General features: G+C 60.8%; 2 protein-coding genes across 5 annotated transcripts; both read left to right on the top strand.

Moving 5' to 3' along the window:
• The first annotated feature begins 14,794 nt into the window (after positions 1 to 14,794).
• Positions 14,795 to 43,988, top strand: QSOX2 (quiescin sulfhydryl oxidase 2). The gene is made up of 12 exons (XM_004284984.4): positions 14,795 to 15,151; positions 26,000 to 26,100; positions 27,675 to 27,723; positions 28,330 to 28,435; positions 28,570 to 28,660; positions 30,121 to 30,266; positions 31,640 to 31,774; positions 31,982 to 32,111; positions 34,103 to 34,225; positions 35,479 to 35,629; positions 39,277 to 39,465; positions 41,400 to 43,988. The coding sequence occupies exons 1-12, from the start codon at positions 14,821 to 14,823 to the stop codon at positions 41,942 to 41,944; spliced, it is 2,097 nt and encodes a 698-aa protein (XP_004285032.1). The 5' UTR covers positions 14,795 to 14,820; the 3' UTR covers positions 41,945 to 43,988.
• A 1,578-nt stretch (positions 43,989 to 45,566) lies between these two features.
• Positions 45,567 to 54,442, top strand: LHX3 (LIM homeobox 3). 4 transcript variants are annotated; one of them, XM_004284986.4, is made up of 6 exons: positions 45,567 to 45,767; positions 50,013 to 50,184; positions 50,756 to 50,958; positions 51,659 to 51,810; positions 51,910 to 52,081; positions 52,876 to 54,163. In XM_004284986.4, the coding sequence occupies exons 1-6, from the start codon at positions 45,680 to 45,682 to the stop codon at positions 53,292 to 53,294; spliced, it is 1,206 nt and encodes a 401-aa protein (XP_004285034.1). In that variant the 5' UTR covers positions 45,567 to 45,679; the 3' UTR covers positions 53,295 to 54,163. The 4 variants fall into 4 exon arrangements, with proteins under 4 accessions (XP_004285034.1, XP_004285033.1, XP_049567233.1 ...); XM_004284985.4 differs by lacking the exon at positions 45,567 to 45,767 and adding an exon at positions 47,596 to 47,841; XM_049711276.1 differs by lacking the exons at positions 45,567 to 45,767; positions 52,876 to 54,163 and adding exons at positions 47,608 to 47,841; positions 54,174 to 54,442.
• Positions 54,443 to 64,971: the final 10,529 nt, after the last annotated feature.

Here is a 64,971-nt window from a genome sequence, read left to right as displayed (position 1 = left end):
CAGCTGCTGGGCACTCCCCTTCAGGACGGGCGTGGGCTGCTCTCCCGGCCGAGGCGCTTGGCCTTCTCCCGCAGGCCTGGCCTCGGGGCTACTGGCCCCGGATTGCAGCAGAAGAGCCTCTCCTGGCAGATGAGAGGGGCCCGGCCTGGGCTCAGTCATCTGGGGCAGGGGCCGGGGGCCCTGGTGTGGGCGGAAGCGGAGCTGCTTTTGCCATCGAGATGACCCTGCACCGGCACCACCTCCTCCCCTTCCATCTTAATTGAAATGGCCCCGGGAGGCCCTTTTTCCTCCTAGCAAGCTTCGAGGTCCCCCAGGGCTGGCCGCCTGCCAGACTGTAATCTGAGCACTGCCCACCCCGAAGCGACAACCTGGGGGTGAGGATGCAGCAGGCGGCCCCCGTCCTGGAAAGGGGCTCGGCTCCCAACAGTGGCTTCGCAGGGACCCCACCGGCCCTTGGAGGTACCGCTGCTGTCCAGCGGCCCCCTTCCAACACAGGGGGTCCATTTTCATGCCTCCCCCAAGAAAGGGGGTCATCGCCCACTCAGCCCCCGGCCCGAGCGCCGCTCTGCCGCCCTCTGAGAGCGCCTCCATGCACTGATGTATAATTCACGTCGCTATTGATCGCCCGCCCCAGGAGTCTCTGAAAGGCTTCCCCAGACTGACTGGACCCTCCTGGTACCCGAGACTTTGTTTGTAGCACTGGGCGGGTAGGGCCGCTCGCCCCGAGGCTGGTGGGCCTGGACCCGCGGTCAAGCTCGTGGGGTACCCGGCTCCTATGCTCTTCTCCTCACACCAGTGATGCAAGTCAGAAAGGAGAGAAGAACTGTGTATTTACCGAGAGGCTTCAGAGCACCTGGAACCCACCACGAGAGGGTGACTTTATGTTCCCGGGAGGTCCTGTGACACGGAGGAACAAGGGATGGGTGTACTGCGTTCTTTCGTTCCTTCGAGAGAAGCTCAGTGGAGCTCCGAGCGGGTCGGGGCCAGGGTTCATCCACGAACCAGTGCTTGTGGGGCCCCTCCCCGCCCCAGCCCCCCAGGACGCCCTGAGCTCCCGGCCTGAGACCCCGTGTGTGTGCGGGGAGGGTTGGGGGAGGGGGATAAGCCTTTAAGAGGGCAGGGGGCAGGGCCTCTCATTCCGGTTCTCCTCGGCCTGGTTCTGGGCCCGGGCACAGCCCCTTCCCTTCCTCTGCATCCTTGCTCCGGGGCGCCAGGCGGGCCCGGGTGAGGCCCTGCATCTGGACACACTGGTGCTGACAGGTGCCCACCAGGTCCTGCCCCAGCGAGGTTGGAGCTCTGGCCCCTGAACCGTCTCCTCCTTCAAAGGCCCGAGACACGGCTTCTCGGCTCTGAGATGGCCCTCAGCCCGCACTCCCCTGTCCACACCCTGACGTGAGTGTGAATCCCAGGGGGGGACGCTCAGGGCCACCCTGGGGAGAGCAGCAAGCTGTGTCCAGTTGCGTGGGGAGAAAGGGAACAGAAGGAACGCCGCGCTGCACCTGAGAGAGCGGCGGAATGTTCTAGAACAGGCCTCCCTGGGGGCATGACCTTAACTCCAGGAGGAATCAGGAGACCCGGCAGCCCTGCTCCCCAGCCCCCTCCTTGAGGCTGTGACGGGGCGGTTTCTTGCTGCCCGTCCATGTGCCCAGGGCTCAGGCGGGACGAGCAGGCACACGCGGTGCCGGCCCTCGGGCCAGCGGTCAGGCTCCACGCAGAAGTCCTACAGGGGCAGAAGTCTGCCCTGCCCTGTGCTGGGGCACAGACGGAGTCTCCCTCCCAGCATGCCCGTGGCATGCCCGCGTCTCGACACACCAGCAGTGGCCCCGTTTGGGGGTATGGGCCCTGCTGGGGAAGTGGCCGGGCAGGGAGGGGCCAGGACCTGTCTTCCTTCGCCCCTGTGCTGACTGCTCGGCCTCCGACCACAGCTGTCCCCTGGATGTGACGTGTTGCTCCACTTGTGGAACGTTCTGGTCAGGGCTGGTCACCTGGGGGTGGGGGCAGTGCAGCCTGGGTGGGCAGTTACCAGCTCCTTGCACTGCCTTGCAGCCTCCTCACCAAGCAGGAGGACAGGACATCACCCGCCTGGGCAGCTTCAGCTGGGGATGGTCACCTGCAGCCTCCGAGGCTGGCGTGGGGAGAGGACACACCCGTGGCCAGCGGCCGGCCTGACGCTGGAGGCCAGCTGGCGGAGAGCCACGGCCACGTGGGCCAAGGTAACCAGCAAGGCAGCAGCAGTGGCAGCCAAGGACAGACACCACCCCCTCGGTGGGCCCTGGCAGCTCGCGGCAGCAGCAGGCTCAGGGTCAGACACACCTGTGTCCTGGTGGGCCTGGCCCGAGCTGTGTGATGGGGGCGACCCCGGCCTCGCTGTCCCCGTGTCTGAGCGCACAGGGCCCTGCAGGAGGGCCACCCGAGCACACCTCGGCCAATGTTTTCAGACAGTGGGGGCGGGCTGGGGACGGGTGAGGCCACCCATACCGGGCACTACTGCTCCCTCCCAGGGGGGCGACTGCTCGGAACAGCTGGCTGGACTGTGGACTATTGTCAGGCTGGTCCCCCGGCCCACAGACCTGCCCAAAAACACACCAGAAAAACTAACATGAAGAGGGCCCTACATTTTAAATGATGTTTCTGAAGCTTTTCCTGGGTCCTCACATCCGTAACTATCCAACAAGGGGGTAATTTTAAGGTAACCACGTATTTTTCTGTCCTCGTTCTAACCAAATACAAGCAGGTGGTGTGGCTGTTTTGAACTTTAAGGCTATTTTCCCGTGGCTTCAGAATTCCGGGACCCCGTGTCCTCTGCGTCCTGCGTCTGTCGGCGCTGACAGCCTCTGTGCCTCCTAGGAGACCCCCAGACCAAGCCCAGCCCCCAGCCAGCAGGGGAGAAGACACCGGCTCCGACAGGAAGCCGAGCGTCAAACTTCCAGGGACGGAGCCGACGCTCGCCAAGTGCAGGGGGTCCCCTCAGCCCCCGGGAAGCCAGTGTGAGTCTAGGCTTGGCCCTGCGCTCACCGCAGGCTGGTGGGGGCCTGGCCTTGCTGTGTGGGGCCCTCCCGTGTGCCTTTGGGGGGGGCGTGTTGTCGCCTCGTCCATCAGGTGAAAGTGTTGACCCATTCCAGCTGGATCTGTCCGTTGAGGGGTCTCTGGAGCTCACCGGGAGGAACGGTGTCTGATGAGTGGGGGTCTCCATGGCCCTCTTTGGGGGACGGCCTGTGTTCCTTACTGTGGCCACAAGAGCACAGGGGCTCTGTCCACAGCTAAGGGACACGGACCGATGTCCAGCAAGGTGGCATTTCTCCAGTGTTTCCGGCAGGTGGTTGAAGGCAGCGGGAGCCGAGCTGGGTCGGAACTGGGGCTGGGCTTTGCCAGCAGCCCCGTGGAGGAGCCCGTCGCCATGGAAAGGTGCTCAGGGGAGCAGAGGTTGGAGGCCTGGCGGGCTGCTCGGGCTGGTGGGGCCCCGGGGCCTGGAGACGGTTTGGCCAGAACATCCTGCCCTCTTGCTGAGAGACCCTCACTCCCTGCCGGTGCCCCTTGCGCTGGGCCAGGCCCACCGTGCACCCCAGCCCACGCCCACGTCCTCTTGAATCTGGTCCCCCCTTTGGAAACAAAGATGCCACCTGATGAATTGGCCCAAGATCCTGGGCGGGGGCAGCATGAGGGGTCCCTCCAGGGAGCACTGCCTCTGAGCCTCTCAGATGGTGACTCCTCAGCTGCCTGACCCAGTGTGGACTGAGGCCAGAGCCGCCCCTGAAGACAGGTCCCACTCAGGGAGCCCTGGCCTCTGCCGGTCTCCTCCCTCTGGGGGCAGACGGCTGGCAGGCAGGTTTTTCAAGCATCTGCGGTAGCTGAAGGCCCCCTGCGGAGGCTCTGGGCCCCGGGGAGGAGGCTGGAAGACGGGGCTCCCTCCAGGGGACCCCCCAGGACGTCCTGATGTGCTTGCAAGGTAGAGACCAGTTGGCAGGAGAGCCCCCGTGCCCCTTCCTCCCGCCAGAAAGCTGCCCAGCTGCCCGCCTCTCCAGGTGACGCCCCTGCCTCCTGCATGAGGACCAGTCCCCCCGTAAGGGGCCCAGCTTCTCAGTCAGAGCCAGCCTGCTCCTACAGCCCCTGCCTCCCCACTGTTCGGACACCCTGCCTCTGCCGGGGGTTTCTGGCTTTGATCCACTGGTCCAGGGGCTGTGAGGTGTGGGGCCTGCGCTTCCCTGTGCTGGGGGGATGTCCTCAGCGTGAAAGGCGGCGACATCATCCCTAAACTCTCCTCTCTTTGCAGCAGCTGCGGCAGCCAAGGCGGTGGCCCGCCCCGCCCAGCGCGAGGGCAGCCCCTGGCCCAGCTCAGGGAGCCCTTGGACCTGGGCTCCGAGTCTGAGTCTGCTCCCAGCATTTGCTCGGGGTCCTCAGCACGGTGCCCCACCCCCGCTCAGGGAGCAGCCCAGCCTGTCCCTCCCTCCAGGAGTCTCAGAAAGCATCCGCCGTCCTGGTCCAGCTTCCCGAGAGCTCCGTCTCCTTGTCGGATGGGGAAGCCGGGGGCGCCCCGGCCGCAGACCTCAGCCAGACTGGGGGGCTCTCTGCCGGAGGCTCCCGGGGTCCCACTGGGGCGGAGGGCCGGAGACCTGGAGGGGCTGAAGGGCAGCGGGGCCCTCTCCCTGCACGGCTCCTGCGCTGTGGCGGGCGGCCCGGGGCCAGCAGCAGGGCTGCCAACACCCCGTCTCCACGGTCGGGCTCAGCTGTCAGAGGCACCCAGCGAGGTCGGGGACCGGGAGGGCCTGAGGGAGCCTGCTGCTGCTGGACTAGCCCCTGGGGCTGCTGCTGGACTAGCCCCTGGTGCTGCTGCTGGACTAGCCCCTGGTGCTGCTGCTGGACTAGCCCCAGGGTGCTGCTGCTGGACTAGCCCCTGCTGCTGCTGGACTAGCCCCAGGTGCTGCTGTTGGACTAGCCCCAGGTGCTGCTGCTGGACTAGCCCCAGGTGCTGCTGCTGGACTAGCCCCTGGTGCTGCTGCTGGACTAGCCCCAGGGTGCTGCTGCTGGACTAGCCCCTGCTGCTGCTGGACTAGCCCCAGGTGCTGCTGTTGGACTAGCCCCAGGTGCTGCTGCTGGACCAGCCCCAGGTGCTGCTGCTGCACTAGCCCCAGGTGCTGCTGCTGGACTAGCCCCTGGTGCTGCTGCTGGACTAGCCCCTGCTGCTGGACTAGCCCCTGGTGCTGGACTAGCCCCTGCTGCTGGACTCGCCCCTGGTGCTGCTGCTGGACTAGCCCCAGGTGCTGCTGCTGGACTAGCCCCAGGGAGCTGCTGCTGGACTAGCCCCTGGTGCTGCTGCTGGACTAGCCCCAGGTGCTGCTGCTGGACTAGCCCCAGGGTGCTGCTGCTGGACTAGCCCCTGCTGCTGGACTCGCCCCTGGTGCTGCTGCTGGACTCGCCCCTGGTGCTGCTGCTGGACTAGCCCCAGGTGCTGCTGCTGGACTAGCCCCTGGTGCTGCTGCTGGACTAGCCCCAGGGTGCTGCTTGCCCACAGGGGCTCATACACCTGGAACACGCTGGGGGCCCCCTGTCCTGCCTCCCTTCTTGGGCCCAGGGGAGGGGCAGGAAGATTCTGGAACCAGTGGGAGCCCGACTAGTGGATCAAACACAGGAAAAACCAAAGGGAGGTCCCCAGGGTCTGCCGACACAACGATCCCATCCCAAACCTCTTCCTCTGGTGACTTACACTTCTTCCTTTCCTTTCCTTCGGGGACCTCGGCCTCTGAAGGGGCAGAGTTCGGCCAAAGAGGAGAGACAGGGCCTCCACAGGCCTCAGCTGGCTGCCCAGAGGGGCCCTGGGGTGCCCGCCCGAGTCCATCCACTGACGGGAAACCCCTACAGGCCTCATCTGAGCCTGAGGTCCCGGGGAGCCCACGGGCTCCTCCTGGGGCCCCTGCTGGGCTGGCAGCCCTGACAGCCTAGAGCCAGGCACCTGGGTGTGGGGAGAGCAGAGCCCCCTCTGTCCTGGAGGAAGCCTGCCCTCCCTTGACCAGAGGCGTCTTGACTGAGATCCTGTCCCCTGTCCGTGAGGTGCTGTCCTACAGCAGTGCCGACCTCCCGTCCTCCACGCGCTGGGACCCCCACCTCCCTCCTCCGCTTCCCATCCTCCCAGCAGACAGTGAGGCCAACCCTGCCAGTGCCCACTCCGAAGACTTCCCTTCCCCGCCGGAAGACGCCAAGTGTCCTGGGGGCTCGTGGGGCACCCCAGGGGAAGACACCTTTATCATCACGGGAGAGCTGTCCTCCTTGTCTGAGGCGGGCCTGCCTGAGCCACTGTCCCCGGGGCCCCAGGAGTCGGGGTTCTGTCTGGGGTTGGCCGGACAGGGCAGAAACCTTGGGGACAAGTTGGGTGAATCCAGTTCTGTTGGGAGGGACCAGGCCATGGGTGGCTGGTGGTCTGAACCGCTCAGCTGGCTAGGGTCTCCCTTGTGTGGGAGCACAGGTGATGCCCCAGGGGGGCTCCCAAGGCTGTCAGCACAGCCCCCAACCCTATCCAGAGTGGGCTGTGTGGCTGGGGACGGTCTGGCAGCTGGGGACCTAGGGCTGTCCGGCTCTGGGCGGGGGGACCCAGCTCTGGGTTTGGGCTCAGGCCCCCGCGCCAACCTCCCGGGTGTGGAGAGAGCCAAGGTGGTGGATCTGGTCTCCACCCAGCTCACCAGAAGGATCCTGTGCGACACGCTGACCGAGCCCTCAGAGGCGGAGGGGCCAGCGGGTGGCAGCTGTGTCGCCTGGGCTCACACAGCGGCCACTGGGCAGTCGTGGGGAGACAGGACTTCTGAGAAGATGGGGGGGGTGCTCAGGTGACACAGTTGTCTGTGCTGTTGTCGTGTGTGCACGTGTGAGCACTGGGGGGTGGGGGGTGGCTTCAGGAAGCCTGGACTTGCCCTGGGCAGGGCCACCATGCAGAGCCTGATACAGGGCCATCGACTGGACGTTGGCTCTGACCCAGAGAGATTAAGGTAAAAGGATGTGCAGGTGCATCCCGAGCTGGTTGGCCAAGAAAGGCCCAGAGGTCACGGCCCTGAGGGAGACGGTCCCAAGGAGCCGGGCAAGGAGCAGCTCCCGCGGACTCACCTGGACGCCACGTGCCAGGACAGGTGCCGTGGGCCTCAGTAAAGGCCAGGAGAGAGGCTCTGGTGGGTCGGGGAGGCCAGGTGCTGAGTCTGGGGTCACGCCTGCGCTGACGCGCGCCTCAGCTCTGCCTCGTTGGGAAACCATCCATGGAGACGTTTGCTTGCTTCTGACGTACGAAGGCCAAGGGCCTGGTGCTGCCGTGGTGTCCAGCCAATGACTTGGGGCTGGGAGATCAGTGTGTGTCCCCTGCGTGCAGATCAGAGGAGGTGGCAGTTCAGGGGCAGAAGGTCACTTCACCCGTGGCCAGCCAACCCTCCGGCCCGTCCTCTGGGGGGGGCGGGACCTGGCCTCCCCGAGGGTGCTCGGGATGCCTCGTGGAAGAAACAAAAGCCCGTTGCCCGGCTGGCTGTCAAATGAGCCCTCTGCGACGCAGCGAGGCCCCGGAGGGTTCCAAGGGCTTTGGCATGTGGGCCCCTGCGCGAGGTGCTCCTACAGGGACGTCCCTCGGGCCACATGGGCCTCCAGGTGTCCCCTGACAAGAGTGCCTGCCTCTCTCAGCACGAGACTCAGGCAGGCGTCCAGGAAGTTAGTGTTGATTCAAGCATAAAGATGATTTCCTGTGGGAAGGAAATGGGGAGAGGCTGAGCTGGGAGGACAAGGCGAGACCTCTGGGTGCAGGCCCTCGGGGACGGGGGCCTCAGTAGGCCGGGCAGGGTGGCTCTGGGACTGGCTCAGTGTAAGGACCAGGGCAGCTGACCTTCACGGGCTGAAGGACAGGCCACTGCAGCACCAACCTCTACCCACAGTAGCCATCCCACAAGCCGCTGATGGGCTCTGAGGGGTCCCAGCAGCCAGCCCACCCCTCACCCAGAGCAGCCCTGCAGAAGCACAGGCGCCAGGGCACAGACTCGGACAGCGGCCGGCCCTGGTGTCCTGTCTGCCAGCCCCCTGAGTGTTGTCTGCGGCCACAGTGGGGGCCTGTGCCCCGCCTTCCCCAGGATGAGCAGAAAGCTGGATAGCGTTTGTGTTCTAACGTGAGAGCACATCTGAGCTTGTGCTCCAGGGAACTCACTAGAAACCAGTGCAGTATCTTCTCAATGCAGTATCTTCTCAGTATCTTCTTGTCCTGATGGGGGTCTCTCATTTCAGTATTTTCAGTATTTTCGACTGGATTGTATCGTCTGTGCACTTGGAAAAGTGGCTTTTCAATGAGCCCAACAGTCAGTTCTTTTATAAAGGGAAGCAGCTTTCAGATCTGCTTCTAACTTCTGATGTGGTTAGGACTTCTTGAGACGGGGCTCACTTATACTGTGCTTGGATCTCTTGAAAGTTACTTCCAACGTCCTACAGCGATCTCTCTGCCTGTCTGTCATCTATATCAACGATCACTCATCTATCATCTATTTAGTTATCTATCATCTATCATTTATATCATCTATCAGTCGTCTACCTATATCAACTATATCATCCATCCATCCTCCACCTACAATTCTCAAATTGGAAAATACCTGCTTGCCAGGGAATCAAGCAAACGGTGTGTTGGCTTAAAATGTCCTGCTGTTGACCCAGCTTTAGGAGAGGAACTTATTCACTTAACTACATTTATGGACCCTGTGGAGACCCAGACTTTCATATGCTTGTAGTTTTGAGTGGGCGGCATCTCCAAAGCTGGTCTGGCAAAGCTCCCAGGGGCTGCCTCTCAGATCCCATAGAATACTGCAGGGTCCCTGTGTGAAGGCAGGAGCCCCCACAGCCCTTCACCAGGCTCCAGCCTCTGGGGCCGACTCTCAGATCTGGGTGGACCAGCTCACCAGCCCAGCCTCCGTCATACCTCCAGCTCGCCGAGAACAGGGTCACGGTCCCGGGAGGCACCGGCTACGAGAGTTCACGCTGATTTCCCCCCCGATATTCCCAAGCCCACCTTAGAGCACAGAAGAAGTTTGGGTCCATGGGGCAAAATGTGTGTTCATTCTCCAAGTACACAATTTCAAAACAAATTTTGAACTACAGCTTTCTTATTGATTTCCTATTAGTTTTCTGACAAATTAGCCTGTAATTTTTTATTTTTTTCTATTCATCGCTGACCCTTTTGGCTTTACGAGGCTGTGTGAGACGAATTATGTATTTACACACACACGTCTGGCAGGGTCATAAATCTCCCATATCAAAACCCTGCAGATTTGCCTCAAATTCGATAGTCTCGGGTCTGGTCGCTATGGGCTGGGGCTGATGGCTCTGCATGACATGTGGCCACGCCTGCAGCTGGACAGAGGGCCTCCCGGCGTGCCCAGCAGGCTGTTGTGCCCCTGGAGTCATTTTTCAGCCCGTGGCCCCTCGCCCTTGAAGGGAGTCTGGTCAAGAAGGACTCATGAAAACCCTGGCCTCGCCTTCCCGTGACAGCTGGATCCAGGGAGCATGGGGCTGTGAAATGACCGGCCGGAGGAGGAAGTACGTCCACCGAAGGTGTTGGATGCATTTAATCTCAGCCGATGTCACGTGTGCGGAGCTGAGGGCTGTGGCACTCAGATATATTGACCTGGGGCAAGACTTCAATTTCAAGATTACTCCCTCCAAGGTCTCACCTTGGCTCCAATCCCTGTAACCTCTTGGGCCAATAAATCTTGATACCAGCCTCCAGAGAAGTCATTATCTTTCATAGGAAATGATTATTTCTCCGTTAAACCCCTCGTGGAATTTTCCTGGGATCTGTCTCCTTCAGCTTCCCCGCTCAGCTGTTCCCTCCTGCCTAAAATGCCCAAAACTCACCTCCAGCGCTTTAAACCCCAAATCATCAGACGAGCTTTACGAGTCCTTTTGATGCTTTGCCCTGCGCAGCCATAACAGCCTCTCTACGACATACAGATGATGGCCACGGGAGCGGTTGGGGGCGATGGCCGCACACCTGCAGCAACACGCCGCATCCTTTGGGATGGTGCCTTCCCGTGCCCGGGGCGTCTGGCTCCCACCGGGCAGGAGACGAGCACACTGGCCTTCCAGAGGGAGCTGGGGCCCCGGGGTCAGGTCGGCTTGCAGCTGGGGGACAAGGCTGTCGGTCGAGTGCTCGACAAGCGGTCAGGGAGTCCCATCCCACGCTCGCTGGCTTCCCTTCAGCCCCAAGGTCCCAGCGGGGCTGCAAGTCCCACATTTGTCCCCCGTCCCTTGTCTTAACCGCCCACCCTATGCCAGCCATCAAATGCCAAGCTGCTCCTCTGCATTTGTCCCCCAGCCAGTGTCCCCTTTGCCCCAAGCAAAGTCTCCTCTCTGACACCCTGTGAGCACAGCTGGGAGCAAGGGTGGTGTTTGCAAAACTTGACCGCAGGCTGAGGGGGAAGGGCAGGATCTCACACACACACAGACGCCCTGCACCCCTGGCCCTCCCTCGGGAGCTCCCTGCGCCCCACCCCTGCCTGCTGCTCACCTGTAGGGGCCTTTGCAGCGGCCGTGTCCATCCACGTGGTAACGTGGGCATTTAATTATGCTGGGAGCCCACATCCTAAGTCCAGCTCTACCTCTTCCTGGGGGTGTGGCAGGGACACCCGCCCCGATGCCTCCATGACTATGTCACTGCCCTCTCTACCGTGTCATTGCGAGGACACAGAGGACAGCCTGTCCCCGCCAGGCTCCATCCCCGGCACGTGGCAAGCACTCAGGAATAATCCTCCCTGTAAGTCTTCCGGAGAACGGCTGGTGTCCTTGACCAGCTGAGCCCCACGCCGAACGCCGGCTGAAGGGGTGTGGAAGGCGGCACCCGCTCCGGGGCCGGGGCTGCAGGTGGAGTTTGTCTGCCCACTTCTTCCCTCTCCCTCGTGCAGAACTTCCCCCATCTTGGGGGGGCGCTCAGAGAAGGGACAGCTGGCCCTGCCCTCCAGGGCTCATGTCCATTCAGCCGGACACTAGCTGGCATGACCAGGATGATGACCAGGGAGGAGACTCAGGGCTGGGAAGGGGGTTCTGCCTTTGTCACCGGCGTCAGAACGGGCTGGCCCTCCAGGTGTTGGGGGCACCCGGGTTTGAGAGTCCCTCTGCCACACACGTTCCAGGCATCCTGAACCACGGCACTCGGCTCTCCGAGCCTCAGTTTTACCCTCTGTAAAATAGGAAGACCAGTATCTCATTTCATCAGCTCTAAGATGCAACACTTCCCGACATTTCAATCCCTTTGAACTCAGGGTGCGTCTCACAAATCAGAATTGTCTGTGATACGTGCCGCCCCACTAGCGGCACATACAATTGCTGGGGTGGCTCTCCAGCAGGGAGGAGGAGCTGACTTGAGGAGCGGCGCCGGGCTTCAGCAGGGCAGCAGGGCCTGGCTAATCCTCGTAAGTTTTCACCCTCCTCAGACACAACCCCACCCCCGCGTTTCACTGTTTCCGCATTTGGCTGCATTGTACAATCAAAGCATATGCTTTTCCTAAGAACTTGTCATTAAATCAATCGTGTGTTCTAGGGCCAGAGGCCCTTTGGATTTGAGAAACTGTGGTGTTGTTTTTCGGGTGCAGCCTCCCAGCGCTGTGCTGAAGCAGCACATGGGCCCACTGGCTGCCCCAGAGAGCAGGGGTCCCAGAGACCTCCCCTCCACCCCCCTCAGGGTCTGGAGGGGGACACAAGGCCTAAAGAAAGAGCTGTGAGTGACAGTGGGTCTTGAACCTGGGGAGGGAAGGGGCACGGTCCTTCCAAGTGGCCTTGAGTGTCTCCTAAGGCCTGAATTTTGTTCCCCCCAGAATTCCTATGTTGAAGCCCTAAGCCCCAATGGGATGGTGTTAAGAGGCAACTTTGGGAGGTGATCAGGGTTTGGTGAGGTCATGAGGGTGGGGCCCCCACGATGAGGTTAGTGACCTTACGAGAAGAGACCAGAAAGCCCCCTCTCCTCCGTCCACACACAGCACAGAGGAAGGGCCAGGTGAGCACAGGCGAGAAGCGGCCGGCCGTCTGCCAGCCAGGAAGTGAGTCCTCACCAGAAACTGACAATGCCTGCACCCTGATCTCGGACATCCAGCCCGTGAGAAGTAAATAAGTGTCTTTTGTTTAAGCTGCCTGGTCTGCAGTGTTCTTTTACGGCAGCCAGAGCAGACCAAGACAGTGTTCAAAAGCTAATACCCTTGGGCTTCCCTGGTGGTGCAGTGGTTAAGAATCCACCTGCCAAAAAAAAAGGATCCACCTGCCAATGCAGGGGACACAGGTTCGAGCCCTGGTCCAGGAAGATCCCACATGCCGTGGAGCAACTAAGCCTGTGAGCCACAAGTACTGAGCCAGTGTGCCACAGCTACTGAGCCTGCTCTCTAGAGCCCACAAGCCACAACTACTGAGTCCATGCGCCACAAGGCTGCGTGCTCCACAGCAAGAGAAGGCACGACAATGAGGAGCCCCCGCACCGCAGCGGAGTAGCCCCCGCTCAGCACAACTAGAGAAAGCCTGTGCACAGCAATGAAGACCCAACGCAGCCAAAAATAAAAACAAATAAATAAATTAAAAAAAAAAAAAAAGCTAAGCCCCTCCTAGAAGAGTGAAGCAGGTGTGCAGGTGAGGCCTAGACTCCTTCCCGCCAGCCCGGCCTTGACCATCTTTGCCAACTGCATGATCAGATCCTGGTCTGTTTGCTCAACAATCACCTTAGGACTTCGTGGCCATCCCTCCCAGCCTGAGGCGGGGGGGGGGGGGTGATGAGCCAACCCCCCAGACCAAACCCACTCGCTGCTCCATCTTGATCGCCACATGTTCTTCTACCCCCACCCCCCGCCACTGCTCCTCTGGTCCCCTCCTCTCCTCAGCCCTGCAGCCACAGGCCCAGGGCTCAGCATGTGGCCAGCCCTCTCGCTTCCTCCTGTGGGGACCTCAACCAGCCCCGACTTACCATCTGAGCCCCAGCCTCACGCAGCCAACCAGTAGCCCGACACCAACTGCAGGTGTTGAAAAGGTCTCTGGAATTCAACAGGGCCAGGGCAACTTTGATCTCCACTCTCATCTCTGCACTGCTCTCCCATCCCCTCCCCTACAGTCTTTCATCTCAGCCAAGGGCAGCTTCGTTCTTCCAGCTGCTCCGACCGAAGCCCGGCAGGCAAATGTGACCTCTTTGTCGCATACCCTGGATTTAATCCACCATGTGTCCTACCTTCTTACATACCCGAAGTCTAATCCTTCTCACCAGCACCACCGCCCACCCCTTGCCTGAGCCCTACTGTGTCTTGGAGGGCGGCGATGGCCCCTCAAGGTTCTCCGGCGTCTTCTCTTCCCCTGGTTTGCTGTCCTTCCAACACGCTCGCCCCTTCTGCCTCAGGGCCTTTGCACATGCAGTTCCTCTGCCTGGGCTGCTTGCCTCTCCTCACCTCCTTCACCCACGGCTTCCTTCTCAGAGAGGCCTTCCTGACCCCCTGTGTGCAGCCCCCTCCTCCCGCCCTGCTTTACTGCTTTTTATGGCGCTTAACTTCACCTTACTTGTTTATTTGTTTTGGGTCTCTCTCCTGGAACGCAGACCCAGTGGCACTCGGGCTTGGCTTTGTCTCCAGGGCTTGGTGTTGAGCAGAAGCCCAGCAAATGTTAGTGAAGGAAGGCAGGAAGAATGAATGGGGAGGGGGCACAAGTGCCTCGTCCAGGGGCCCTTTGGTTTGGATCATCTTAACCAGGGTTTTCTAACCCTTGTCTGAAACAAAAACAACAAAGCTCTTTTCAGACAAAATCTTACACAGAACCTCACAATGTAAAGGGCAGAGAGAGGATTGCATTGCTATAAATGTAGTTTGTGTTCAGATCATATCATTTACATATTTAACAATCACACATAAGAATGAGGTGGCCTGGAACGTGAGAATTTGACCTTCCGGGCCAACGGATGCTGACTCACGTCCGCTCTGTGGTCCACTTCCTTTCTTTTCTGTTTTGGTCACACAGTTCAGAGAAAATCTTGATATGCATAAAACAAAAAACAGGTCCGCTGTTACATTGCGCAAACAAGCCGTAGGAATCTTTATTTCTTAGGTGCGCAGAGAAGTCATCCCCGAACGTTCTAAAATTTACCTCTGTAACACATTTGAGTTTGTGCGGGTGTTTTGTTACATTTTATGAGTTAAAATATCATATTAAAAAGTCAAGGTCAGCGTTGCAGACCCTCTGAAGCCGCAGGCAGGGTTGCCAGAGAAAACACAGGACGCGCAATAAAACGTGAATTTCATTTAAACAGCGGATCGTTTTGAAGTCTATATATGTCCCATTAAATTTGCATTTCAGGTATGATACATACTTAGACTTAAAAACAACTCTCGAAAAAAAACCCAAAAACAAAAAACAGCTCTCCATTTATTTGAAATTCACATTTAACTGAGCGTCCGGTACCTTCACTTGCTAAATCTGGCGACCCCATCCCAGCTTGGGGTGGGGAGGGGGGGTGTGTCTGCGGAGGCGGCGACAGTGGGGGCGGGGCAAGGAGGGGGCGGAGCCGGGCGCTAGGGGGCGGGGTCCGAAGGCGTGGCCAGGAGGTTGGGGAGGGGCCATGAGCTCAGGGGCGGGGCAGGAGGCGTGACCAGGGGGCTGGAAGAGGGGCGAGTCGGTGCCTGGCGCTCAGGGTCCGGGACTGAGGGGCGCCTGGGAGCCGGGGCCGGGAGCGGGCGGAGCTGGGGGCGGGGCCTGGTCTCCGGCGGTGGGGGCGGGGCCGGGCGCTGGAGGAGGGGCCGGGCGCGCGCGGCGCACGTGACGGCGGTTGCCAGGGTGAAAGGTCAGGCGCGGCGCGGCACTCCCAACATGGCGGCGGCCGGGACGTCGGTGTCGGCGGCGCGCAGCCCGGGAGCCCCGGCGGGGTCGGAGGCCCGAGTCCGGCGCCCGCCCCCGGCGCGGCCCTCGCGGCTGCCCCCGCTGCTCGTGCTGCTGGCGGCGGCGGCGGGGCCAGGCGCGGGTGGCGCGGCGCGGCTGTACCGCGCGGGCGAGGACGCCGTGTGGGTGCTGGACAGCGGCAGCGTGCGCGGGGCCACGGCCAACAGCTCCGCCGCGTGGCTCGTGCAGTTCTACTCCTCGTGGTGCGGCCACTGCATCGGCTACGCGCCCACCTGGCGGGCCCTGGCCGGGGACGTGCGAGGTGAGGCGCGCCCCCGCGCGGGACTCGACCCCGGCCGCTCGGCCTGGCACCTGCCCTCCGGCTCGCGGCAGCCTCTCAGGCCCCTTTCCCGTTGTCCTACGGGGGCACCTCGCATAGGCCGCCGCTGGCCCGCACCTCGGGGCATATCTCCCATCTGACCGGTGAGATCTTGGGAAGTCGGTCGTCTTAAGTCAGAATGACAAGAACCCGTCTCCTCCAGCCCTCACTCCACAGCTAGGGACAGGGAGGCCTTCCCATTATCGCCTAGCTCTCCAGACCCCTAGTTTTGAGCCCCTAAGACCTTCATTAACGCCCCAGGCCTTTATCCCAGCTGTGTCCCGACGTGCACGCCATCCTCAGTAATTCCACTCCAGTGCCTAGACTCCTCATTCTTTGAGGATCCCCATTCCTCTTCCAAGCTATTTTCCCTGTAAGTCCTTCTTCATCCTCTTCAGGTTTGGTTAGCTGAGCATATATAGTGGATACTCAGAGTGTCCACAACATAGATGTCCAACTGTGCTGGAGACTTCTCTATAGAAGCAGAAAAAGACCTTCAAAGCATTTCATTGGTTGGTTCCTTGTTCATGGACGTGCAGCCTTGGATAAATCTGTCACCCACCAAACTTCTGGTCATGTTCCCACAGTTTATTGATGTTTGGCACCTTTGTCATGTTGGAAATTACTAATCGGTCACTAGGCTATTGGCCGCTCTAAATGGCAGAGTTGTAGCCAGTTAGGCGTTTTGCTGCAGCCTCCCTGCAAGCGGGCCACGCTTCAGAACGGAATGCGAATTGCTCTGAAGTGGGAGCTGGTCTCCGGCAAGAGCTGGGTTTGGCAGGGCTCTTGCTGAGGTTGAGCTGACCTCTAATTATGTATTTCAGTGGGCAAGAGAGCAACAAATTGCTAGGTTCTCTTCCTGCACTTTAGTTTTACATCCAACCCTGTTGTGATTTTTTCATATCTAGACAGACTCATAAGGAAACTTTAAAAAAGTCTAAATAGGGCTTTTGTGCATGACTGTAAATGATTATTTTTAGGTGCGTCTCCTTTTGCCTTAGGGTGTTGGGGCCTGTTGATTCTAAAGGGTCTGTTCTTTGATCTAATGTTTTCTTGAGTTCCTAGTGTTTGGCACTGGTCAGAACTGAAATCAGAGACTATGAAACGGACGTTTTACTCCTTAGTAGGTTTTTTTTTTTAAGCCTTTGCTTTGACACCAAACAGAGGACTTTGCAATTCTCTTTTGTCATTGGGTGGCGGAAACACAGGTAAATTAAAACGCGGGTCGCTCTGGCAAGACGTTTGTCACCTATTTGTGCATATTTTGATTGTTGCAGTTTAGCGTCTGAAATATAAATGTTATAAACCAGCTTTGAGTGTCGCAAACTATTTCAGAGTCGAACCAGCATGTAAGGAGCCTTGAAAATTGTCCCTGGAACTCAGAAGGAAAGTTATTTTTGGAACCGAAACTAGTAAAACCCATACCTAATGGTGTGATTAACTTAACTTAGCTAAATAAGGTTATCTTAAATGAGTTGGACATCCTACAAGTCAAAGCAGGAAGAGCAGGCCTGAGACAGGAGATGTGGCTGAGTGAGAAACAGCTGTGGCTCGGAAGACAGGGCAGGCGGGGCAGGGTGAGGGCAGCGGCGGCCAGGGGGCCCTGAGAGCCAAACTGCCCGGGGGGCTCCCGAGCACCAGCTCTGACTGGAGGCAGAGCCTTGGCACTTGGGGTCCCCAGAGAGAGCTCAGCTGGGGACTTGGTCGCCCTGGCCCAGGCCTGCTGGATCAGAAGCTCTGGGCGTGAGGCCTGGCGTCCTGTCAGCACAAGCCCCAGAGGTGGAGGATTTCTGTGCTCAGGGACACTAACCCTGCAGGACAACTGCAGGGATGGGCCTGTGGCCAAAGCGGGCGGAAGCGTGGCTTCTGCAGTACCCCCTCGTGGCTGTCCACACACGAGAACTCCCCGGTAAAGGAACCCGTTACTTGGCCCTGGGGTCCCACGTGACTGGCCACAGGGCCCTTCCGGTGCCTCATTTCCGCGAAGTCCCCGTGGAACGCGTTGGGAAGAAGTGCTCTCACCCTCACTGAGGAGGCTGGCGCAGCCCCTCTGCCCAGCGTCTTCGTCTGGCCGCGGGCCGCCACGCAGGGGAGGGGGCGCCCAGCGCCCACAGGGGCCAGTCTGAGCGCAGTCATCACTCCCGCTGTCACTGCTTTGGGCCGGCTCAGTCACTTGTGAATTGGAGTGTCCAGTGAGTCCCCGGGGCACGCAGGCCTTGGACTAGGCCCGTCAGGTGCCTCTTCCCACCCCTCTTGAAATGCAGTGTCCAGCCAGCTTGCCGCATCTGCCCCCCACCCCAGTCTCGATAGCACTGTGGCTTCTAGAAGGTGGGTGTTTACAGTACAGCCTCTACTCCCTGGCTTGAGATTGCCTGGGGGGGGTGGTCACTGAGCTAGAGGAGCACCTGCTTCCCCTGCTGTCCCCCCACGAGCGCCTCCTAAGTGGCCTCTTCCACTTGCTCAGAGTGGGTAGGGGTCTGCAGAAGGCGGGCCTCCTCTGCTCGGTAGGGCCTCTCTGTGCACAGCTTAGGGACACCTTTGTTTTCCTAAAAGGTTTGGATGAACTTTAGCTCTTCGCTGATATTTTCAAGGTTTAAAAATAATTGTTTTTCCTTCGAAGACGATGGCTTAACCAACAAAAGATCTGCTGTTGGGTGCCAGCTGTCCTCCCAGCGTTCACGTAGATCTGGCTCGGGCCTGTCACATCTAAGTCCTTCGCAAAACAAAACCCTGCCGCGTCCCTGAAAACCCTTTTGCCCAGAGCTGTGATGTTAGCTCAGCTGGTGGTGCCGCTTCCTCTTGAGGTGGGAGCTGAGACACCTGTGTGGGGGGCAGCCCGCCACCACCGAGATTTGTCAAGGCAAGGAGTGTCCCTGTCATCATCACCGGGTCCTGGTGTCTGTCCTGGCCCATCTCTCCTCCGCTCTGTCTTTGGGGAAGAGCGCCAGGGAAGCAGGGACAGGTTTTCTGTCATTGGCCCCAGAATTCTTGATGAGAGACTCAGAGGGGCGCCCCGGAGCTGGCAGGCAGGCACCCGCCGCACACCCCTTCTCTTCCCGTCACCCACGTGTGGTCACACGGTTGAGTGGCAGGCCGGGGGCACCAGAGCCCTGGCGGCTCGCTCCTGGCATCTGCGGGGACAGCCAGGCCCCTTGTTGCTGCCGGGGCTTGGTCTCACCTCCCGGTGAGCTCTTCATCACCAGCAGTCTCCTGGTCAGCGTGGCCGCAGGCTTCGTGGACGTGAACTAGACCACCTGGTGTTCCCCACGGGTCATTACCTGTGCACCGCAGGAGGAGGCGGGACTGAGGGAGGAGGGGGTGCTGTTGGAACGGGAGCTCACCTGGACCCCAGAGAGGTGGGTGGGCAGGGGTGCTCCCCCTCCCTCCCCCGTTACGGGCCCAGCAAAGCTTGTCGTGGGCTCCCGCCACCAAGACTTGTCTGCAAGACCCAGACTTCATTGCGACCAGGTCCAGAGGGACACCGCCGCTGTGTGAAGCCCGCGACACTGAGTGAAGGAGCCCTGGTGGTAAATGCCGCCGGCCTGCCTGGGCTTTGCAGGCGAGTCAGGGACCTTACCCATCTTGGGGGCTGTTCCTGCCTCGCGATGCACAGCCTCCAGCCAGCAGGAGCCTGTCCGCGTCCAGTGGGCTCACTGCAAAGCCTGCGGGACCACGTACAGTGTCAGCTTAACCACACCGGGCGAACTCGGGGGATGAAAGGACGCTGGAGACCCAGTCCCGGCCCTCTGCCCCGTGGCGAGGCTGAGGCAGAGCGCCCAACTCCAGGCTGCTCTGGGGGCTTGTGTGTAACGCGTGCTCCTTAGCGTGAGGCTTAGTTTCTGCCGAGGCCTGTGTGTCCTGGTTTGCAGCCTGAACTTGGAGCTTGTCTAAGCAGCCCTCTGCTTGTCCAGGAAGGGGCGTGTGCAGGGACCAGAGCGTCCTCCAGCAGCTGGAATGTGGGATCAGAAAGGCCAGCGTTGCCCTGACTTTCGGAGGGCGAGGAGGGAGAGGAGGCCGGGATGGAGCCGGGCCTTAAGCACTGCGCTCGGCTGCGCCCGTTCAAGCCTCGGAGGTGGAGGTCACTTCGTCTGCACTGTAATCATCTTCTAGAACAGTTGTTGCTTGACCGTAAATCAGACTTTTATAGATGTTTTATTAGAACTTGACAAGTAACGGTGAAAAGTTTAATCCTGTTAGGTTAAGTAATATGGTTACTTGACAAGGAAACTTGAAATAAATTTTAGTCCACTGTGCATAGAAGCTTAATTGTTTCACGAGTATTTTTTAAGCCTGTGGTACTGAAAACAGACGGGCTCACGAGTGGGAGTGCGGAACGGGCGCGGGCCTCACCGCTGCTCCCTGTGGAGGCTCTGGCGGCCTCCCTGCCTCGCAGCTGGCACGCTTCACCCCCGTGTCTAGTTGGGGGTGGCTGACGCTGTCTCGTCCTGAAAGCAGGCAATTTGCATTCGGTTTAGAGCGCTTCTCTCCTTTGTGTGGTGGGGTCCCAACAGGTGGGAGAGGCAGGAGGAGGGGAGGGTACCAGCTGAATGGGCGAAGACCCCGAAGCTCAACCTCTGAAGTGGTTTGCATTTTATTTGATAAAATAGACTGTCTCCCTTTTGTGTGGCGTGAATGCCGTCCATCTGCTGGGATACTTGCAGTGGCTGCTGGCGCCTCTATAACCGAAATTCTCCCTCATCTGCCTCCTTCCGGGCCTTCCCGCGGCTCCGTGTGAGGTGTGGGCAGGCCCCGCCCCAGGCTGCCCCCGACGGGGTGCGCCGTCTGGAGTGGAGCCCCGGCCGCCTGTGGACGCGGGAGCCCTCGGGCCGGGCAGGGGGCTGTCCTCTGCCCGCCAGCGTGCGCCCTGCCGGAGCAGCGTCGGACTCCGGCTCTGCATTAATCCAAGTGCGTTCCCCCTCCCGTGGACCCCATCTTTGGGGGGAGGTGCGGACAGTGAACAGAAAGAGGGCAGCACGGGCAGTGGGTTGGGGGGGTAAGTCCTGGGAAGGGGAGTGGGGCGGTGGGAGCGGTGCAGGGCAGGGTCGCAGAGCGAGGGGCCCGCCACGTAGGGGCACGGCAGGGCTGGGGCGCGCCCAGAGGGTCCAGCTCGAAAGGGGCCGGGGGAGCCGCGCTCTCCCTCCTCCGGGCCAGCAGAGGAGGAGTAGCTTTCAGCCGGGGCCGCATGACCTGCTTCCTCTGGAGGATCCCCGGCTGCTCCCTGGAGGACTGAGGGCCAGAGGCCCACTGGCCGGCAGGAGTGTCACGGGGATGGGAGGTGCCCCACCCCGCGCCAGCTCACTTCGTGAGGGGCTGAGGGGCTCGGGGGGTGGGTTGTGGAGGGTAGTAGCGCTTGTCCTCCAGAGCGTTCAGGTGTTTGGGGGGTAGCGTCCTTTTGCGAACGGGAGGAAGGACGGCCTTCCAGGTGGAGTGCACTCTGGGGTAGATGGGGTTTGGCCCAGACTTGCCAAGTGAAACAGCTGGCAGCCCGGGGCTCTGTGGCCTCACTGTCGTGTTCGTTTCCAGGGCCCAGCTGCCGTTCCTGCCCTTGGCCAGGCACTGCCCAGTCGGGCTAGTTTTCTTCCACATCCTGCTGTTGAGACACATGTAAAATTTGGACAGAAGGGTGGGACTTGTGTCCTCTCAGTGTCATGTGGCCTCATCCCCAGGTTCTGACCTTTGCTTGATGACCGTTAGTTCAGGGCTCAGACCCAGCCTCAGTGAACTCACAGACCTGATTGGGCAGAGATGCACATCCCTTCTGTCCAGTGGGAAAGGGAACCCTGCTGGCGCTGGCCAGCTCTGTCTCAGCTGGGCTGGTGCTGGTGGCTATGTGCTTGGTCCTCTCTCACCCCGAACGGGTCCTTCAGTCACCAGGTCAAGGGCATGTGTGACACCTGTTCCCTCTGCAATGTATGAGTCATGCTCTTAGCTTTTTGAAACTTATACCCTGATACTGACTTAGGGTGGACTCAGCGTAGGGACCCCTCATGCTAGTAACTTTACCGAGCATTCCGTCTGTTAGAGGCGTCCAAGGAAGGACTAGGCCAGCGTAAGTTCTTCTTAAACGTCCCACAAAGCATTTCAGCGCGGCCGGACTGCTCCTGAGGCACCGCTGCTTTTTCAGGCAACACCTCAACTTTCTTTTCTTTTTCATTTCGAAGCCACTGGCAGCTGTACCCTATTTTGAAGGGCTGGTCTACCTACTGGGTGCCTGGGACCCTTGAAGGCGCTTCGGAGGCCGAAAAACCTGAGTAGGAAGGTGTAATCTAGTCTCTGTATTACAGCTGGGGTGACACAGGCACAAGGAGACTCCTACGTTTCCCAGCTCCTCGAAACCTGGTGGCAGAGCGGGTGTGGGCCGGACGCTCTGCCTCCGGCCGGGTGTCCTTATGCTGTCCGGCACTGCCTGCCGCATTGGGGTGGGACACAGTGAGGCTGGAGGACCTTCGGGGTCCATTCAGGGCGGCGGCCCGGTCCCAGCTTGAAGGGATGGTGGGTGCACACTGACTCCCTCCCAGGAGGGCTCCCAGGGTGCTGCTGCATGCGGGCGCCCACCCCCAGCAAAGCCTGTTTCCCCACCCGAGCATCCCCTGCGTCAGGCCAAGAAGAATTTTCCACCTTTTCACTGGGAAGGTGCGAGTTGATGCTGAGCTGGACGAGGGTGACCTGCCAGTTGAGGGCGGGCTGCCCTGCCTGGAGACTTCGTAGAAAAGCACGCTTGGGCCTTCCCTGGCAGTCCAGCGGTTAAGACCCTGCGCTTCCACTGCAGAGGGCGTGGGTTTGGTCCCTGGTGGGGGAACTAGGATCCCACATGCCATGTGGCCAAAAGCAAGGAAAATCGAGCTCAAGGTCCGTGTGTCATGAATGTAACAGGAGGTGGGGAGGTTCCCTGCCTGGAGGTCTCCTCTGCCTCCCGGCTACTGCCCAGAGGTCCGGCCCGGCACAGCTCCAGGGCAGAACGCCCCGCCCCCCTCGGCCATCCCGTGGGGACCTGGAGCCGCTTCCTCACCGGTAGAGCAGGAAGGGAGACAGTCGCATCCCAGGGTCGGCTGTGAGGCTTTCCCGGGGTCGCGAGCGACAGAGCTGCCTTGAGAGCTGAGTCCTGAGCAGGAGGGAGGAGGTGACAGCGGCCCTCGCGGCACAGGCGCGTCGTGCGGGTTGGCCTGGCCCCGTCCATGCGTTCCGGCCCGTGACATGGCTGCATCCTGTGGTCAGGGTGGGGTGCCACGCTCGCGAACGGGCTCCTGCCCTCTGGGGTGGCCCACGGCTAGTGAAGAGAAGGTGTGAGATGTGTTGGGAGTACAAGGATTGTCTGTACGTTCGAGAAGGGGCCACGTTGTGCAGGGCCTTTTAAAGAAGTTGTCAGAGGAGACGGCTGCTTCATTCCACGTGTGACCGTCTGAGGGTTTGGGGGGGCGGGCGTTAGGGTGGCAGCGTCGGGGGGCGCCGAGTTGGAAGTGGGGCGTGTTCTTTGTCTGGAGGCAGCAGGACCAAGCGTGGAGAAGATCCTGGGGGGACCCTCCGCTTCGGTGGAGGGTGGGCCGGGCGCCTCGGGTGCGGCGTCTTCTCTGCCTGCCTGGACGGCGGGCCGCAGGCTCTGCAGCCACCGAGCCGACTGGACCTCGGGCGGAGCTCCAGGACCCTCCTGCGTAAGAGCTAGCTGCCCGCCAGGCAGGCCCCACAGCGCGTGACCTGTGAACTTGCTCCGCTTGGGAAGAGAGGCTGGCGGGGCTTCTCTTGCCCTGGCGACCGCTCCTGGGCAGGGCCAGGGATGGCCCCTGTGAGGAGGCGACGTGTGTGACACTGAGGAGGAACGTGGCCGGCCACTCAGAGGACAGCGTCCGCCCGAGGACTGTGTCCTGTGGGCTGAGAGCCGGGCGCGTCGTGGTGGGGCCGGTGTCCCCGCGCTGGCCGGGCAGAGTCTCGGGCTGGGGTGGGCACCGGGCCCCGACTCGGCTCTGCGGGCCAAGCAGCCCGTGGAGCCTGCGGTTCTCGTTTGCGGTCGCGGAGGTGTTGAAGCGGGGCCGTGTGTGAAGCCAGCGCCGTGTTAGAGTTGGGAGGGCCGGCACCCGGGCCTGCGGCCTCCTCTCCCTGCGGCCGCGCGTGGCAGCCGTGCTGGGTGCTGTCTGCGGCCTCCTGCACCGGGAATCCTGGGAGGTGTGAGCTGAGGAACAGGACGCGCGGCCTGCGGTGCACAGACGCGTAACACGCGGCCCCCGCAGGTACCCTGAGGTTCCCAAGTTTTCTACATTTATTTCTATAACACATACTTATTAAGAAAAATCTGAAAAACAAAAAAGTGGGCCCAAGTCCCACCGTGAAAACTGCACCCTCGTGAACGGCTTTTTCTGTCCGGGGCTGGCTCCCTTGTGTGCATAATGTCAGCTCTTGAAGCAGTTTTCCGTTTTCTTTCTGTCTGGGTCCTAGAGCACTTTTTTTGAAGATGGAGTGAAAGTGTGCCATGGAGATTCTCAGTAAGCCCTGAAGCCCTGTGTCTGTGCGCCGGGGAGGATGTAGCAGGAGCGCGGTGGCGAGTACACCCACAGCCCGGCCGCCGGGGCGGAGGTGGCCCTGGGAGCCCAGCAACCTGCCAGCCGTGCATCCTGTCCTGCGTCTGGGCCTCTGCCGCACTAAGTGGATGAGAGTATTAACTGTTCTTCCTCAGGTCCTTGTAATTGGAGACTGCAGAAAGATGTGACCTGTGATTTGGGAGGGCTCTGTGATTTTTGTTTTCCATCCATTTAAATGTCCTCGAGATGAACCGGTTTCACTGAGGCCACATTAAGTGCAACACTATTCGGTCACTGACTGTGAAAGCAGAACTTTGGTTTTGTTTTTTGTTTTTTTTTTTTTTTACTTGATTCTTTGCGTTATATTAACGTCGGTAAATATTTTGTATGATTACAGAGGAAAAAGGCATGTTTTTTTTATAAGATTTTTTTTTTTAATGTGGACCGTTTTTGAAATCTTTACTGAGTTTGTTACAGTATTGCTTCTATTCTGTGTTTTGGTTTTTTGGCCCTGAGGCATGTGGGATCTTAGCTCCCCGACCAGGGATCGAACCTGCACCCCCTGCATTGGAAGGTGAAATCTTAACCACTGGACCTCCAGGGAAGTCCCAAAGGCATGTATTTTTAAGCAAAAGTAGTGTATGAGGTGGAAAAAAAAAGTAATGATTGAATTGCTGGTATGTAGAAGCCGTCATGTTTGCATAATACTTAGTGATGGGCAGTATTTTCTCTCTCCTTCCAGGCATGCTTTTAATACAACCTCTGGAGTCTCAGGTCGTAGCAACACTCAGAGAAAACCCGTTTGGCGTGATTTATAACCTGATGACTAGTTTAGATGGGTGGTGTCTGTCGGAACTCACCAGCGCCTCAGGGATGGACCGTTGTCAGTTCCCACTCAGAAGTCACATGGTGCAGACGGCAGCTAGCGGGACTCGCCCCGTCCCTGGCCCGTCCCCTCCGGCCGGTCCTGCCCGGGTGCTTCTCTGCTCCTCTGTGTGTCTGCAGAGGCCGCCAGCTCATCTTGCTTCCCCTGCAGCCCATCCCCCTGTAGGCAAGGAGCCAGGAAACATTTGGGAATCTTACAGTCCCAGAGGAAGGGAGCAAATCTTTAAAGGGAAAACCTCCCTGGAGGATGTTGGGGAGACCGCTCCTTGGAAGCTGGTGACCGAAGGGACGAGCTCCGCCCTTACCGCTGGGTGAGCTGCGCCTCGGGGTCTCCAGGGCACAGCTTCGTCTGTACAAACTGCCCCCGCCCGCCGTCTGGCCTGCAGCGGGCGGGGGAGGGGAGGTGTCAGCAAGAAGGAAGGCAGCCAGAGGTCACCCATCTCCTGTTGGAAGGATGCCACACCACCTGGGAACTGTTCTCCCCCAAAGCTGAGATCTAGGTCCGCGTGTTTACAGAAAACCCCGGGGGCAGGGGGCACTCACAAAATCCAGATGGTGGGAGACCGCGGGTGTAGAAGACGGGCCTTGTTTGGACGCGATTTAAACAAAGTAAGCAAAAATGGGACGGTTAGGAAGATTGGACTCCCGACCAGATGTTTGTTGCTGCTGAAGCATGTTGGTCTGAGCTGGTGTGGCGCCCGGAGGACGCTTGTGCTGGGAAAGAGGTTCTTCCCTTTTGGAGGCGCGTGGTCGGCTATGTTGAAACGACTGGCTGGCGGAGGCCCACTTGGCACCACTGGGAAGGGGCTCAGGGTTTGAGTGAAACAGGACTCAACTGTGAGCTGGTTAAGTGTTGATATTAAAGGTAGGAAAAAAGATATTTGAAACCGCTCCTTTTCTACTCCCGAGAACGACACCAGTTGTCTGAGGGTGTGGGAAGGGCCTCGGGGAAAGGGTTCGGAACTGCTTCCTTGGTGTTTGCACACAGCTAGCTGTGTCTCTGGCCTGAAAGACCGGGGGCCAGACGCTGCCGGCCTTTCCTCTCGTTCGAGTGAGTACACGGGAACGTTCTGGCTAAATGGCCTGGACCATGTGCGTCCAGTTAAACTGTAAACACTGGCTCGGTGTCCCTGACGGAGGGCCGGCCATGGGCTGATGGCAGCCCTCTGTTCCCAGCGCTCTCATCCGTCTCGGGGTCGTTTAATTAGGAGACCGAGGAGGCCGCGGGGCGATTTGCAGGTTAGGCAACAGCGCTGATGAGGGTCCCATCCTCTTTCCCAGCTCAGCTCAGGACTGTCCCGAGCGTGGACGGGCTTGCGGAATGGCCCGCGAGGCTGCGGGCCTGGGTGGACCGTGGGGACGGGCCCGCACTGACGGTCTCACTCCTGCTTTTCAGACTGGGCCGCTGCCATCCGAGTCGCCGCCCTGGACTGTGCGGAAGAGAAGAACCACGAGGTGTGCCGCGCCTACGAGATCCACTTCTACCCCACCTTCCGGGTGAGAACCTCCTCCCTGCGCGTGGCGGCGGCTTTAAGTTGAAACCCACCAGCTGTGTAATTGCTGCGCTTTCAGCATTTGGGGCGGGCGTCTTGAAACGTGGGGGGTTCTGTTTGCAGAGGGGCGCCTCTCCTCCCACCCTGCTGGGTTGCCCGTGTCGTGGTGGGACGGTACCCGCAGCTCCTGCTTACACCCGGCGAGGGGAGGTGGGTGAGGCCTGCGGGTGGGGGAATGGCCGGGAGCTGCCCTGAGAGCCTGTCTGAAGCCCCCAGGTGTCGGTGTGCGGCGGCGATGGGTCTGGGAGCTGGTGTGTGGCCGGCCTGCCCGGCCGTGTGCCTGCACGGCTGTCCCTCACACAGGCCTGTCCCTGTCTCTCCCACTAGGGGGCGGACTGGAAGCTGAGAAGCAGACCCAGGTCTGTGTGCGCACGTGTGCGGTCACTCGCCTGCACCCGAGCGCATCACGGTGACTTTACATCTCAGGGAAAATGCTGAGCTATGGAAGTGACCTCTGAGAAGCTTGGAGACCCCCCTGCCTCTCAGCCCTCACATCCCACGCTCTCTGTGGCGCAGTGTCAGATGCTTCTCCTCTAAGTGTTGACCTGGTGACAGCCGTGCATCCGTCTCCTGGCTGGGCCGTGCCCACTGGTCGGCCTGGTGCCCCAGCCCCACCAGAGTCACCCTCCCCTTGAGCCCCGTGTCGAAACGTGTTACTGTTTTATTTTCCTGTCTTATTTTGTTTCAGCTTTACACACAGGGCTGTGTGTGCTGTGTGTGAGCTCCGGGCCGCCTCTTTCCTCACAGGACGTTGCTAGAATCCCCCGCACACTGGGTGGGGCTGGGCTCCGCCGGCAGCACGTTTACCGCCACGGGCCCTGAGCTGCCGGGCACTCGTGTGTGTGTCCTGTGCCGCCTGGCGCCGGCCTGGAGGGCGGTGCTGGGCCTTCCCTGCTGACGGGTGACAGGGAGTGATCACTACTCCGCGGGTGGCCCTGTCTGTTGGTGTCAGTTGCCCGTTTTCCTCTCCCCCGTGTGTGCTTTTCTGACTGATTTACAGGAGTCCTGTGTCTTCCCGACACTCGCCCTCCTTCAGCTATGCGTGTCCGGGGGTGTCAGCACCCAGCCTGTCACTGTTTCCACTGTCTTTACTGTGTCTTTTAACGAAGAAAGTTTTTAATTTTGATGTAAAGTCCTTTTGTTCTGCTCAAAGACACTTGATATAGTGCCTGCCCTCGTCTCTAGGCGTTTTTGTGTCATTGAGCGGACATACCGCGAACATGTAGCACCAGGAGCCTTTAGGGGATGCGCCGTCTGCCGTAGCTCCAGCCCTGTTGGGGCAGAAAACGTAAAGAGCAGGGTTCCGCTTGGCACTGAGCAGCCGCTCGTGAACCTGGAGGGAAACACTGGAGTCCACAGAAACACACAGAAATGTGGTTCGTCATGAGTCAGCGTCACGTGTCTGGAACAAAGGGACTAAAGCTCTCAAAGACGATGGTCGTTTTGTTGCTTAAAAATTAAACGTTTACAGACGCCAGGCAAGGCTGTTTCTTATTTGTTTTGTGTTTTTCTTCTTAGTATTTTAAAGCATTTGCAAAGGACTTTACAACTGGAGAAGATTTTAAAGGTAAGGACCTAAGTGTTCTGTTCTACCGTCCTAGATTCCTTCCCTCTTAGATGAATCTGTTCACGTGAGACTAGAACACGCCCTGGTTGGGTCTGCCCCTCACCCCGGCTTTGGCGCGTTTACATCGGCACATCGGCCCTTCCTTTCCTGTAAGGGTTCAAACGGTCCTAGTTTCAGCGAGAATTCTTTCTTCTGTGCTTTGCCTTCCTTGGCAAATATGGTGGGAAATTTATTTTCTTAAGTAAACTTTTCTGGAAAAAAGAAAAGTTTGAGAAGTGCACACATCACAAGGGCACCCCGATGAATTTTTGTCAGTGATCCCCCCCAGCTCCCCCCAGGAGCCCACAGTGAGGGCAGTCTGCCTGCCTCTGAACTTGGTGTAGATGGACACATGCCTCTGTCTCCAGGCCGCGTGCGTGTGTGTGCGTGGGGGGGATGCCCCCCCGTGGCCGTGTGTCCCTGGAGCTCACTGATTCCCACGCTGGTTGCTGAGAGGCCTCCCGGCATGTGAATCCACGGCCGCATGCGCTCGCCCTATCGGGGCCCTGGGGGGGGACGGGCGCTCAGCAGGCAGACGCGGCCGTGACGGTGGGTGCCGCCCTGCAGGGCCGGACAGAGAGCCGCAGACGGTGCGGCACACGATGATCGACTTCCTGCAGAGCCACACGGACGAAGGCAGGCCTCCCGGGTGCCCGTCTTTGAACCCCATTCGGTGCGTAGTGCTGTGAAAAGGTGGCGCGCTGCAAGCTGAGTGTAATTTTGTAAAGTAGCGACTTGCGTTAAGTGACGTGGGCACTGGTCTGCGATGGCCTTGAAAGCACTGAAAGCCTCTTTTCCTCTTCAAAGGCCCGGGGACGTTCTTTCTCTCATTGACAACAGCGGCGGCCGTTACGTGGCTGTCTTATTTGAAAGCAACAGCTCCTACGTTGGACGTGAGGTACTGTCTGCGCCTCTGCCAGTGTCGGGTCTGTGTCAGATTCCTGTGAGGCAGTAACTACGTCCGCCTGATCTGTTGTATTCTCGGGATTGGCGTTTGTGTTATTCAGCAGACGCACTGGTTACAGAGAAGCCTGTTGGGGTGAGGCTCTGCCTCCAAGGGGAGAGGAAGCAGCTCCCGAGTGCAGCCTGGTCCTCTGGGTGGGGGGCCTGGTCCCCCGGGGGGTGGCCAGGAGGGACTCACGGCAGACCTGGCCCTCGGGACGCGCGTCTTCCCTGAGGGCATTCTCTCTTTCCTAGGTGTTATTTATTTATTTTGCGGTACGCGGGCCTCTCACCGCTGCGGCCTCTCCCGTTGTGGAGCACAGGCTCCGGACGCGCAGGCCCAGCGGCCATGGCTCATGGGCCCAGCCGCTCCGCGGCATGTGGGATCTTCCCGGACCGGGGCACGAACCCGCGTCCCCTGCATTGGCAGGCGGACTCCCAACCACTGCGCCACCAGGGAAGCCCTCCTAGGCGTTATGATCAAGGTTTTTTCTTTGCTGTGTTCTGAACTCCCAACTTTTTTGCCCAAGTCCCAGGTTCTGTAAAACAGTGTTTCTGTCGTGAATCTTTGCTTTGTCATCACTTCACACGTGTGGGTCTGAAGCCCTTGCCTTTGGCAAAGTCTCAGTAAAATCCAGGTGCCAGGAGCCGGGCTGGAGGACAGGGATCCTTCACCCCGAGGTCTCCTAGGGATGAGAGAAGACACCTCACTCCGGAACTTAGCCCCGGGTGCCATGTTCCTCCCTCTGCTGGCCTCTCGACTGTTCTTCCGAGGTCGGGGCTCTGGGAAGGAAGGGTGGTGGTCCCGGTGGGGCTTTGGCTGCCAGGCGGGTGCCCGGTTCCTGCTCTCAGCAAGGCCCCTGGTTGGGACACGGCTCTGTCGCTCCTGAGAGGGAGGTGGTTCCGCACCCGACTGTCCGGGTGGCACGCCTGGGGCTTGCTGTCAGTCTTTCACTCTCTTCTAGCTCCTGAGATGCCACCCGGGGGTCCCACTGCCACTGCCCCCCACCACTGCGCCTTCAGCCTCAGCAGCCCTGGACTGGGCAGCTCTGGAGGGAGGAACGGCTGACCGGGGACGCTGTCAGCCTCCCAACGCAGGCCCCGAGGGTGGAGGGGAAGCTGGAGGCTGGGGCGCGGCCCCAGCTCACGTGGGGCTGACCGTCCCTGTCTGACGACTGAGGGCCTTGGAGGATGTGTGAGGAACACAGCACAGACCCCTCTGATGGTCTGCTCGGTGAGGAGGCTGTAGTTCCTGCCGTGCGACAGTCGGGGGCCTGAAGGGGCCACAGAACAGGGATGTCGGTGGTCTGGCTTAGAGGGGATGAGCTGCGATGCTGTGAGAAGCTGCGTTCGTCAGTCCGTTTCCAGAGGACCCTGCCGTCCACAGCGAAGGCGACCTACTTTCTCGTTGCCCAGGTGATCTTAGACTTGATTCCCTACGAGAACATCGAGGTGAAGAGAGCGCTGGGCTGGGATAAAGCCTTTCTGCAGAAGCTCGGTGTTTCTTCTGTCCCCTCGTGTTACTTGATTTACCCAAACGGGTCCCACGGATTAGTTACCGTGTAAGTAGAGTCTGGCTTCAGGGATGTTTGTGACACCACCGACACCCCCAGCCCCTGGGCGCTCACTGCTGTGTGGGGTGGTGGGGGAGACCGGCTGCAGGCCCCACACGGGCGCTCGCCTTGCTGACACCAGCAGCACCATCATGAAAATGCCGCTGGCCTCTGCGCTGGGTGCCTGCACACCCGTAGATAAACTCGGCTGAAGAGGAGGCAAGTTGAGGCGAGGCTGGGAGAGCGTCACAGGCGGGGAGGTGAGCTGCCTGCCTGGCCCCCCAGCCTCACGCCGGAGACCCCAGGCCAGCCTCGCCAGCGGCCCCGGAGCTCTTGGCGAGGCACCACGTGTGGACACGGCGGCGAGAAGGCGGGTGCTTTCCTCCCTCGGGGCTCCTGTCTCAGTCTCTGGGAAGTTTAGCTGGGGCACCGAGGGTGCTGCCCCCAGGAGCCTCAAGCATGCCGTAGTTCCTTGGGTGTATTTTCTATTCTTTAAAAAAAACGGAATTCAGGGTAAGCCAGGAGGTCTTACCGGGGGCGCCCGGCTCTACAGCAGACCTTCCTTGAGCAAACTGCTCTCTTGTTTCGGAGAAAAAGCTCGTTTCACATTCAGAGCGTCATCTGTGCACCCTCAGCACAGAGCGTCATCTGTACACCCTCAACATTTTTACATTCAGAGCGTCATCTCTACAGCCTCAGCATTTTCACATTCAGAGCGTCACCTGTACACCCTCAGCACAGAGCGTCACCTGTACACCCTCAGCATTTTTACATTCAGAGCGTCATCTCTACACCCTCAACATAAAGTGACGTTGATATTTTTACCAGTAACTGCTGCGTTCTTCTTTGGGGAATGAAAATAAGCTCTGGACCCTTTGGGGGGCCCCTGAGCTACCTGGGGAGGGCACAGTAATGGCCTTCACAGCCCTCCACTCTCCGCCAGTGGAGGGGCCACTCTGCAGTGCCCGGGAGCCACCGGGCTGTGAGGAGGGGCTGGGCGCTCCTTCCCCCTCCCCGCCCGGCTCCTGACGCCCACGCGGAGCTGGCAGCCTGTGGGCAGAGGATGTCGGAAGCACAGGGTAAAGCTGACCTTGGCAGGTGCTCAAACCAGCATAGTGCTACGATTCATTTCTGTTCGGTGGGGATGTTATGTTCTCAGGTGGGGGGCCAGCTCCCCGAGGCCTGGGCTTTGCCACCATCCCACCCCGCCCAAGATACCTGCAGGAGATGCCCAGAGAATGGCTGGGCTGGGTGGTGCACGTCACCCTGGAGTTACAGAGGGAGGGCTGCTCTGACCCTGGGGCCACAAGGCGCCTGCGGACGGGGGCCGGGCCGCCGAAGCCCGCCTCCGAGCCCGTGCCCTGCCCTCCTCTTTCTCGCAGCGGGAAGCCTCTCCGATCGTTTTTCTCCTCTTACTTGAAGTCATTGCCGGATGTGAGGAAGAAATCGCTTTCATTGCCTGAAAAACCCAGCAAAGAAGACACCTCTGAAGCCGTGGTGTGGAGGAAATTTGACAGGTGAGTGACGCTGCTGGGAGTGTGTGGCTGGGGGTCCGGGGGTCACTGCAGGGCTGCTCGTTCAGAAGCCCGCCAGCCGCCTGCCAGCGCTCGGGGATTCTCCGCGTTGTCTCCCCGGGGTGGCGTCCCTCTGGGGTAGGAGCCAGCATGCGGGAATCTACGTGAAGAGAGAGGCGCCCACACTGACCTTGTAGCGTTTCCTCCCAGGTCGAAGCTGTACGCGGCTGACCTGGAATCGGGGCTGCACCACCTCCTGAGGGTGGAGCTGGCAGCCCGCAGGTCCCTGGCCGGGGCCGAGCTGAAGACACTCAAGGACTTCGTCACCGTCCTGGCCAAGGTGCATGGGCGTCTGGGCTTGACCACGCGACCTTGCCCGTCCTCCACTCACCCAGACGCCTGCCGTATGCTGGGGGCCTGCGGGGCACAAAGCTCCTGGCCACGTGGAGACGCCTGCGCACTGGGAAGGGGGGCGGGGACTGTGCAGGGCAGCGCTGCGGTCAGAGGCCCCTGCCGGCTCGGGGCGAGCGGTGCCCGGGGAAGGCCTGAGGGCCAGCAGGACGAGCGGGGAGTGGGCAGGAGGCCTGTGCGTCGGGGAGCTGGGAGGAGAGGTGGGGAGCGGCGGGCCTCCGGGCAGGAAGACGGCTGCGGCCTGCGGTGTTGTGTCGGGTGGGCCCTGGGCGGGGGGCACACGGTGGCTGCTGTGTCAGCTCCCGTTTAGAGGGGAGCGGCTGTCGGGGTTGCATTCCTGCCAAGAACTCTTAGCTGCAGAGCTGAAAGTCCAGGCTTGTGGTGTTTTTCTGGGCCCAGAGCCCCTGCGCTGGGCAGAGGTTGGAGCAGTCGGTCATCCCTCTTCCCTGGGAGTGGACCTGGGCCCCTGTTCTGTTGGCCCAGCAGCCCTGGCCGTGGCCCTTCCCCTCTCTGAGATCTCTCTGAGATAGCCCAGGCCCTAGACACGCCCCGCCCGCTGTTGGTCTCCTTTGGTCTCCTTTGGGCTTGTGCTGGCTACGGCAGCTGTCTCCAGAGGCCACCCTTCATAACACTGTTGTTACCTAAGCGATAAGGAAGCTTAATTCTGAAAGGTTTCCCTTGCCACGTGTGTGCGGTCCCTGACAAGGTGCTTCAAGGTGCTTCACAGCCAACACTTCCGCTGGTCAGGGGTTACTCACGCTGTAAGATCTTTGAAGAAACTCAGGAGGTAGAATTTACGTTTAAGGGAATAAGGAGTCACCTGATTTGTTTCAAATGAATAAACGGAAGCTGTTTAGACAGTTCTCCTCACGCTGCGCCCGCAGAGGTCGGAGCCCCCCCACCGTCCTCGTTCCTTAAGGACGCCCCCGCTGCCCTCCGCGTCGGGACAGGGGCCTTGCTGCACACGTGCCTCGCGTTCTCTGCCCTCGTTCCAGTCCAGCGTCACACTGGAGGGCTCCACACGTGGGCAGAGCCTGTGAGTCAGATCAGCATAAATCATTCTGAATAACTTTTCTACCCTTTACTTAAACTTTAAATGCTGGTCCGTTGGTCGTGGTGCCCTGGAACCAATGTTTGCAAGACCCAGGTTTTGCAGAGCTGAAGATGCGATATTTCTGCTCTGGCTGTTTCTGCAGCTGAGGCAGCGACATCTGTCTCAGCACCGTTGTTAGTAAGGTCTCAGCCCAGGTTTCTAAGAGCTCTTTCAGCCTTGAATTTGCACATTTCATTGGAAGCATCTAATCGAAGTTCATCACAGAAGGACTGCAGGACCGCTGGGATCCTTGCACTCGAGGCCTCCCGGGCCGCCAGCGCGGCCTGAGTGTCGACGTGGAGTTAGCCAGCAGTGGCACTTTGCGTGGAAGCCTCAGGGGTGTGCATACCTTTTCCAGTTAGTCTGACAGTCAGAGCTGGCAGCGGGGGAGGCGAGGGAGTGTCAGGACAGCGGGCGGGATTAGCGTGAATTACCATGAGGAGCGTGGGATGAGTAGGCAGTGATTTCAGAAAGGCCCACAAGCCCTTGACGACGTGATAAATAAGGCCCCCAGCGGCCGTGTGGTCCGTTGTCGTGAAGTGGCCGCCGGGCGTGAGGATGCGTGGCTGTGTCCCGGGTGCCGGGCGGTGGTGGAGCTGCAGGAATGGGGTCCAGTGCGGGCTTCCCCCTTGTCTGTGTTCTGGGGAAACTCTAGTTCCCCCAGAGACCCCCATTCCTGTTCTCCGTCGGAGCCTGGGTGGACTGGAAACGCTTGCTCCCTCCAGCTGGTGGGTCCAGGGCAGGGCAGGCCCGGTCTCCGCCGCTGGGAGGCCGCGCCGTGGGGGCCGCTTCCCGACCCGTCCTTGAGTGTGGTCTTCCCTGCTCAGCTGTTCCCCGGGCGGCCACCGGTCAGGAAGCTGCTGGAGACGCTGCAGGAGTGGCTGGCCAGCCTGCCCCTGGACAGGATCCCCTACGACGCCGTCCTCGACCTGGTCAACAACAAGATGCGGGTGAGGCAGCCCCTTCGACGAGCATGGGGGACCCCGCACCTGCCCTCGGCCGATGCACCGCCAGTCTCCCTCCCCGGTTCTGCTGCCCGGTTTCTACGGCAACCTCCAGCTCCCTCTGCCTGGGTCTGGGACAGACGGCCAACCGAGACGATGGGGTTTTGTCAGGCAGTGAAGCATTAGGGTTTGTTTTCTATTTTTTTAGTGAACTCATCTAGATTTCACACTTAAAAAAGTAGTGAATGAAGGTGATGGGTCGAGCTGCCATGCAGGCCGGGCGTGCAGCCAGGGTCTTGGGCCGGCGTCGGTGGCCACAGGCTCCAGGGCGTAGGCTCCCTGGGGTCTGATTCCAGCGGCCCTGTGGGTGCCGGTTTCTAGCCTTGGCCTCTGCTCCATGGGACCTGAGCCGTGTGACGGGGAAGGTGGCCGAGAGCAGGGGCTCCGACCCACAGGGGCCGGGCCTGTGCAGTCACCCGTGGGGACCGAGGGGCCGGGACGCCCGCGGAGCGCAGTTCACAGCCCCACTTCTGGGCTATTACAACCCTTCGGCTCGCTGCTTGTAAGGTGAAGGTCCTATTCATTCAGATGGAGAATTGCCTGACAATTGAATTTTTTTGTTATTAGTCTTCTCCTATGAATCTCATTGTAACTAATTCTAACTTTAAAACAAGATGGGTGTCAAAAAAAAAAAAGCTGGGTGTCTTTATGCTGCCTAGGGCTGCTTCATGAGGACACGGGTGAGCTCTTCCCTTCTCCCCAAAGACTGGAAAAGAACGGGCCACGTTTCCGTATCTTGAGAACTCTTTTTATAAAATAGAGACTTTTTTTTTCTCTCATTTATTCGTTATTGGATTTAAATTTACACACGGTGAGATGTACAGTTGAAGTTTTGAGAGACGTGCTCCGTGTGTAACCACCGCCCAATCAAGACTGACCACATTCACCAACTTTTTTTGGTTTTTTTGGCTGTGTTGGGTCTTCATTGCAGCACGTGGCTTTCTCCAGTTGCAGCTACTGGGCTCTAGGCGCGCGGGCTTCAGTAGTTGTGGCTCACGGGCTCTAGAGCGCAGGCTCAGTAGTTGTGGCGCACGGGCTTAGTTGCTCCGCGGCACATGGAATCTTCTCTGACCAGGGCTTGAACCTGTGTCCCCTGCTTTGGCAGGCGGATTCCTAACCACTGCGCCACCAGGGAATTCCACCACCAACTAATTTTAACAATTCAATTATCTCTTATTGTTTTCCTACCCCCCCCCCAGATTTCTGGAATATTCCTTACTAATCACATAAAGTGGGTTGGATGTCAAGGAAGCCGACCAGAGCTGAGGGGCTACACGTGTTCTCTGTGGAAATTGTTCCACACTTTGACTGTTCGAGCTGGGACCCATCCAAAAGCGCTGGACGGCACAGGTGAGCTGTCCCCACCTGGGCCACCCGACACGGGTGCTGCGCTACTGCCTGCCGGGGCCGTCCCAAGCTCACGCAGAGGGTGACGTGCCTTAAGGGGGCCCGGGGTCCATTCTAAGGAGGGTGGAGGTGAGCGTCTTTTCTGGAGGTCTGCTCAGCCCCCGTGCCGGCTCGGGGTACCGGAGCCGAGTCCCCACCCTCTTCCCTCACGGCCAGGGCCTGGCTGACCCCTGGGGATGGGAGTCATGGGCGGGGTGAGGGAGCGCTGGCCAGGAGTGCCGCTCGGTGTCAGCGCCTCCTTTGCTTTAAAGAACACGGGAGTAAATGAAACACATTTGGAGAAGCGTGTGGTGACCTGGTGTTTCTAGCAAGTCACCTGGAGCAGCGCGCGCTCCTTATCTCGCGGCGTCTGTGGGGCGGGCGCTCAGGTGTGGCCTGACCAGGGTCTTCGGCTTCGGGTCTCCCAGAGCCTGGGTGCAGAGTGCTGGCCCGGGACGGTGGGGAAGAGAGGAAGAGACACCCTCCTGACACTTGCGCCCCACATGGGGGGCTATCCTTCCTCGCCGTGTGGCCTCCCCCTAGGCAGCCGGCTTCATCGGGGCCCTCGGTGGTGTTAAGTCCGTCACCTCTGCCATGTTTGTTCGTTAGAAGTGAGCCAGTAGGCCCACGAGGGTAGGCGATGACACAGACGTGGCTACAGGAGGTGGGACCACGTTTATATCCCACGCAAAGTGCTAAAAAACGTGTTGGATTTTTGGATCCTCTCTGGACTGCGTTGTGTGTATGCCTCTCAGTTTCAGCGGGCCCCTGACAGCCATGGGAATGTCTGCTTTTAGTTCCGTATCTTATTTTATTTTTTATTTTATTATTTATTTGTTTGTTTGTTTATTGGCTGCGTTGGGTCTTCGTTGCTGCGCGCGGACTTTCTCTAGCTGTGGCGAGCGGGGGCTACTCGTCGTTGCAGTGCGTGAGCTTCTCATTCCAGTGGCTTCTCTTGTTGCAGAGCACGGGCTCTAGGCGTGTGGGCTTCAGTAGTTGTGGCACACGGGCTCAGTAGTTGTGGCTCATGGGCTCTAGAGCGCAGGTTCAGTAGTTGTGGTGCACGGGCTTAGTTGCTCCACGGCACGTGGGATCTTCCCAGACCAGGGCTCGAACCTGTGTCCCCTGCATTGGCAGGTGGATTCTTAACCACTGCGCCACCAGGGAAGTCCTAGTTTTGTTTTTTTAATCATTCAGGTTCACTGACGTCTGTATTAAGTCAAAGTGAGGTTTTGGGACCCACACCGTCCAACTATTCTTTCCAGTAAAATTGTAAAATTCTTTTAGAGTTACCTTTTGCTGTGTAACAAATGAACCCCAGACGCCGTGGCTTAAAACAACCACCAGGTTTTTGCTCATGGTTCTGGGGCTCGGCTCTTTGGACGGGCTCACCTGTGGCCTCGCTCAGGTGGCGGCGGCTGACTGGTCTAGACTCAGAAGGTCGGGCTCCCAGGCAGCGCCAGCTCCCCACGGGGCATCGCCACATCCGGGAGGGGCCTTGGGGTCTGGGCATCACTTCCGCCACAGCCTGTTGCTCAGACAGGCCTCATCCAGCCCAGGTTCATGGTGGGGAGATAGAGGCCGCCTGTCGGGGAGAAGCAGCAGAGGGGCATGTGGCGTCTTCAGACATCTCTACCACCCCCGGCCCTGCTCCAGGTGACGTTGGATTTCCACTCCTCCGGGGTCTAGTGGGAGAGGTGGGCTTTCAATCGAAAATTCTCTTAAGAATCTCACAGCAGAACACGTAGGGTGCGTTCAGGAGAAAGCTCGGGAGCCCAACAGCAGGTGAGATCAGAGCCTCAGCACTGCCCGGCGGGACGCCGGCCGCGGCGCTGGAGCCCACGTCTGAGACGTGAGCCTCAGTTGTGCGGAAAGTTCTGCTGAGAACAGGGAGACACGTAGAAGGAGGTGGGGACAGCAGGGAGGAGGTCATCGTCGGGACGCGCTGTAAAGTCCCGCAGCACCGATGCCGGCAGAATGAGGGCAGCGGGATGACAGAGCACACAAAGAAGGAGGTCTCGAGCGCGCTTTCTCCTCGTCGCGCAAATGGAAGCAGTATCCGAGGAGTCTGTCTCACGCCGAAAGAATTGGGTCAGACTGAGACCCGGATTATGTCTTGGGAGGGTTTTCCTCCTTGCTGCACGCTTAAGCCCCATCGACTGAAAAGCCTGCGCGGCCCCTAATCCCCCACAGGTAGGGGTTTAGGTTCTTGTCCACTTTAAAGATTAGGGTGGCCCGAGCGTGCAGTGGGTCGGTGGGGGCGCGGGAAGGAGGATTACCCCGCCGGGTGCGGCAGATGCCAGCCACAGGCCTGCAGCTGGGACAGCAGCGCCCGGCTGACAGTGAGGCCGCAGCATGTGCACGTGGCCTCGGGGCTGGGTGCCCCCTGGCTGCCCTGGGAGACACTGGGAGCCCGGGGCAGGTGGCGGCGTGCGGCTTCGGGCCTTCTCTGAGCGACACGAGCAGGACTGCCGAGGCTGACGGCCCACGAGGCCTCTCCGGGCGGGTCCGGCTTCCCGGGCGTCAGGACCGCACTGGCCACAGAGAGAGGTGGCTCGTGAGGGCTGCCGTTAAGAGGGGCTCAGCCTCCAAAACCGCGTCTTCTTTTTTTCCAGTTATTTTGCTGGATTCCTTTCAGTGCTGACATTTAATCTGCTTTAATCTCACAGCCTCTTGTTCGCACGCCCAGTCCCCCGTGTTAGTGTCTGGACAGGACTCTGGTCCAGGCCTGTGCTGCTGCCCCTCTGCCATCCTCAGGGGTCCTCCTTTCAGTGCATTGCAGGCTGCGTCGTCCTGCTCTTGGGGACATTGTTTTCTGCAGACGTCTTGCCCCTCGCTCCCAGGGCCTTTACTCGGCACCCGTTGTCCTCCCGTTAGGGTCTGTGTTTACAGCCGGTGATGAAAACCGTCTGTGTGGCTGGTAGATGCTGGAGGGTTTCCTCACACGGAGGGGCTCGGCCTCTTTGAAAGAGTGCAGACCTTCACCAGCCTGCCACCCCGTCGCTCCCAGAGGGAGCCCCAGCAGCTGACCAGCCCGTGACCGTCGCTGCCCCTTTCGTGGAAGATCCGCCACAGGGCGGGGCTGGCAGCAAGCCCGGAGGCCCCTCCTAAGGCCTGGTTCGTGCTCAGGCTTGTGCTCCGCAAGGATCCCAAAGCAGAGCAACTGCAGGTTCCGAGTGAGCGGCTGCCACGCCCGGCAGGAGCTCCGGGGTCCGCGTGTAGGGCGGGGAAAGTCGCACGTGGGACTCAAGCCTGGGGCGAGCCCGGACCTCTGGGCGTGGGGTAGGGGCTCCTGGCAGACCTAATAGCTCCAGGGCTCTGGCTCGTTCTCCTGCGGGCCAGCGCACGTCCTGGAGTGGCTCCGGCAGCTGGACACAGGCGGCCGTCCGCTCTTGCGTTGCGCGCATCTGGCGCGGTGTCGGGGCAGCAGCCATCTTGCGGTCGCAGTGGGTGTCTGGGAAGGAGCCGTCTCTTCCCGTGTCCGTGCGAGGACCCAGGGGGCTGGCCCGCGGCCTGTATCAGGCACTCAGCTCGTCCCTGGCTCCCCCGATGCCACCCCAGGCCCTGCGGTTCTGGTGGAAATAGTCCGACATGCTTTGGTCCCTCCGCAGGGTTTGAAGACGACCCCCAGGCAGTGCTGCAGGCCATCAGGAGGTACGTTCACGTCTTCTTCGGGTGTAAGGAATGCGGTGAGCATTTTGAGGAAATGGCTAAAGAATCGATGGATTCCGTGAAAACCCCGGACCAGGCAATCCTCTGGCTTTGGAAGAAGCATAACGTGGTCAACAGCCGCTTGGCAGGTGAGCGGAAGCCACTCCGCGTGGCCTGTGCCTGGGTGCGGAGCCCGAGCTGTGGGTGGCGGGGATGGCACCTGAGCTGCGCCACCGCCCTGCCTGCCCGCCACGTGCCAGCCTGCCTGCCCGCGGGGCTCACGGCCGGGTCGTCTGCCCTGACCAGATGTCAGTTTCCTGGTGACGTTGGCCAGGGAGCTGCCAGAGACAACAGCCATTCCCGGCTGCCAGTCCCCGGCATTCCAGATTGTTCTCTCACTGCAGGGCTCCCAGGCTGCGTGGAAACGGAAATGTCTGTCCCCCTCGGTAGCCCGCTAGGCCCCTGAGTAAATTCGACAATGGAAGACTTGGAATATAATTAATTTTCAGTAAGGAAAATTTTAGCGTCGTTAAAACCTGCTCTCAGACCGTAGACCAAACTCCTCAGGGTGGTTTTGTTTAAAAAAAACTAGGGCGCGTGTATTTTCTCAGAGTTAAGTAATTCAAACTGTTCCTAAATCAATGGTAGATTAAAATTAGGCTTAAAAATAATCCACTGAGAAATAAATCTTACTAGAGATGAATAGAAAATGCCACTAAACTATTGGTTTTTACTTAATCCACCGTATCATAAAAACATCTTACAGCTAAAGCACTAAAGAGAATTGGTTTTCCTTTGGACTCGGAGCTGACCGCCGCGGCTCCAGTCACGTGGCCGCGGCTGCTTGCGTTGGCGGCTTTGCCCTTCGCCTTCGGCTGCAGGTGAAGGCACTTCCTCTGTGGCCCTGGTACAGACGGCTCCACGGCCAGGGCGTCAGTCTGCCCGCCCTCTCAGGGGCCGCGTGGTGACCCCGTCCCGGCAGCGCTCAGCCCCAGAGCAGCCGGCGAGACTCCAGCCAGGCTGCCGTGTCCAGGCGCCGCCTTGTGCCCCACGAGATGCTGCGCCAGAAAGGCACCTTAGACTCTGCGCGTCCCCCCAGCCCCTTCGGTCCCGCCTCTGGCCTCGGGGTTGAGGTCCATGCAGTGCTGCGCCGGACATACTCTGGCATCTCCTCCCGTCTCGGGGTGTGAATCCAAACCCCCTGCTGGATGCAGACCCCAAAGGGGCGCGCCCAGGCCCTGAGTGGTGTGCGTTGCCCTCCAGCTTCTGCCCAGCCGCGGCCCGTCGTGCGCACGATGAGCGGGCCGGAGGAGAGCGCCTCTGCCGAGTCAGGAGGCCCACAGACTGACCGATGCCCTTTACGTGTGCTTCTGGAAGCACTCTGAGGTGGCAAGGCAGCCCCAAGTCAGGTCAGCGAGTTCCAGGAGCCCGGAGAGCCACGGGCCACGCTTGCTGTCAGCGGGGCCTGTGGGAGCCGGGGGTCCGGGGCTGTCACAGCCTCGCAAGTGGAAGAGAAACAGGAGTTTGGAAGTGCAGCTGCGAGTGCGGGGGCTTCGTGGCTCTGCCTCGAGGGCTTGCCCCCCAGTCGTTGGCTGACAGCCCAGGCAGCACTCTGCCCACGGGTGTCGAACGAGGGAGCGAGGGAGGGCATGGGAGAGGGTCCCCTCGGCCCGTCCGCATGCTGAGGGAGCACCTTGAGGGAAGGGAGGACAGCGGAGGTGGGGGCCCCTCGAGCAGGGCTGCGAGGTCAAGGGCGTGGAGCTGGGAACTTGCCAGCCCGCTTGGGTGTTTGGGGCGGGGTCTGGCCAGGTGAGTGGTGGTGCCTGAGTGTGGACGGCTCCCTGTGCCGTGGGCCGGGAATCCACCAGAGGGCGTGAGGGAGGACGCGCGGTGCTGCGCCGGCAGCCGTGCAGGGAGGGCGCGTGGGAGGGGAGCGTCGTGTGGACCCCACTGGACGGCGGCAGTGGAGACCGTGGAGGGAGAGGGCGGTAGTGGGCAGGCAGGAGGCACGGGGGCCCGCGGCGCCGGGGTGGGCGGTCAGGTGGCCGGGAGGCCTCTTCACAGTGGCCCTTCCTCCTCACAGGCCACCCGAGTGAGGACCCAAAGTTCCCAAAGTTTCCGTGGCCCACTCCGGACCTCTGCCCGGCCTGCCATGAGGAGATCAAGGGCCTGACCAGCTGGAACGAAGGACAGGTGCTCCTGTTCTTGAAGCGGCACTACAGCAGCGACAACCTCGAGGACAAGTACTCCTCGGACTTGGGAGACGCTGGTGAAGGCGCCCCGGCCACGGGCGCGGAGCGGGCGGGGGGCCACGCTTCCCCAGGGCAGCCGCCGGCAGACCAAGGTGCCGAGAGTCTCCGTCCTCCCGGCGTGCTGCCCCCCAGGCCTCGCCTGTCAGAGAGGTCGCACCAGGCGCTGGACGTGAAGCTCGGGAGTCTGAGCGGGGCCGAGGGCCGCCAGGGGGCGGGGGCGGGGGCGGCCTTCCTGGGGACGGGCTTCTCCAGCCTGGACATGAGCCTGTGTGTCGTGCTCTACGTGGCCTCGTCCTTGTTCCTCATGTTAATGTACTTCTTCTTCCGGGTGCGGTCCAAGCGGTGGAAGGTCAAGCACCACCACCCGTCCGTGTAGGACGCGGCAAGGCCGCGGAACCGCCTTCAGAAAGCCTGCAGCTTTAATCTTCAGATCAGGGATTCGGTCAACACTCGGACCTGGTGTCGCCTCCATGGCGCCCTCTGCTCCCCCACGTGCTCTCCCTGCAGGGGCCGCACCCGGCACGTGGCGAGACTGTTTGCACTCCTGGGGCCCTCAGGTGGCGCCTTGCACAGATCCTGGAGCGGAAAGCCTTGTCTGCTCTTACTCTTCCGGGTCTGAAAAAGAAGTGGGGAGGCCAGGCCCCACGAACAGAGCTTTGCCGCCCGCTTTCAGCTCGAGTTGCTAGACTGCAAGGCCTCGCTCTGGGATCTGGAGAAAACGCACTCTCTCCCTCCCCCGCTGGGGCCTCCGGACGCCTCCCCTTCCCGCTGCTCCTCGAAGCCAGTGATCTCAGTGGTTCACTCGCCGCTTGATAGTTTCTGCTTGAGGCAAGAGAGCATCTCCGGGCGCCAAGGCAGCTCCGGACCGGGGAAGGGAAGCCCCTTAGTCAGTCGTCCCGGGCTCTGCAGACGTGGAGATGAGAGTGTGGAGGGGAAGGGGCGCCGGTGGGTTTGCGGGGCAGGGTGGTGCCCCTCTAGTCTCCAGGGGCATCGTCTGTGCTTGTTAATCTGGTGACCAGAGGCCGTAAGCGAATCCCAGTCTGCGTCCACCGTGGGAGGGGAGGGCCTTTGGGGAGGGGGCTGCTCCTCAGGATCTCTGAAGAGATCCTGTGTCGTCATCCTCCAGCACCTGCCAGTCCCCGTGAGAACCTAGGGCTCGGTGTGAGGGAGCCGGTGGCGCCCGGGGCAGACTGTGGTCTGGGCCAAGCTTCATTTGCCTGGGGCTGTTTCACCATGGGTCCTGGTGCAGGGCCCCAGTGCCCCAGGCTTCGATGATTAATTTTCTAACATTGAATGGTTTTAACACATTATTTGTAAAACGCAAAACATTTGGAAGTAAATTTGCCTCTGAAAATGTAAACAAAGAAACAGAACAAACTATGGCAGGGAACGTTTCCTTTGAGATCCTTTGTGGCTTTGTTGGTTTGTCTCACAGGCTCAGATGTACCCATGTGCGCGCGCGTGCGCGTGTGTATGTGTCTGTGTGTGTGACTATGATGGTTGTAACAGTGTTTCCTACTTTGCCTGTTCCAGTTGTGTGTTTACTAAGTACCGTTGACCATGTGACCATGTAACGCGGATGTGACCGTTGCAGCTTAGGGAGAATAGGGGGCTGATTCCTTGGACAACTCGCAGGAGCTTCGTGGTCACCTTCAGTGGGAGGCGTGGTCACCTTCAGTGGGAGGCGTGGTCTGGAGGCCTCCGGGCAGGAACCTGCTCCTGAACCGCCGCTTCCTCTGCACTTCTCTGCTGTGAGAGGTTTCTTCTTGTTTGACACTTTTTTAACCCCTGGGAGCCTTTGTGTTTTAAAAGCCAGGAGCTTGTCCTCGTGGCTAAGTTGTGTGCCTGGGTTACTGAAGACACCTGTTGTTTCTTTGCAACTTGAAAACCGGGCAGATTTACAGAGAACCGAAAGGGAAATACTTGGAACCGTTAATTAAACTGCCTTTTGGTTTGTATTGAATGTCTTTTTCTCCCCTAAAGGCAGTTTCTTTCGACAGTGGGAACTGGGTGGTTTTGCAAGTGTCCCGTCTTATGTACTTTACAGAACCTAGCTGAAGGGCGCCGCTGGCTTCCGCGTTTGTAATAATACTGCAGCTTGAGGGGCAGTAGGTCAGGGAGAGGACATGCCAAGGTGGCCCACGGGCGCTGTGTCCCGTCGCTGATCAGAACTGGACGCTCCCTCTAGGCAAGGGTTAAGTTCTGTTTTCTAAAGTTGTAAGTATTGAGACTAATGAATATAATAGTTCGGTAATTTAAATGTATATTTATTTTTAATGGAAGGATTTTGATTAAAAAGAAGCTAATGGACATGGAAATGTCGGTGAAATTTCTTACCTGCAAGGAAAATGAACATTTTGTATTTAAGTAAACTATAACGTGCACATTTTAAGAATAAAGAAATCCGATGTTTGGAAAAATTGTAATTCTTTTGAAGTGAGCACTAGCTCTGCAAGGGATGCGGTGTCGGGCGGGAGTGTCAGACGAAGCCTCCTCTCCCTTCTCGGGTGTGTGGACAGGACGTCTGAAATCCCAGAATTTCTTGTATTGAACCAGAGGCTTTTTGGAAGATATGGCCCAAGGGTCAGGTGGAAGGTGAAAGATGAGAAATCGATGATGAATGATAGATGGTCTTCTTGGAGCTGAGCTAGACTGAGTGGGCTCAGGACAGCACCCTTCCTCCCACGAGAGGGGAGACGGGATGGTGACTGCGATGGGTGTAAATCCTACTCACAAGGCACCAGAGAGGCCCCCCCCCCCCAGGTGAGGGAGCTGCCAGACCTCGGCCTTCCCTGCGCACCACTCTCCTGGGCCGCCCCACTCCTGCCAGGCCTGAATGCCCAGCCTCGCAGTCGGCCACCAGGTTTGCCTCATGCCCACGGCTTTGCCCCAACACCTGTTTGCTGCCTCCGGTTCTGAACTGTTAAGTTATTTTATTTATTTATTTATTTTTGGTTGCATTGGGTCTTCGTTGCTGCACGTGGGCTTTCTCTAGTTGTGGCGAGCGGGGGCTTCTCTTGTTGCGGAGCACAGGCTCTAGGCTCACGGGCTTCAGTAGTTGTGGCTCGCGGGCTCTAGAGCGCAGGGTCAGTAGTTGTGGCGCACGGGCTCAGTTGCTCCGCGGCATGTGGGATCTTCCCGGACCAGGGCTCGAACCCGTGTCCCCTGCATTGGCAGGCGGATTCTTAACCACTGAGCCACCAGGGAAGCCCCTGTGAACTACTTTGATTTCTTCTCCCGCCTCCCCCGCCTTGCTTTGGTCGAGTGCGGCTTCAGGGGCGTTCTCTTGACTGCAGTTTCTGTGAATTCACCTTCCCAGCCGGTCTGTGCCCCCGTCCGGAAAGGGCACAGGCAGCCGCTGGCACTGAGTGACCGGCAGGCACCCTGCCCCCCAGCCCGGTCTGTGTGGTGCCGGTGTAGGCTTACCATCGGGTAACCCCTGTCACCCAGGGTCTTGGCGCTCACGGCTCTTGGGTCCTTCTGAGTAGTTTCTGTTGGGGCGCCCCAGCTGCCCTTCCTCCCCGCTGCCCTGGGGGAGTGGAAGGGGGCTGTGGCCTGAGACCCAGGGGCATTGCGTGTTGGGGAGGTCGGGCGTGCAGAAGGTTCCTCCCGCCTAAAGCAACCGTTGAACGGGGCAGCACCTGGAGCTAGAGCCTCAGTAGGAGCCTGTCTGGAGGCCGATGGGGCTGGAGAACCCTCGGCCTGGACGCTGCCTTCCAGGAGGCCGGGAGCAGGAAAGAGCAGGAACGGCAGGGTGGAGCACCCGCTTGGGGCGAATCCCCAGCCCTCGGGCCGGCCTGGAGCTCAGGGCGCAGCCAGCTGCCGCTGCCGCCCAGGCCTGGCAGCGGAGGGGATGGGGACGCGGCGGGGCGGGCCGAGGGACCGGGGACCTGGGAAGGGGGGCGGCGGGCGGGGGCGGGGGCGGGGGGCGGCTGCGCGCCTCCTTCAGCACCGCGGACAGCGCCCGGCCCAGAGGCTCCTGCGTCTGGCCGCTCTGCGCGCACAGGGACGCGGGGAGGGCCAAACCCTCCCGGCGGGGGCGGGGGTCGCAGAGGAGGAGGAAGGAGCGCTGACCCGCACCACTTGGGCCCGGCCTGGCCCCGCGGCCGCGATGCTGCTGGAAACGGATCTCGAGGGCGACCGAGATCGGCCCGGGCCCCCCGCAGCCGCCGCTCTCTGCACCTTCAGCGGGACTAGGGGTAAGAGCCCCGCCTGCCCGCAGCCTCCAACCTGGGCAGGAAGACCCGGAGGGGAAAAACAGCAGGGTCGGCAGAGGCAAACAGAGGGACGGCAGGAAGGAATGGGTGCAGCACACCAAGGGCAGGGAGGGAAAGAGTCTGGGGAGACCTCTGGCAGGACATGAGACGGGAACCGGGGTGAGGGGACGGGAGGCTGGCAGAGCCCTGAGTGGGCAGAGGGCCTGGAGCTCCCTGTGATGGTTCGGGAAGACTGGACCTGCGCTCTAGTGTCCGTGGCTTTTTGCGGAGAGCCCCAAGAACAGAAGGGACCTCATAGGCATTTCTAGTGGGGAGGGGATGGGCAGAGAAGGGGCCGCCGAGTAGATCCAGAGACCCCACGCGTCTCAGCTCCCACACACAGCCCAGCCCGGGCCTCGCCAGCCGGCCCAACCGCGCGGCACCGAGACCCCGAGGTCGGCCCACTGCCTAAACCGCCTCCCCAAGGGCCATTCGATCGCAAGGACGTTGGGAAATAATGGAGGCATTGTTGGCCAGCCGGCCAGATGCCGAGCGCATGGGCCCGCCCGCCCCTTCCCCAGTCGGACCACACATGGCTCCTCTCAGGCAGGCCTCTGCAGCAGCTGACACTCAACGGCCGACACCCCAGCGCACCCAGCACCCGCTCAGCTCCCCAGATTGCACGCTCCTTCTCTGTCCCGGGGAGCAAATGCAGCACAGAGTGAAGGGGCAGGCGCTGGCGGCATGGGGCTTTGCTCAGACGGAGACATGGGGTCTGCTCAGAGCTAAGAGGAGCTGTGCTTTTCCTGCCCAGGTCCTTCCAGGCCGGCCTCCAAATTAAAGTGTGCAGACCGGGCCACTGGAGGCCAGGCGGAGGCAGGGTGAGATGGGGCATTACTGCGGGACTCCCAGGTGGAGCTTCTTGGAGGGTGGCGTCCACCTCTAGTCCCCCAGGGCTTCCTGGGGTCCCTGCCCTCGCCATGCCCTGCGCTGCCAGGGGCCCACCCTGCTGTGTGCTGACTGTGGGTGACTGCAGGGGGTGGCCTGGCCTGTGGCCAGGTGCTGGATGCTCTCTGGGGTAGGTGCGTCTCTACCTGCAAGGATGGTGCGTTCCCGCAAGCTCACCTGTTTGGACTGGGGGCAGGGTGTGGGAAAATCGGGCATGGAGGCTTTCTCCTGTGCTGGCAGGGGTGCTGGCGGGTGGAGGGACGTGAGAGTGGATCCCGGCTTTCCCAGCTCCATCCCTCCTGACCTGGAGTCTTGGCTTCATCCTGGAGTCTGAGCCGAGGACACCGGGTTTCCCTCCGGAGACCCACCCTGCTTCCCTGCGCCCACTGTGGGCTGCAGTTCCAAGGGTGGGGCCCAGAAGCTGCTCAGAGCGGGAAGGTTGGGTCCAGCTCCTGGTGGCTTCGCTGTGAGCCCTTTGGACGCCACACTCACCCTCCCTGGGTGTTGGGTCGCGCTCACGCGACCAGACATTGTGACCAAGCCTCCCAGCTCGTACGTAGCCTCTCACGTCCGAGCCTCAGCGGCGGTAGGACCCGGCTCCCTCCCTGACCCCCAGCCTGCCCGCGGGCTTTCACGCCCGAGCCCCAGGCCTCAGCCCTGAGCCGGCGCCGGGGCAGGAAGCTGCCGGGCTCGGGCAGCTCCGGCCCGGCTCCTCCCCTGAGCGTCCCCACCCTCGGGCCGGGCACTCGGGGTGGCGTCTGGGCACAGCAGTTCTCCGCGCAAAGGCGCGCGGAGTCCGCGGCCGCCACCGGCGCGTCTCGGCGACCCCGGCCCCGCCCCGCGCCGCGGCCCCGCCCCCCACCGCTCCGCCTCCCCGCGGCCCGAGCCTCCAGGCCCCTGGGCGGCCCGCGGGCGCAGCGCCCAGCAGCGCCGGGAGTCGTTCAGACGCCGGCCCGGGGCCTTTGAGGCCGTGGTCTCGCCGGGCCCCTGGAAAGTTCAGGGCCGGAGAGCCGCGGCGCCGGGCGGCGGGAACCCATGGAGGCGCGCGGGGAGCTGGTCCCGGGCCGGGAGTCGGCGGGCGGCGACCTGCTGCTGGCGCTGCTGGCGCGGAGGGAAGACCTGCGCCGAGGTGGGTGCCCGGGCCGAGCGGCTGCACCCGGGAGGGCGGACCCCGTGGAGACCCAGAGGTCCTCGCTCCCTTCCCGGCCTGGCCACGGAGGCGGCGGGAGCCGGGGAACGCCGGCAGGAGTAGGTGCTAGGTCCCCAGCACAGCACGACCCAGCAGCGAGGCTGCCTTTGGGCCCCTGGAGCTGTGTTGTCGGGTGTTTGGTCGTGGTGCCCAGGCTGGAGAGGGAGGCGGGCCTCCGGGTCCCAGGACCGGTTCAGGAAATACTCGCCCTAATCGGGAGATCGCACAGAGAACAAACGTGAGACCCAGTGACGACGGCGTAGGAGGATCTGCAGCAAGGCTGCCTGCACCCAGACCCTACACACTTTCCAGGGGAAGAGACTCAAATGCAAGGGCCCGCGTGGAGCTGGACCCCGGCCGTAGGACACCCCTAGCTGGGGTCTAGGGGTCTGCACTCACACGCACCTGCTCTGTTGGCCCACTCGGGGCTGGTCCTCCTACAGGAAGGCCCCCAACTTCCCGGTGGCACCAGTCTCGCCCCCAGCGCCTTGGCTTCCTGTGAACTGGGATGGTTCTCCGCGGGCTTCCAAGCAGGCGGGACCCGCAGGATGGAGATGGAGGTGGCCCTGGAGGGGCGGGGAGCAGCAGGGATGGAGCAGGTGGGAAAGGGGTTGCATCCAGGCTGCGGGGTCTCATCCGCCTCCTACTTACTTATTTATTTATTTTCCGAAGGTTCCTGGGAGGGGTGGCCACAGGGGCTGGGAGGAAGGGGCGGGAGGGCGGAGAGAGAGGAAGGGAGGGGTGCGGGCTCTGGGCGAAACGGCTCAGGAGAGCCGGCGGGGATCGGCGGGCGGGCGCAAGGCTCTGCTGGGCCTCGCCAGCGCGGACGGTAGGAGACCCCGCCAAGTCCGGAGTCGCCATGCAACGTAAGGCCCGGGTCGCCAGGGCTTCGCGAGAGTGCGAGGGGCGCGGCGGGAGCGGCTTTTGCCCGACGCGGGCTCCGCGGGTAACACGGCCGGGGCGCTGTCCGGGCCGCGGTGCTGAATCCGCGCTGTGCGAGCCTGTCCAGCCACCAGCTCTGTGCCGGGTGTCCTGGCCGCCCTGCCACCGCCGCCCGGGGTTGGGGGGTCAGGGCAGGCGGCAGATCCCCAGGCTCCACACCCAGGGCTGCGGTTTTGCCCGACGCGGGACCCCGTCCTTCGTGGTTTCCTGGGGCTGAGGGAGGTCCCTCTCCGGCCCTCTCGCCGCTGCCAGGCCAGCCTGGGGCCGGAGGAGTCCGCCGTCAGTGAGGTGAGAGTGGTGCGGTGGTGCTATATTTTTGTATGTTCCAGTTCCTGCTCGTGGCTCTCTTCCCTCCAGAGACCTTTTCTAATGTAACAGGGAGTCCTCACCCCCTGAGCACCCTGCAAAGCCCCTCGTGGCCCTGTGGCTCCCTGCGTTTCCCCAGCCTGGTTCCCCTGGAGGCCTGCAGGCCCAGGGGAGCAGAAGCCAAGTGTCTCTGTGGGAGGGCAAACTGCCTACTGTGAGCTCAGGCGTCCATGTCTGAGCATGAGGACAGAGGGTCCGTGTGTCCAGTCCACTCACAAGTCCCCTCACAGCCGCCCAGAGACAGGGAGGGCAGCAGTGTTTACTCTGGTGGCCTGCAGACAGGGCCCCGGGGCCAGGCAGCCACCCCTGCAAGGACCCCCTAGCCGCCATGATGCTTAACTGTGCAAGTGATGAGGGCAGCTGGGTGGCAGATGCCCCACGACCCACACGTGCCTGGCCTCCAGTGATGGTAAGGACCCGTTTTCCAGCCCAGCCTCTAAGAGAGCCCCTGGGGCGGGGGTTTCATTTGAGCTCAACGTGCGTCCTTCATGAACTGGAAACATTTTGCAGTTGAAGGTATCTGGCCTAATGGGATGGCCTGGGCACCTTCCTGCTCATGGGCAGGTTTCTAAACCTAGTTTCAGTTGTCGTGAATTTCAACTGTGCGCCGGGCTGTGGACTTCAGAGTCATGCACTCCCTGAACTTGGGGAGCTAGGCAGCCGCTCACGCTGGCCGGGGAAGAGGGTGTGCGGGGAAGGGGGTCTCCTGGCAGCCCCGGTCCCGGGAGCTGGGGGTGGGGGAAGGTGAGGCCTCTCCCTCTCTGTGTGGTGCCCATGAGCACTGGTGGCTCCTCTGCCTGCAGAGATCCCACTGTGTGCTGGCTGCGACCAGCACATCCTGGACCGCTTCATCCTCAAGGCTCTGGACCGCCACTGGCACAGCAGGTGCCTCAAGTGCAGCGACTGCCACATGCCGCTGGCCGAGCGTTGCTTCAGCCGCGGAGAGAGTGTCTACTGCAAGGACGACTTCTTCAAGTGAGCCCGGCTGCCGCCTGGGAGGGAAGGGCTGGCTGCAGGCTGCCCAGTGGAAAGGAGGCCGAGAGCGGGCCACCCTGAGGGACTCCCCGGGCCCCCACAATAACCAAGTCTGGAGCCCCGAAAGCCCCCATCCCCAAACCCCTCCTTTTCCCCAGGCAGGGCACTCTGGGGCCTCTCCGATGGCAGCTGGGCTAGCACATTAGCAATTTTTTAAAGTAATTAATTTTGTGAATCATTGAAGCAGTCGTTAAGAAGGTAACCCCAAGTTTGTAGCGCTCTATTGGACTGACTCCCTCTTCATCTTGATCTTGTTTTTGTCCTTAATGCTGGGGATGGGGCGCCTACCAGGATTCACATTCCCCTTCCAGCACAGAGGACCGCCATGCGCCCCGGGGCCTCCGGATCCCCTTCTCGGTAGTCTGTGCGGCTCTGCTGGAGCTGCCAGGCAGGCGACCAGGGGCAGGGCCCGGGGGGAGCCTCCCTCCAGAAAGCGCCCTGCGCGGAGGCGCCGCGTTAGCTGCTCTCCTATCCGCCCGCCGCGCTGAGCCGCGCCCTGTGCGTCCCGCAGGCGCTTCGGGACCAAGTGCGCCGCGTGCCAGCTGGGCATCCCGCCCACGCAGGTGGTGCGCCGCGCCCAGGACTTCGTGTACCACCTGCACTGCTTCGCCTGCGTCGTGTGCAAGCGGCAGCTGGCCACGGGAGACGAGTTCTACCTCATGGAGGACAGCCGGCTCGTGTGCAAGGCAGACTACGAGACCGCCAAGCAGCGAGGTCAGTGGGGGGGGGGGGGCGATGGTCCCCGGGATTGGCCTGGGCAGGGCCCACCCTCCCCTTTCCTCGCCTGCAGAATGGGGCTAAGGCCAGTCCGGATCGGGCGCGGAGGGATCCTTCTCCTCCAGGGTCCTTTGCGAAGCACTCACCATGGGGCGAGAAGTTAAGCGCCTTCCCACCCCCAGGCCCCGGAGCTGGAGTTGGCGGGAACAAGTATCAGACCCGCTCCGGGGAAGCCGGGGTTTGGGGTCTTAGTGGCCGCCGCCCTTGGGAGCGCAGGGCTGTTGGTCTGAATTGTGTGGATTAACTTTCCGCGTCTGAATTATCTTCCTAAATCCTTGACCGTGAAGATCCGGCCCTACCCGCACCCTTGGAACAAAGAGGAACCCGGGGGGGGGGGGGCACTTGTCAGCGAGGGGCCGAGGCTGGAGGCGCCTGCGCCCCGATCCAGGGCCGCGGGGTCCCTAAAGAAGGCCGCCGCAGGGCCGCCCCTCGCAGGGCCCGGACGCCCCCCGCCGCGTTTTCTCCATCGCTCCACGGCGCCCGCGTCCCGCGAAACCCGCTGGCCTCCGCGGCCGAGACGGGCTGTCGCAGCGGCGGCGGCGGCCTCAGTGGCCCCGACGTCCGCGCGCCTGGAGGGGGGTGGGACCAATGGGCAGCTGCAGGAGCAGGCCCAGGCTCACGGCTCCCCGCGGTGCAGAGGCCGAGGCCACGGCCAAACGGCCGCGCACGACCATCACGGCCAAGCAGCTGGAGACGCTGAAGAGCGCCTACAACACCTCTCCGAAGCCCGCGCGCCATGTGCGCGAGCAGCTCTCCTCTGAGACCGGCCTGGACATGCGCGTCGTGCAGGTCAGCGCCCGGCACCCCCCGCCCGCCCTGCGAGCCGCTGGCCGACAAGGGCCGCCCCGGGTCCCAGGGCGCCGACCACTCACCCGCCCCCGCCCCCAGGTGTGGTTCCAGAACCGCCGGGCCAAGGAAAAGAGGCTCAAGAAGGACGCGGGCAGGCAGCGCTGGGGCCAGTATTTCCGTAACATGAAGCGCGCCCGCGGCGGCTCGAAGTCGGACAAGGACAGCGTCCAGGAAGAGGGGCAGGACAGCGACGCCGAGGTCTCCTTCACCGGTATGGTGGGCGCGGGCGGCCACCTCACCCGCGGCACCCAGAGCGGCAGCCCCGAATGGGGAAGAGCATTGGGTTGATTGACCGTAGGGAGCCTGGAAATTTGAACGTCCTGGGTCCTGGCCTCTTTAGCGTCACCTATAAAGCACTCGTTTATAGACCCTGGTCCCCCATCCCCAAGCCCTGTGGTTTGGCCACTGAGGACCACTGCTGTTCCTCTGGAGGGGGACAGAACCCCTGTGACCCGAGGGCCTGTCTCTCTGCAGGCTTTGTCCTGGTGGGAGGGTGTGGACGGTGTCTTTGCCCCGCGGCACTTGCAATGATTTTTAGGAAGGTGGCAGCACAATTTGGGGGTGATGAAAAGTCCGAGCTGCTTGGAGTTGGGGGAGGGTCCTCTCCGGAACCCGATTATCTCCTCCCAAAGCAGGAAGACCCCCCCCCCCTTAATGTCCATCCTCAGAGAGTTTGTGCAAGAGACTCTGCCAGCATTTGTGACCTTAAGCTGCTCACCTAGCCTCTCTGGGACTTAACTTGTCTGCATAATTGGGCAACCTTGGGATCGTACTGGAGCCCCGGGCGCTGACTGGACTATTCCTGGCCCTGATCCCACCAGGGGAGCCCACCATTCCTTAGGCATCAGGTGGGATTGAGCTGAACAAGCTCAGGGGTGGAAGGGGTGAGAGACTTGGGCTGAGCTGTCGTGTGACGTGGGGCAGGTCACCCCTGCAGGGGGCACTGAGCGGGGCCAGAGGTGGCGGACGGTGGGCACCGAGCAGTGCCCTCTGTTTCCGCTGCAGATGAGCCAGCCATGGTCGAAATGGGCCCTGCCAACGGCCTCTACGGCAGCCTGGGAGAGCCTGCCCCAGCCTTGGGCCGGCCCTCGGGGGCCCCAGGCAGCTTCCCGCTGGAGCATGGAGGCCTGGCCGGCCCGGAGCAGTACCGAGAGCTGCGCCCCGGCAGCCCCTACGGCGTCCCCCCATCCCCTGCTGCCCTGCAGAGCCTCCCTGGCCCCCAGCCCCTCCTCTCCAGCTTGGTGTACCCGGATGCCGGCTTGGGGCTCCTGCCCTCGGGAGCCCCAGGGGGGCCCCCACCCATGAGGGTGCTGGCAGGGAACGGACCCAGCTCTGACCTCTCCACGGGGAGCAGCGGGGGCTACCCCGACTTCCCTGCCAGCCCCGCCTCCTGGCTGGACGAGGTGGACCACGCTCAGTTCTGACTGAGACCCTCGGCCCCACCGAGCACCGGACACGAGGGGTCTGGGCAGCAGCACGGCCCCTGGCTGGGGGTGGTCTGAGCTGAGCTCTCCTGTCCCCAAAGCCCTGGACCCCTGCAGGACGCAGTGCCACCGGCGGGGGACAGGATGAGGACTTAGGGAGGGCCCCCCCGGCAGCCCCCTCCCCTAGGCAGAGGGACTCTCCAGCCTCCCGTCTGAGAAGCTCCTCCTGGGACAGGGGCCAGCGCACCTGGTGGCCACTCAGCAAGCCTTGTTTTGTAGGCAGATTTCTCCCTTCATCGACCGATTAACCGAGTGCTCGCTGCAGTTTCCAAACAGGAGCTGACACACACACACACACACACACACACACACACACACACACACACACACACACACACACACACACACACACACACGCCCCCAAGGCCAGGCCTTCACTCCGCTCTGGGGCCTCTGCCCCGACCAGCACAGCCCTCAGGCCGGAAGATGCTTTAATTTCTAAAATTAAAAAAAAAAAAACATTTTAATTGTGCTTTCATTTCCCAGGCTCCGTATGTCTGAGTTCTATAGCCCCCTGCCCCCCCCCCACCTTTAGGTCAGAGATTGGCCTGTCTGGCCAGGCAGGAGGCCACACCTGTGCCCTTCCTGGTCCCTCTGGGGGCCTCCCAGCCACCAACCCCTACCTTCCCCAGGAACCTCCTTACCCCTCTCCCCTGGGGCAACTGGCTCTAGATATTCCCGTACTTCTGGGCTCCACTACCCTGGGGTGGGGGGAGATGGACTCCTTAAGCCCCTAAGGAGCTCCCTACCAGTCACAGCCGCCCCCAGGCCCTCAGCGTCCAGGCTAAGCCCAGGCCCCCGATTTCCGTTGCCAAACAGCCCCCAGTTCCCCCTCTCCACGGGCTCCAACTGCCGGAGGATTGGACGCCCCGCTGGAGAAGGCTGGAGCAGGGGCTCCGCGGAGCCTGCGCTGCCCTCCTCGACAGATGCTTTGCTGCCTGCCGCCTGCCACGGACACAAAGGCTGGCTGGGTGTGAATCCAAGTTATTCCTCAAGCCTGCATCCCAAGCTACCTGTTGGTTTTGTGACCGTCCCCTGTCTTTTATTTATTCTCTGACCATTGGTTCTTTCCCAGACTTCAATAAATTTGTCAGTAAGAGTCGTTGGAAAGCCCGTACCTTTCATGATGCTGGGGGGTGCAGGCGGAGGGGGTCATTGGGAGTGGGGGACTGCTCTTTGAAAGCTGGAAGCCCCGTTGAAGTAGTTGTTGGCTCCTTGCCAGGGATGGTACCTGGTGTGAACTGGGGCCCCTTTGTCCCTGGATCTCAGCCAGGCTTCTGAGCACTGGAAGGAGATGTGAGAGAACAGACGGCCCAGCCATGGGTAGAGGGGCTGGGCCTTCCCGCTCTCTCCCTGGGAGAGGCTGGTGCTGGGGTGGCCAGGTGACGCGACCAAGCAAAACTGCTCGCAGCTGGGAGCTGGCTTCAGCAGGGGGAGGGGGACTGCTGGAGTCAACCAGTCAGGAGATTCAAGGAACGTGGTCACGGGGGTCTCTCCAACTTGGATTCCAGTCCCAGCCATCTGCTCACTTTCTGTGTGACCCTGGGCAAGTGACCTGCCCCCTCTGCGCCCTGCTTTCCTCCTGTGGAGACAGTGGTGACCGCCCCCTCCAACGGGGGACATAAAAGGAGAGTTAGTGAATTTGGGGCCCCCCCAACCTTGCCCGAGGGCAGAGACCTGGCTCTTGAGTCCTTCACTAGACAACAGGGCACTGAGTTGGGTGGGTGAACAGGCCCCTAGTGGGGGGGAGGGGAGCTGAGGATGGGGGACAGGCTGAGGGTCCCCTGTGTGGGAAGGGAGGAGGGGGAGCTCCCCAGATGTCCCCTCGGCCAGGCAGCCCAAGGGGCTTTGGTCAAGTCACCCCCAGTCCCACTGGCCCTGGCAGGGACAGCTCCCTCACCAGCACCTGCTGCTGCCCAGGACCCAGAGCCTGTGGCCCACCAGGAGGAATGTTGCTGACATCTCCCAGGCACACCTGGGCCCTGGGTATCTAATGGGGCAGGGGCATGCCAGGGTCAGGAAACGGGGGAGGCCCTCGGGAGAAAATTCAGGGGTGGGAGCAGAGGCCCTGATCTCCCTTCAGTCGGGGGGAGCGCCCGGGGAAGAGCCGGCTGAGCAGAGGTGGGGGTGGGTGGCTGCATTAGCCACTGGGGGACCCATGATGAGCAGAAGTGTCCCTCGGGAAGTGCAACGAGTCCCAGGCAAAGGTCTCGGACTCCCAGGGGCGTGGCCGAGCGGCAGGTGGGGCGGGCCCCTGGGGGGAACCACTTTGGACTCTTTCTGGCAACGGATACCCCGAGCGGAAAGCGGCTGAGCCCGGGTCGGATTCAGGATTTAGGGAGGGGGCCCTGGCGTCCGCGGGGCGGACGCTGCCTCCTCCAGCAGCCCCGAGGGGGGTATAAATCCTCAAATCGCGCCCCCCCTCCAGCCTGGAGACCTCCCCAGGCCGCCCGGGACCTTTCAGGCGCTGACAGGTTAATAAAGCGCCGGCTGTCCCCTCGGGGCCCTCCGCCTGTCTGCAGGTCCGGCCGCGCTCGCTCCAGCTGGCGGCGCGTCGGGGCGGCATCGGGGCCCCAGGCCCAGCCCCCCCGGCGCGGGGAGGAGAGCGGATGCCGCAGGGGCCGCGTCCGCCTGAGGAGACGCGCGCGCCACGCGCCCCGGTCGGGACTGGGGGCTGGCGGGCGGGCAGCCGGGCGGGGGCTCAGCTGGGTCAGACCCGCGGTCACCGCTACAGTGCCCGTTTGCACACCTCGCGGGTCTGTTTCCGCATCTGAGCTGAGCGCCAGCTCGCGTGTTCTCCCGTTCCGCTCGCCCCACCCGGGCAGACACTCGAGCTCCCACCTCCGGGCCCCGCTCGGCCAGCAGACGTGACCTCGGACTGGGGGCCCAAGCCCGGACTCGAGGCTTGGAACCCGCAGGGAGGAGGTGGGCGGGGCAGACCTCTGGTGGGGAGGACCTCGGGCTGCGGGCTTTCCGCAGGGGAAGGTGGACGCCCCGTCTTTCGGGCCCCGTCTGCGGGGGTCACCTGGAAACCACAACTTATTTCCCACGATGGAGTCTGTTAACCAGGCGGGGCGTCTAGGCGTTTGTGGGTGTCACAGCCCAGGATGCGGGTTCCCGGCGCGCCCTCTCGCCGCAGAACCGGGCGGGGGGCACCCAGCTCCGAGTCCGAGGACCGGCCCTGGGGTCTCGGGGCCTCGGAGGGGACCTGGCCACGAGGGGCGCGCCGCACCGGGCCGGGCCACTGCCCCGCCCAACCGGCTCCGGGCGCCGCCCGCGGGGGACAGAGCAGGAAAGGGCGCTGCGAAGCCGGTGGGCCCCGGGCGGGGGCGGGGGCGGGGCGGGGCGGCCTGCGGGACGTTGGGGGAGGGGCGGCGCCGCGCCGTCCCGGGACCCCCCCCGAATTGCGGCGAGCGGGAGGGGCGCCGCAGGCTCGGGGTGGGAGGCACCCTGGCGGGCACGCGGGACCCACTTGAGCTTTTTTCGTGGAGGGGGGGACGGGGGCTAGGGCTCGTCAACTTTTTCTTCAACAGTAATCTCTTTATCATAATAATTAGAACATTAAATTTTAACATAGAATACTCATCTTGACATATACATTGTCGTTAATTTTTGAACCCGACGCTTGTATACATTATCAAACGTAAATACCTGAATAATAATAATTTCGACCAGTACATAAAAGGACTTCTTTCCTTTTAAATATAAAATTTGCACAGGGGATGAAGGACCGTAGGGAATCAGAGGCACACCTCTCTCCCTGAGACCAGGGGACGCGCCGCTCCCCTTCCTGCGTTAACTCCCTCCTCCCCACCTGCTGGCAGGAGGGGGCGGACTATCTTGGGGACTGGTCCCCCGACTGGGGCAGGAGCGGGCTGGGGGCCCCAACCCCGGGGGCTTGCCTGGTTGAGTAGCAAAACGATAAATCAGTGGGTTTTCAAAGGAGTCAGTCTGGAGCGCTAAATCCCAGGGGCTGTAATGATCAATTCTTTAAGCCCATAATTGTTCAAATTACTCTGAGCAACATAAAACATTAATTTTAAGAAATTTAATAGAAAAAAGCTCTTTAAATCCGCAACGAGATAAATGACACCCAGCATGACGACCTTTTTCCATACCTTGGTGACATTGAATAATCTGAAAGTTATTTACATTTTCATTCTTCGTGGAAAGTGTTGACAAGCTTTTGGCTGTGGGCGAGGTGCACAGTGGCACGGAGGGGCCCCCTCCCCCCTAATTAATGGGGGAGCAGCGACTTCATAAGCGGAATTTTCATCAGTCTGCCTGGGTGACCTGCGGTGACGGCTTCCCCCGCCACCCCCGGAGCTGATGCAACTTGGCTCATTTTTCACCATAAAAATATTCCCTCCTGACCAGCGGAGCCCCCTCAGCGTTCAAAAATAGATACCAGCCTAAGAAGCAAGCCGTCACGGGGCATCACAGGGATGGAGTCCAAGGCCAAACCTGGGAGAAAAGCACAGACTCTGCAGACCCCAGAGTCAGCGAAGCGTGTGTGTGTGGGTGGGGGAGTGCGTATGAGTGTCACAGCGGGTGTGGAGGCCATCCCTGGAGAAGTGGTCACAAGCCCCCAGACACTCACACAGCCCTCAGACCCTCAGTTCCATGTGTTCCCAAGAGCCCGTCCAGGTTGTGGAATGTGACCTGTCAGGGGTCCACCCAGCTGACATCTGCAGAGCTGGGGTGAGGCTAGGTCCGGGGAGCCTGAGAGACACAGGGTAGGGATGACCTGGGCTCCCCACTGAGTCCCACGTCTGTTGTTATGGACCTGGTAGAGCGCAGGCTTGGGTCAATGGACTCAGGGACCCTCCCATCCGTGCTACTTACTCACTGCAGCTGTGTGACCGTGGGTGAGCCGCTCAACCTCTCTGAGCCTGCAAAGGGCAGCAAGTGCAACCTCCTTTCCAGGCTTACTGGGAGACTTACCAAGGCAAAGCCGGAAACAAGCATGAGTGAAACGCTCGGCAAACCTTGGGGCAGCACCTAAGCCACCTTCCTCAGGTTCTGAGGGCAAATCCCATTGACCTGGAGGAGGCAGAACCCGCCAGACCCGCCGGACCTGCACATACTCACGACTCAGAACACAGAGCTACGTGCAGAACAGATGCACACGCCAGCGACTCTCACACGCAGGCACGCTCACCCGTGAGCACATTCACCCACTCTCTACACAGCTCACACTCACAACCCCCCAGCCATGCTCTTTGAGGGCAGTGACACATGAACCATGGGAGGGGCCTCTAGCCTGTTGTCACAGAGGTCAAATACCCACTCGGCCAGGTTAGATCAGACCTGCCCTGAGGCAGGGGCATGGTCAAAGTTGCCCCAGGACTTTCTCCCTAATTTGTAGGTCTGGTGGCTGTGAGGGAAACACGGCTTCCTTCCGTGCTGAGGTTCTGGGGCCCTTGTGTGCCCCGTGCTTCTGAATGGGGCATTTCCAAATCTAGGGGTGGGGAACCCAGACAGGGTCAGAGGTGGCTTACATCCATCTGCCCTGCTCCGGCCAGTGTCTGCCCCACTGGTGGGCAGGAAGGGGGAGGGTGGGGAATGGCCGGAGGATGTCCTCGTCCACGTGGACTGCATCCCGGAACATGAGGCCCGGGAGGGAAGCCCACGTCCATCCCCGCACGCTTGCGGTCCACACTCAGCACCTCTGCAAACCCTGTTTCCTCAACCATCAAAGGGGATGATCCTGGTCATTGAGCATGGGAGGAGCCGATCACGGCCCCAGGGAAACAGGAATCAGCCCCGGCGGCACCGCTGCTGGGAATGTTCACAATGCAGCCACTGAGAACAGTCTGTTGGTTCCAAAGCTGTAAACACAGAATCACCAAGTGACCTGGCCATTCCACTCCTAGATCAAACCCAACGGAACTGAGAACAGGGACTCAGACAAACACCTGTACAAGGATGTTCACAGCAGCCAAAAGGTGGAAATGGCCCAAATGTCCATCAATACATAAATTAATTTTTTTTTTTTTTGGTGGTACGCGGGCCTCTCACTGTTGTGGCCTCTCCCGTTGCGGAGCGCAGGCTCCGGACGCGCAGGCTCAGCGGCCATGGCTCACGGGCCCAGCTGCTCTGCGGCATGTGGGATCTTCCCGGACTGGGGCATGAACCCGTGTCCCCCGCATCGGCAGGCGGACTCTCAACCACTGCGCCACCAGGGAAGCCCCATAAATTAATTTTAAAATGTGGTCCATCCATAGCACAGAGTGGGGCATGGACGTGATACAACACGGGGGACACTTGGAAATGTCGTGCTGGGTGAAGGAAACCAGACACAAAAGGCCACACGTTGTATGTAATTCAGTTTCTATTCAATGTCCGGAACAGGTGGACCCACAGCAACAGAAAGTAGACTCATGGCTGTGGGGTGGGCGGGGGTGGGGAGTGGCTTCTGATGGGTCCGGGGTTTCTGTCTGGGGCGATGGCTGCGCCTGTAGGCTTTAGAATGGTTAACTTTGTGTTATGTGAATATCACCTCAATTGTTTTAAAGTCTTTATTGAATTTGTTACAATATTGCTTCTGATTTATGGTTTGGTTCCCCCCCCCCGCCGGGGTGGCACGTGGGATCTTAGCTCCCAGACCAGGGATCGAACTGCACCCCCTGCATTGGAAGGCGAAGTCTTCCCCCTGCATTGGAAGGGAAGTCCCTCACCTCAATTTTATAAAGGGGGCACCACTCACCCCTCCCGGGCAGGCCTGGCTCACAGCCTGTCGGCAGACAGGAAATCATGTGATTAAGGAGAGCAAGCAGGACCAGTAAGAGCCCTCCCTCCTCGCCCCCCGCCCTGCTGGGTCGTGGAGTCAGCATCAGCGTCCCACCCCTCCAAATGCTTCCCCTCCCCAGGGTGGTCCCTGGAAGCCCCCCTCCCGGGAGACCCTCCCCTCCAGGGTGGAGCGCACAGAGGGTCCTCAGCGCTGCTGCCCCGGGACAAGGGCTGGTGCACCTGTGGTGGGGTCCATGGCCCCACCTGCAAGGCAGGAGTCTGGCCGCAGAGGGACCCCCCCCCCCAGCTAAGTTCATCGGCCCGGTGTCACGAGCTTTCAGCAAGTGACAGGAATGGATGTGAAGGACCCGCTCCCCTTCCTGGAAAGGGCTTGTCTGGAGAGGAGGGGGGCTTGGGAGACCCCACTGGTTGGGGGAGGCCCTTGGCACAGGCGGAAAGTGCATTTCCAGCCCCCAGCCCCTGGGGCCTGGTGGTCATTTGGGGAGTGGCTGTGTCCTGGCCCCCTGGCCATTGTACCCAAGCTAGCCTGCCCTGACCACCAGCCTTGTTTGACTTCCAGAAAGGTCAGAAGTCGAGACCTGTGATGTTCCCGGGTGATATGGTGATGTGGTGACACACTCTCTTCACATGCTGCCCCCCGCCCCCGCCCCGTTTTCTTTCTTTGCTGGGGGAACAATGCGGGCTGCCGGCAGGGCAGGTGGCCCAGCGCTGGGGGCGGCCCCTGCAGCCTCTGCACTGGAGGGACTCGCCCTGGCCTCTCTGGGGGGCAGGGGAGGCCCGCCAGACAGCCAGCCACCACCAGCTCTGAGCTGTGGGGACCGGTCCCCAGGTGATGGCAGGTGGGTGAAGAGAGAGGCGGGCGCTCGGCCCTCGGAAGGGGGCAGCCACCAGCCTGCGTCGGGCGCCTGGCATCCCAGGTGGGGTGTGGGGGGAGCATTCCTCACCATCCCCTCCAGCGATGGCCCCAGGAGCCCGGCTCATCCTGGGGCCACGAGGCTCTTACACCTTCCGGACGATTCCTTTTCGGCTGGTCAGGCAGAAGCCACTCAGTAGTTTGCACTCAAGACCTTAAACTGGACTTTCCTTGGGTGGGGGGGCGGCTCCCTGTCTCCCTGACAAGGCTTTGTTCAGAGCTCCGGCTAATCTTTAGAATGACAAGGTTTAAAATTTAATTAGCAAGTTCCTCTTATGCAAACTCTCCTCATTAAACTAAGTGTCCTATTAGTTAAAATGAAGCCCGGTGGGGGGTGGGATTTGGATACAGGCTGGCTGGCCCCGAGGAGACGGAGACGGCTAACGAGGCAGGAAATTTTACGGGCGGCCTTGGCGGCTCCATAACTTAGGTGGGCGGAATTCTCTCCTAGTCCTTCAGGTGACATCAGGCGTCAGAAGCCCGAGGCAGGAGCAGGCTGGCTGGCGGGGAGGCTGTCAGGGAGCTAAAATATGGGGGCGTGGGATACACCGCAGCCTGGACAGATGATGTCACCAGCGGGGACCCCTGAGCCCGGGGCCCTCCCAGGTATTTGGAAAACCGGTGGGTGGCTGCTGGTGGGTGGCTGCTGGGGCCCTCCTGGGGTCTCCTGGGGGTCCCTGCTCTCCGGTCCCATCTCCCAGGTCCAGGGCTGCCTGCTCACAGCCACCGGAAGGCAGAGGCCACAGTCAGTGTTTATAGACGAATGCGAATGGCTTACGTTCTGCTTATGAAAGTAATAGACGCTCATCGTGCAAACTTTGGAAAACAGAAAAACACACTTCACCCTGCCTGCAAAGGCGCTGAGGTCCTCTAAGCAAGAGACCATGTTGGTATTTCTCCTTCCAGACTGTTCGCCGTGGCGTGTGTGTTCTGGGTGGGTTGCACCTGTGCACAACGGCTTTGTGACCTGCTTCTTCTCTCGGGTGTCGCACCACGGCCGCTTCCTGGGCCACCAAATGCCCCTTCTGAGATGTGTCTGCTGGAGGCCTTATCTGATGTCTGACTGGCCGTTCAGGCCTCTCCTACTGTCTGTACTGGGCTCCTGGCGGTGTCAGCTCCTGGCAGAGCAGACCAGGTCCAGCCTGGGCAGGAGGGGGCAGCTCACCGGGCTGATGGGAGCACGCTGGGACAGCCTGTCCCTACCTGCGCGCCCTAGAGTCCAGAGCTGTTGGCCCAGGACCCACTGTGGAAGGATCAGCATCTTCCTTCTCCAGGGACGTCTCCCTGGCCGAGTGGACCAACCCTGTGTAGACTTCCTCTTCTTTTCTAGAAGGTTCCCATACCAAAGCTACTCCCATCCCCCATCTATAATCCCCCCTGTCTCTGATGGGGCTCTGAGCACAGTTTGGGGGACCCACAGCCATCTCCGTGGCTCCCACCCCACCACTAGCTCTCTCCTCCTCCCCCGGGGGCCGCTGGCTTGGTCCTGTGGACTTTCTCCAACTTCGGCCAAGGGCCCCCCGCTCTCGGAAGCTCCTGGGTGCTCTGCACGAGTCCTTGACATTGTACATTGTGCCAGGTGGTGGCTCTGGCCTGGGGGTGGGTGCACGTGGTTATAAGCTTGGGAAGGTCCGGGGGGCACTGAGGGGACGCAAGGGGTCTCTCTCCGGGAGCAAATGGGTGGAATCGTTCCATTCAGAGGAGGGTTGGCATCCACGCTTAGACGTTGGCTTTGGGCAGCTTTCAGCCGGGCGTCTCTGGAGCACACGGTGATGGGGTGACGGCTGAGGCTGGAGGGGACGCCCTGGAGAGCAGCTGGTGGAGGGGCAGCAGGTGGGTCCACACCGGGATGGGTGGAGCTGCAGGAAAACCCAGAGGCAGCCCGGAACCGCGGCCATTGCTCCTCAGTGCCCGTTCCTGTAAGTGTCATTGTCGCCCTCCCACAGAGATGGCACGCCTTTCCCAGGCTTTGGGCCCCTCGTGCCGGGTCCCCCACCTCTGTGCCATCCTTAACCCGACAGCGTTCTCCACCACCGGCTCCCAGCCCCTCATCCGGCCCAGGCACGTAGGCGTATGGCCTCCCAGGTGGCCAATGAGCTGGGGGCTCCCAGCGGGTCTGGGGGCTGACTCCAGAGGGCCGGCCCCTGGGAAGAGGCCTGTGCAACCCATCCCGGTGGCCTGCACCCTCCACCCCTACATCTGGCCATCCATCTCATCCATCTGGCCCTTTGTGTGTTGGCTGCAGTTGGCGGGTGGCTGGGCAGGCGCCCCACTAGGTCTAGGCAGGCGGCAGTCCCCTCCCCAAGAGACCCGGCCGGCCTCCTGTCACCACCTTTAACAAACCCGCTGAGGAATTTTTCAATGGAACCGTCTCCTGACTTCCCCCAGCCGCTGGCCAGGAGAGGGGTTAATGAGCCTGGGGTCGAGGGGGATGGGGGAGCCCGGGCAGCCGCAGGGGGCACAGCCGCCCCCTTCCTCCTGTGCCCAGGCCCAGCGGGACCTTCCGTCCCCGCACCCCGCAGTGCTGGCCCAGAGCCGGGACGTGACCCAGGGCAGCAGCCGAGTGAGGGAGCAGCGGCGGGGAGGGAAGCAACTTTAACTCAGGAAAATGCAGAATTAAGGATGCTTCCCCACTTGGAGTTTAAGGAATCCATGTGTTTGCTGTTTTCTGTTTTCGTCTGGTCCTTTAGTCATCAGCTTGTGATTCCAGCTGATATGTTTAATTAAATGACCGATTCCAACTTTTAGGGTCCGTCCGTCTCTTACTACCTTTGTAAACCGCACTGGAAACGTAAGGAGACATAAGAGCCTCTGTGTTTCCAAGTTTACTGTGGTTTTTTTGGATATACAATGATTTATGCTTTGGGGAATTTTTCTTTGTTCCGTCCAGAAACTAAAGTTATGAACAAGGAGACAAAATATGAAGGTCGTTAAGTGGATTTTAAATGTTTAAGGGCATTTCATTGAGTTGTAGAAGTTCCTTAACATTGTTCTTAGCATTTGCTAAGCTTCATAAGAGAATTATATGTGTAAACTGAACTTAAAAACTTAGCAAACAACTAGAGTTTCGAGTTAATTGAATATTTGAAAAACCAGATTACACTGAATCATCTTTTTTATGGGAAAAAAAAGAGAACATTCAAGAGCACAGGATAAATTAATAGCACTCGGGCTATTTTGTCCTCTGGGCATCCTCCGGGTCTGGGGTGGCAGACGCCCTCCCCGCTCCTGCTGTGGGGGCTGAATCATGTCCCCCCAAAAGAGGTGTCCGTGTCCTCACCCCCAGTACCTGCGAATGGAAACTTATTTGGAAATCGGGTCTTTGCAGGTGTGATCAAATTAAGAGGAGGCCGGGCTGGGGTGGGGTGGGCCCTGACCCTGAGTAGTTAGTGTCCTTCAGAGAAGAGGGAAATTTGGACCCGGGGACACAGGGAGACACAGGGGAAGGTGGCGCTGTGATGACACAGACAGAGATGGGATGTTGCGTTACAAGCCAACGGGCGCCGGGGACCGCGGGCTCCACCAGAAGCTAGAGAAGGGCCTGGAACGGAGGAACCAGCCCAGCGGACACTGGGATTTCAGACTGTGGCCTCTAGGGCTGGGAGAGGGTACGTATCTGTCCTTCCGCTGCCCAGGGTGTGCTGCCTTGTCACCGTGGCCCCCTGCAGGGAGGATTCTCAGCTCCACCCCAGGCCAGCGTCCAGAGCTAACCAGCCCCCAGGAAGTCCGCTCAGGACCTTGGTGAGAGGCGCTCAGGGTCCTGTTCACCCCAGGCCCCAGGGGGCGAAGCTAGTCAGCTGGGTGCAGAATCGGGTGCAGGGCATCCCCAGGGGGCCTCCGTCCTTCCCCCCACCCGGGCTGCCCCGGATGCCCGCAGCCCTGCCCCCCGCAGCGGGGCCCATCCCCTTTGGCTGCCCATCCCGTGTGGACATCTGCAACTTCACCTACGGC

This window comes from Orcinus orca, chromosome 6 (assembly GCF_937001465.1).
Source record: "Orcinus orca chromosome 6, mOrcOrc1.1, whole genome shotgun sequence".
In the NCBI taxonomy this organism is placed as follows: Eukaryota; Metazoa; Chordata; class Mammalia; order Artiodactyla; family Delphinidae; genus Orcinus; species Orcinus orca.
The sequence above is the reverse complement of the archived record's forward strand: the minus strand, read 5'-3'. Positions and strand labels throughout refer to the sequence as shown.

Excerpts from the sequence above, each read along its gene's own strand:
- LHX3 (XM_004284985.4), top strand. The coding sequence starts at position 47,748 with ATGGAGGCGCGCGGGGAGCTGGTCCCGGGCCGGGAGTCGGCGGGCGGC. Across the intron at positions 50,959-51,658 it reads CGAGACCGCCAAGCAGCGAG|AGGCCGAGGCCACGGCCAAA; the intron begins GTCAGTGGGGGG and ends CCCGCGGTGCAG. Across the intron at positions 52,082-52,875 it reads CGCCGAGGTCTCCTTCACCG|ATGAGCCAGCCATGGTCGAA; the intron begins GTATGGTGGGCG and ends TTTCCGCTGCAG.
- QSOX2 (XM_004284984.4), top strand. The coding sequence starts at position 14,821 with ATGGCGGCGGCCGGGACGTCGGTGTCGGCGGCGCGCAGCCCGGGAGCC. Across the intron at positions 28,436-28,569 it reads CCGTCTTTGAACCCCATTCG|GCCCGGGGACGTTCTTTCTC; the intron begins GTGCGTAGTGCT and ends TCCTCTTCAAAG. Across the intron at positions 35,630-39,276 it reads AAAAGCGCTGGACGGCACAG|GGTTTGAAGACGACCCCCAG; the intron begins GTGAGCTGTCCC and ends GTCCCTCCGCAG.